This window comes from Halichoerus grypus, chromosome 9 (genome assembly GCF_964656455.1).
Source record: "Halichoerus grypus chromosome 9, mHalGry1.hap1.1, whole genome shotgun sequence".
NCBI classification, from domain to species: Eukaryota; Metazoa; Chordata; class Mammalia; order Carnivora; family Phocidae; genus Halichoerus; species Halichoerus grypus.
Window position 1 is genome coordinate 105284969 of NC_135720.1, and position 70475 is coordinate 105355443.

Consider the following 70475-nt stretch of genomic DNA (forward strand, 5'->3'; position numbering starts at 1 on the left):
GGGGGGGTGGGGGGGAAGAACTGTCATACTGTGCAGCCTCCCTGCCTTCAGCAAGGTGCTCAAGATCACTGAGCACTTCAACACCAGGATTCTTGATCCAGGGGCAGGCTGGAGAGAGAGGAATGTGCTGTCTGCAAAAGCATAATCGATATTTTAATTTACCATTTGGAAAAGGAAAGCATACACCCTGTGGTTTCCGTAGACCCACTGCAGGCAGGGTTCTTGGCTGGCGGCGCTCTGCGGGGGAGAGTGGGGCAAGGCACAGGGCCTCGGCTTCAGCGAAGCTGCTCTGGGCTGCTTGAGCACTGTTTGTCGGGACGATTGTTTATAAACAATTGGGGAGTTATTAATAATAACAGCTGCGCTGCATTGTCCCCTTCCTTAGCACTGGAGGCAGACAGAATTTTCCTATGCGTTCTTTTCCTTTGCCTCATTTAATACATTAATTATGCTTTGCTTTACACGTCTCTGCTCAAAACTCATCTTTTGTGTGTCTAATTCTCCTACCTTGCCAAGCACATGAAAATGCTTTGGGATAGTTAAACAGCTAAGTTTTAGACAACTCTTGCAGTAAGGCAGGTATAATTTTAACTTAGTGTGGTCAGAAACAAGGGAGAGACTCACTGTTAGTTACTTCCTTGCAGGGCTTTCTCGGGGCTTCTCTGAAAATGGTCATATACACCTTTTTATCCGGGAAATCCTTGACACCAACCCACTGAACTCACCAGGCAGAATTACGGGTGTTTTCCACAATCCTTTTTTAAACCGATGAGGCTTTTGAGGATAGGTCCCACAAGTAGGGTCTTAAAACTGCTACAGCGGTGGCTTATTGGAAATGCAGATTCCTGGGCGGCCCCCAGCACCTTTGTGCTCCCAAGTCTCTGGGGTGGAGCCTGGGAATCGGCCTTTCCCACAAGTTTCCTGGATGATTCTTCTGTGCACTCAAGTTTGAGAACCTCTGGACTCAAGCACGGTAGGTATTCAGGAAATGTTTGCAGAGTGAGCTGTTGGTAAATGAGTTTCGAGAGTCCAGTGCAAATAGAAGTGCCATCTGGGGAGTTGATCAGGGAGGGCTCTTCCCGTCCATGGCATTAGGCAATGTTGTCTCCAAGGCATTCGCGGGACCTTCCTTGCCTGGGTGCCATGCTCCATCCCCAGGGGGCTTAGGCTGGTGTTGCTGGTGACTTTTCAAGTTGAAGCTTTCTCTGTGAGGGATGAGGCTCCCCACCCTGTCCCTAGTAACTCCCAGAGGTGAGTTCCCAGAGTGGATGGCTAAGGAATCGGCCAACTCTCTCTCCACCAAACTGCAAACTGTATTCTCTGCCTTCTATGACCAGATGGGCCAGGATCACCTTCTGTGGCCAAGTCATAGGTTCAGTGTCAGTGCAAAACACACACTTACCCCTGGGTGCCCATTAACCCCTAATTCTGGGTATAGACTACTCTATTCCTAGGTCTAGGCTGGTCCTTTTTTTAATTCATTAATTAAGTAAGCTCTGTGCCTGATGTGGGGATTGAACTCACGGCCCTGAGATGAAGAGTGGCACGCTCTACTGACTGAGCAGCCAGGCACCCCCTGGACTGACTCCTAATCCTAAGTATAAACTGAACCTTAATCCTACATATAGCCTGGGTCCTGGGTGCAGATTGAGTCCTAATCCTAAAAACAGATTGACTTTCTACTTCTGGATATACACTTATCCCTGGTCCTGGGTATAGACTGACCCCTAATCCTAGGTATAAACTGATCCCTAATCCTGGATACAGTCTGACCCCTGATCCTACCTAGCCAGACTGATCCCTCTAACCCAGAAAACAGGCTGACTTGCAACCCTGGTCAGAGCCTGATCCTCAACTCTGATCTCAGTTCCCCTAATTCTATCCACAGCGTGGTCCAACTCTGCATAGATTATCCATAACCCTGACCACAGAATGACCTCTTGGGGCTGGTCTAGGAGTGTGTGAAGGGAATTGGAAAGGGAATATCCTGCCAGTAGAGGCAAGAGAGCCATATCTTAAGAAAAGGGATGGGGTCTGGCCAGCCAGTGTTTTGACACCTTGTGTCTTCCCTACCAGAGCCGAAGCCTTAGTGGGAACTGGGGGCGCTAGAACCTTGAGAATAGACCAGACACCTATTCTCCACCCTCCACTATTCCTGCCCGTCTGCCCCTGACCTGGGGCCCTATCCAGCCCCCACCCCATCCACTGGTTCACTGGGGCAGGGTCAAACATGAAAGGGAAGATGACTGGCCCCGATACAGGCCCCAGGAATGTGCAGGTATTATTAGTGGGCAGACAATGGCACGCTATGGCCTGTGCACTCCCAAGCCCTCCCCAGGATGGACCCCAGACCACGAGCAGAAGAAGAAAGCCCAGAGGATGGTACCAGCAGGGCCAAGTGGACTATCCAGATGGGTAATGGAGGCCTGGCTTCTCCCCGCAACGCACAGGTAAGAGCCTCAGGTGTCTTGTGAACAGGAGTTGGGGCAAAGGCTGTTGATAGGCTGGTGTCCAGTCCACAAGACTCAGCTGGTCCCTAGAGGCTCCCCACTCTGCAGGCAGGTTTGAAGGCAGTTGAGTCTTGGGCCTGGAGGAATGAGGATGGAGACCACAACTTGTAGGCCCAGCTTCGGGAGCCACCCCATCCTGGCCATGAGAGGCATTTGGGTGAGGGGGGGCACAGCCCGCCCTTTGGGCGGCTTCCATTTGATGGGGGCATCAGAGTCCCAGTCTTTAAAGAATTCCCAGCCTGAAGGGAACGCACAAACCCTGACCTCAGGGGGCTCCCAGTCTAAAGGAAGACACAGAGGCCCTGCTTCAAGACAAAAACCACCCCCTCCCCTCCCTATAGTGAAGATATGGGTCCACGGCGCTGCCGGCCAAGTCAGGGGCAAGCCTGACGGGAGTTCGAGGCACAGATGGGTCTATCCCGGTGGCCTCCTTGGAGATGATACCCAGGGAAGAAGACTAGCTCACCCCTCACATATATACCCACTCTCTGGCCCTGGAATGTTAGGGCCCAAACCATTTCCCTCTCTGCTGCCCAGTACCCAGTGGCCGGAAGACTGGGCTCGCTTTCCCCTAGGGAGTTGAGGAGGGGTGGGGGGCAGGAACAAGCCTCCCAGGCATTCCTCCCGCATTCCTGGGGCCATGCCCTCCTTCCTCCCTGCCTCAGCCTGGCCATAAACTATTTCAGGCTTGCAAAATCTGGTCTGTTGCTCTCTTGTTCACAGCCCCCAGTGAGGCCGGGGCCTGGGCCCTGGCCAGGAAACCCGCAGCACCCCCAGAGCCCAGAGGGTTCTGGTCAACTGGGACAGAGGAAACTGGGTGACCTCTTGGGCCACCAACCATAGAGGGCTTGGGGAGCAGAGGCAGGGGGGGCCCGGCCCACTCCTTGTGGCAGAGACCCAGAGCCCCACTCCCCAGAGACTGTGCCCAGGGAAAACGGAGAAGTGTTTAGGAGGACAGGCCATCATGTGTTTGGGGGTCCAGCAGTGGGCAAAGGGCATTCAGACAGATCATCTCAGACAAAGCTCACCTCCCCCCACCCCCGGGGTCGTGTCTTCATCACCATTTTACAGATGAGAAAACTGAGCCTCCAACCGAAGCTCTTCTTTAGGGTTGAGCAATGTCTCCCCATCTGACCATATGCATTGCAGGGGCTGGAACCTGGACTTCTTTCTCTCTGCCCTCGCCCCCACTCTCCAGCCCACCCAAACATCAACAAACATCAGGGTCCATCCCCCCGCCACCCCCTGCCCCCAACAGCCTGCCCCAGACACCCAGGGCCCAGGCTTCCACAGCATCACATTCACCCTCTCCCCCCCCAGGCCTCCCTCCATGCTCCCACTCCCCCCCTCCATGGGTTTCTACCTTTCTTTCCCCTTCCCTCTGGTCACAAGCCACCTGTGTCCACACCTTTGGTCTCCTCTGTGCTTGGTAGGCTCCCCTGCCTCTACCCTGAGACATGACCCAGTTCTGGGTTCTCAGGAAAGTCTCCCGGCACCTCACCCCAGCTCCTCCCTCCCCAAGGGTGACCTTCCAGAGTTCACCAGGCAAGCTGATCCCTCCCACCTTCAGGTGGTGGGGGGGGTGGTCTGGAACAGGGGCCAGCTCTGACCCCTCTCCGTATTATCAGGTTCCAGAATAGAGAGAGGTGGCCAAGGAAGGAATGAAGGAATGAATCCCACAATTCCTTATTGAGCAACTGCGCGTTCTAGATGCTTACAATATGGCAGTGGATAAAATGGGGAAAAAATTCTTGCCCCCATGGAGCTTCATTCTGGTGGGGGGCAAAAGATAAACCACAAAATATGTAATGTCAGGTGCTGCTATGAAGCAAAATGAAGCTAGAGGTCCTGTGGGAGGCTGGGCGGGGTGCGCGTGAAGGATGCTCCCCAAATGCGTGCTTTTGTGCATAGTCAGTCAAATAATGAATATGGAAGAGGCTGGACCAGGTTCTGACCCCACACCGCCACTGACTGTATAATCTTGAGCAAGTCAGGCCTCCTGTCTGGACCTCAGTTTCCTTATCTGTAAAGTAAGACAGCTGGACTGAAAGGCCATCGAGGTCTGACCTCAGCTTTGACCTGCGAGGACTCCAATGCATTAGGCCTCTGTGAATGCAATGGGGGAGATTATAGGCAGTTTAGAAGAGGTTCTGAGGGAGACCCTTCTGTGCCCTAGCAATTCTCCAGGAGCCAGTGTTTCTGGTGACATCACAAAACTGACATGTCGGGGAGTGAATTGGCATCCTAGGTCCCCAAGCTCCCGGATGGAATGTGATGCAAATGTTAATAAACAGCACCAATAACCAGACTCTACCTATTCAGGCTTCTTCCCAGAACGAGGGGAGAGGCAGGGTCACTTTGGGGTACAAGGAAGGTGGAATTTGCTGGAGGCCTAGGGACTAGCCTTACCTCCTTTCCCCTCTCCTGGGGTCCTCAAAGCCCGCTTTCCAACCCTTCATCAGACATCCCCCACTGGACTGCTCTCCAAATGCCCACGGGGACCCCGTCAGGATCAATGCCCAAGTCCTGACTTCTGAGGACTGAGGCTGGGGGACAAGCTCACCTAAGCCCCGAAGATGAACTGCCCAACCTTGAGACCAGCCCTGCCCTGCCCCACCAGCTCCTAGGGCAGCAGCCGGCCGGGTTTGTAGCAGCCTGGGGGGTCCCAAAGCACCTCCCTCACCAGGCAGCCCCCTGCCACCATGCCAGGCCAATCCTAGAGGCTCCAACCTCTAATGCCTCCCAAGATCAGTAAATATTGTGGCTTCCCCTCGCTGGGGCTGCCTGGCCAGGATTTGTGAATCTCAACGTTCTCTCTCTCTCTCACACACACACACTCTCTCTCTCTCTCTCGTCTGGAGTCTTATACATGCTCCCTCATGCACAGCAGCAGCCACAAACACACACTGAAGTACACGGAAAACTCCCACCTAGGACTAATGATTCAGGGAGGGAAGAAAACTAACATTCATACGGAGTTTTACTTATGCCCATCTCATTGACTCCTGTCCCCCACCCTAGAAGCGATACTTGAGCACTCCTATTTCACAGAAGAGAAAACAGAGGCGCCCAGTGACACCCACCCTCAAGTGAACGGCAGACCCAGGAGTCAGCCTGGTTCTGTCGGACTCCCGCCCCATGGGCCCACCACTCCACACTCCCACATCCACGTGCAAATGAGGTGCTGTTGCAAACACAATTCAGAGCCAGGAGTCTGGAGACTGAGGTGCTGAGCCAGGTTCTGCTGCTGCCTGTCCAGGAGACCCTGGGCACAATTCTTCCCCTCCCAAGGCCTCAGTGTCCTCATCTGGGAAATGGGAATCATAACGCCTCTCTTTTCTTTGCATGGGAATGAACCAGGTGGTTCTGCTGATTTCCATGTCCAGCGTTCTCTGACTCCAAGCTCGAGCCTCTGGCCACCCAAGGTGGCACACCTACTCCCCGAAGCTGGTCAGGGCCTCCCCTTTGGGGTGGGGGTGGGGGGTCAGAGGAGGCCATGCCAGGTGGGGCCCTTTCTTCCCCTGGCCCCTAGCACAGCCCCCACCCGTGCTGACTTACAGCTTCGCCTCCTGCTGACAGCAGCACCCATCTGTCTGTGGTGGGAAAAGGGGCCTCCTCGGGAAACAGGTTTGCTAAATCTCAGCCGGGAAGGACCTCCCAGCTGCGCTGTTGGAGCGGGTTTGTAAACACCCCGGGCAGACACCTCTGGAGAGGGAGTGGGTAATCCGAAAGCAATGCCTCCTCCAGGCGACCCTCCCCTCGCCCCGGCCATCCCAAACCATGATCAAATTTCCATCCCCGGCTTTGGACCTTCCAGCTGGTTCCCTGAGCTCTTCAGCCTATCGTCCCAGTAGGCATCCTTCCTCAAACATCCCATCTCCTGTGCCACCATCCCCCACCACGGCTGTCACCATCTTCTGTTATCACCAACCATCAAAACCCCGCGTCCCCACTCCTCCCCCACTTTCACCCTCACCCCTGCCACCCGCGGCGCTCATCCGCCCCAACCCAAAGGTCACTATCTAATCCATAATTGGTCTCACTCCCTGCCTAAATTCTTTACTGAGTGATAAACTTTGGCTGGGAAGAAATTTGTAACACAAATCTGGGAGCCCACCATAGTCCCAGGAGGCAACAGCATCCTGTATGCTACTCGATTGGTGCCCCTTCCAGCGGAGCTTACTCATATGACCGTGTGCAAACACTCAGAGGAGGTAGACACTTCCCTCACTTACCACCCATCTGTCCCCGGGGTGAGCTGTGGGGGCCCAGCTGACGCAGCGCCAGCTCTAATCCCCCTGAGCGAGCACTAAGCGGCATACCTGGCTGTTTAAACACACAGATCCCAGGTGCTGAAGAACAATTAAAAGTGATCGCCGTGGATCAGCTTCCCCGATCGATCTTACCTGTCTTAAGCTCAGATAAGCCAAGAGAGGAATCTCTTTCCAAATCTGTCATTTCTGACAGCAGAGATGCTGGATTACTCCTGGTAGAGCCAGCTGGGGTCGAGGGCGTTCACACCCCAAGGAACAGAAGAGCTTGCCTTAGCCTTCATTCAGCCTGATGTGTCGGCAATTTGGCTAGAAAGTATTGGGGAGAATCTCACTTAACATTCAGTATTTAGGGGCGCCTGGGTGGCTCAGTCGTTAAGCGTCTGCCTTCGGCTCAGATCATGATCCCAGGGTCCTGGGATCAAGCCCCGCATCAGGCTCCTGCTCCGCGGGAAGCCTGCTTCTCCCTCTCCCACTCCCTCTGCTTGTGTTCCCTCTCTTGCTGTGTCTCTGTCAAATAAATAAATAAAATCTTTAAAAAAAAAAACAAAACATTCAGTATTTAAAAATAAAAAGGGGGGTGGGGGGCAACACCACCTCACGCTGGGGTTTCGAGTCTGAGGTGGAGTCAAGAAAAGACTCGTGTTGGAATCCTGAATCTGCCATTTAACGTGATGCCTCAGTTTCCTCATCTGTGAAATGGGAATGAGAATATCTGCCTCATAGGACTGGCTTGAGGGTTGAGTGTGTTAAAGAACTCTTGTGGACCTTTTTTTAGGCCCAGCTTGACCGCAGAATTGAGCTGAACAATCATTCTAGCACACTGCCAGGAAAACTGCACTTACTATCTTGTCTGACCCATGTAATTTTGAGTTCTTCTTACAGGGGTTACTTCCAAAATCAAAACTAAGTTTATTACTGACACTGCAGTTAGAAGGATAGTGAGTTCTGATTATCTCTTTTATGAAACCACTTACTAATTTTTATACTCAGACACTCCAGCTTTGATCTGTTTTTGTCTTTATGATACGCTGGCCACAAGGCATTGTCTCTGCCCCTTCCTGTGGAAGTCTGGCCATGCCCTGTGGCCAGAGGCAAGTCCAGTGGGAACTTCCTACCGTTACCCTCACGGTCACCAAAATCCAAATGTTTCTCGGGACTTGTGCAGAGAAAGAAACAGATGCCTCTCCCCTGCCCTCCCCCAGCCCCCAGCAGGCAGGAGGAAGGTTCAAGTTGAGCCCCTGGAGGAGAGACCCAAAGCTTTAGAGCAGGAATTTTCTTTATCTTTCTTTTTTTTTTTTTTTTTAAGATTTGTTTATTTATTTTAGAGAGAGTGTGTGTGAGAGTAGGGGAGAGGCAGAAGGAGAGGGAGAGAATCCTTAAGCAGACTGCCCACCAAGCATGGACCCCGATACAGGGCTCGATCTCACAACCCTGAGATCATGACCTGAGTGGAAATCAAGAGTCAGACACTCAACCTACTGAGCTACTCAGGCGCTAGAGCCGAAATTTTCAAAGACTGGTGCCTGGCCCAGCAGTATGAGCATCACCTGGGAACTTGCTAGACATGCAAAAAATTAATTCTCAGGCTCTACCCACATCTGCTGAATCGAGAACTCATTTCTGTGCCTGAGCGTGCGTCACTCAAGTACGAGCACCACTGCCTTCGAGAACTTCAGGCACCACACGCATGGACAGTGCAGCTGTTAAGGCACATTCAGATCTGGGGCCCTCATTTTAGGGGGGGCCAAGGAGGGAGGGAGGGGGGCATCACTGGCCCAGGCCTGGGAGCCCACACACTCAGCACTCCGAGAAGCATGCAGAGAGAGCAGCCTGCGGTCTGCAGAGAAGCTAGGCATTGTGGGAATTACGGGCCGAGACGGAGGTGGGAGGGGAGCAGCGTGCCTGGTTGCTGCTTGGGCCTCTCACCAGCTGGGGGTCCCAGCAGCCACTCCCAGTGGCCTGGGCCTCTGTTGGCAGGAGCCTCCTTGTTCCCTAGGCTCACTAGGACCTCGTTAGTGATCCTGGCATTCCCAGCTGTGGTTCAGCACCCAAATCTGGCGACCCTCAGACCTGGCCCGGGGCCATTCCCTAATAAGGAGCTCACCAGAGGGCTTGAGTTCTTCGGGGTGCTCAGGCCTTGACCATATAAGGCCCCCCGACCCACTGCCCTGTCCACTCTTCTCCCTTCCTGTGCGCCCGATGACGTACTGGGCCTGGAACTACAGCAAAAGCACACAAAAGCCATGATTCCTGCCCTCAAAGAGCCCGCCCGGCACTGAAGGCCACTGTTTCCCAAGTCCTAAACCGTGTGCCAGGATGCTGAGCTCTTTGTGAACTTTGTAGGACTTAATGAGACAGTCAGCCATGAAAGAGATACCAGTCTGGGGCAGTGAACTGTGGACACTAGAGGAGGGCGGCCGGCCAGGTATGCAGAGTTCAGAGAGATAGCTGAGCACAGGGCAGTCGGGAATTTTCCGAACAGGGAGGAGGCCCAGTGCTGGTTTGGACAGGACATGTGGGGACAACAGGAATATTGCCTTCTCTGTCTCTAGCCCTCTTTGTCTCTGTCTCTCTCTGCCTTTTCCTCTTCCCGTAAGTAGACCACTCCATAAATGGGCCAGGTCTCCTTAGGACAGACTGTGATCCTGTCATTAAAACCCTATGGGGACAATGAACAGGAGGATGGATAGACAAATTGAGGTATATCCACACACTGGAATCCTGCTCAGCAATAAGAAGGAGCTAGTGCGCATGCTACAGCATGGATGCCCTCGAAAGCGTTATGCTTCATGAAACAGGCCAGACAGAAAAGACCATATACTATATGATTCCATTTATATGAAATTTCTGGAAAAGGTAAAACTCCACAGAGAGAAAACAGATAGATGAGCGGTCGCCTGAGGTTGGGAGTCAAAGTAGGGACTGACTACAAAAGGCACAGGGAACTCTGTTAGGTGATAGAAGTATCCTAAGACCGGATTTACTGATGGTTGCACAACTATCCAAATCTACTGAAACCATTGAATATATTCTTGAAATGCATAAATGTGAGGATACGTGAGTTTTACCTTCCTGAAGAAGCATGACAATTAAGAAAAGAAGACAGTTGACAGATAGATGGATAAATGGTTAGACACACGGAAAAAAAAAAAAAGATCACCCCAAACGTCGACTACATGATTAGATCTTGCAATCATGCGGATATGGGTCCTCAATGTACAATTGTTTCAGCTTTTCTGTTATGTCGGAAAGTTTTCACAATAAAATGTTGGGGCAAAGCAGGAAGGTGATCAAAAGATGTGTGGTTTGGAAAGGTCGTTTTGACCACCAGAACGGTAAATGGAAACCACTGACTGTGGTGGGGGTGAGGACGTGGAGGAGCTGTTTGGACTCTCATACACCACTACTGGAAAAGCACTTGCGAAAATGGCCCCGTCTACCCTCTGGCACAGTAATTCCTCCCCTCGGTACCTAAGAAGCCCGTACAAGGTATAGATAAGAATGTTTACAGCAGCAGCATTATTCACCGTAGCCCTGAACTGGAAACAACACAATGATTGTCCTAGCATGGATTAAACATTGTATATTCACACTATAGGATACTACAGAGCCATGAGAATAAATGAACGGACACACAACACGGTAAATTCCCAATGCTGAGCAAAGGGCACCAGACACAATCGGGTACATGCGATGTGATTCCATTTATATAATGTTCCAAAGTCAGGCCATGCTAACTGTCAGGAATAGAAGACAGAAGAGTGCTTGCCTTTGATGGGGGTGACAATCGGGGAGGGCCATTGAGCAAGAGTTATGGGAAGCTGGCAGTGCTCTCTTTCTTGATCTGGATGATTAATTGCATGTAAAACTCATGAGACGCATGTTACAAAATCATCAAGCTGTGTACTCAGGATTTGTGCACCTTTCCACATGTGTGTTGTAATTAGATAATAGTAGTTTATTAAACAATTGGAGAAAAGGAAACCTATTTGACCTTCATTCAAGGGCATCCTCACCTTAAACCTGACCCCCACCCCAGGGGCTTTTGGAGATGCAGCCAATTTGTTTCCATCACTCTGAGCAGCCTGGGACGGACTCCACACCAGATCTAGCGCAGGCAAAGTCCTTGGCATTTGTCAGATCTGCAAGGTCATCGGAGGGGAAGGAGGCATCGGAGGCTTTGATGCCTGACTAGGCCGGGGAGCCCACAAAAGTCCTAGAAAGTCTGGCACAGCAGCCTCAATCAGAGTGAATCATAAGGGAGCACTGCAGCCTGGGGCCTGTGCGAGATCCGGGCACGTGGAGGCTGTGGGTGAGAACGTTTTCGAATCAGTAAGAGATACGGTGGACCTGCTCTCCTGCCCCAAGCCGCCATCCTCAAACAATCCTTCGCCTGTATTAATCCTCTAAAAGGGCTTCGATAAAAATCTACTAAAATTAACTCAGTAGAAACTCTTTTGTAAAGGAATACTCACCCTTCAGATACATTTCGGGTTGGTGAGGTTTCGGTGTTCAGATGACAGGTTACTCAATGCGGGGTCTGCTTTTTGCTTTTTTCTTTTTTTAATAATGGGCTCCAATTTTCCAAGAAAAGAAGGGAGAGAGGTTGGTTGATAGGTGATCCACAGCAGGAAGTCTAAGTCCAGGGAGAAGAAGCAGGCCTCCCCACGATGACAGATGCATACTAGCGTCGTCTGTGTGCCTTCATAGGTGGGATAAAAGGTTAACAATGTAATTAGAAATTGCGGGTCCCTGGCTCGGACACGAAATGGTGACAATAAGCACAATCTGAAGTATTATCAGACTTAACCAACAGTTGTGATGTGCTAACAGGCCCAGAAAAACCAGCCACCAACAACTGCAAACTCGTGGTGGAGTTTGCAATTTATTAAATTTTTGTTATTTTTATTGCATTTTATTAAATGCCGTACATTTAATAAAAATGCGTAGAGTGAGTGCGCATGTGTGGATCTTGGCAGGGCCAGCTTTAGACGTTTGCAAGCTGTAGACCATTCTAGCCCTCCTCGTGGGCTTGGCTGCTCCCAGCAAATACCCTCATGGACTTGGGTGACTGCCCCCAAGAAGCTCTACGACAACGGTAAATTTGCGAAGTGCCGCGTTCAAGCGAGCACGCTCGTGTTGTCAAGGCTGGGGGGAAACAGGCTCCAACACGGCTTGTGGTGGTGAGGCGAGGACCCCCTCGGGGTGGGGGCTGGGGGACAACCTGGCAGTGTCTTTCCAAATTAAAAACGCACGTGGCCGGGATGCCTGGGTGGCTCAGTCGGTTAAGCGTCTGCCTTCAGCTCAGGTCATGATCCCAGGGTCCTGGGATCGAGTCCCACATCGGGCTCCTTGCTGAGCAAGGAGCCTGCTTCTCCCTCTGCCTGCCTCTGTCTCTCTCTCTCTGATAAATAAATAAAATCTTAAAAAAAAAAAAAATGCACGTGGCCTCTGCCCCAGCGACTCCAGTCCCTGGCACCTTCCCTACAGAGACATTCCCACCAGTACCAAGTGAGGTGCGGACCAGGATATTCGTGGGTGGCATTGTTTATAATAATAAAAGCCCGGGAACAGCTCCACTCTCTCTCAAGGGGGTCTGGCAAAACCATCTCGGGAGGGAGTGGCGGCCAGCGTTTACTGAGTGCTTACTGCGCGCCAGGCAGTGACCTACGCCCGCACAAGTGGTATCTCACTGAATCTGCACGACACGCTCCCAGGTAGACGCCGTTATTAACCCCGGGCCACAGATGAGGAAACTGAGTCACTAAGAGACTGACTCACTGGCTCGACACTGAACAACTGCTTTGTAGTGGAGCAAGCATCTCAACTCCCAAGTTTACGCTCTTCATGATACAGTATCTTCCCAGTGAAAATTTGAATCACCCGTTCAACGGAATACCCTGGAGCCACAAAAAAGACAAGACAGCTCTGTGTGTACTCACACCACGTGGTTTCCAGATATATTAAGTGAAAGAGCCAAAACGCAGAGCAGTGTAGGGAAATGCCACCATTTATATGGGAGAAAAAAAGAGTTTATAAATATATTGTGGACTATCTTTAGAAAGATGTACAGGAAACTGATAACTTGGGGGCCTCCAAGAAAGGGAACTAAGTAGTGGCCAGAGGAAAAGATGGAAGAGAGACTTACATTTCTGTTTTGAATTTGTTTTTAGCTTTTTATTTTATTTTGAAGTAATTTCAAATTTATAGAAGAGTCGCGAAGAACTGCCTATGCCCTTCACCTAGATTCACCAATTGTTACTGTACTTGAGTTTTCTGTTTTACCATGTCCATGTAGTACCTCTTAGAAATAAAAATTAACAAGACCAAGTAAACAAGCATTTTCTACCTCAGAAGGTTTAGAGAGTATAAGATGCTAGGTGTTCAGTCTCTCAGAAGGAAGCCAACTGCACAGCTTTCTCAGGAAGTCAACCTTGAAACACTCAACCTCTGAAACAGACGCTTCCTCACCCAGAAGAATGTGCCTGAGCCTAGGGTTGTAGAGAAGGGGCGTAAGGAAGCTCCCAGAAGTTCCAGAAGTTCAGAGCTGAGGCCAGAAGCAGCTGCGCCTTGTTCTGGGCATTGGGCAGGACAGGGCAGTGGCAGGGCAGGACCACAGCAGGTGGGGACAAAATGAAGGTGTGCCAGGTGTCCAGGCCATGCCAGCGAGCCCTCCCAATCCTGCTTAGTCCCTTTTATCATCTGCTCAGGCCCTGGTGCCACTGAATTCAGCACCTGAGATGGACTGAGGTCCCTCACCCTGTGAGCCAGATACCGGGGGGAAAACCCAGATCTAAACACAGGGAGGGCAGAGGTGAGTTCCTGCCACCTTTAAAGGCCTTGCTTCCCCTGAGAACTTGCTACTTAATCCAGGAGCCTATCACTTGCCTCCTTCCCAGCCCAGCCACTGGGGCTCTGCTACCCTATAATCATCTGCCCTGATTTTTTCCAGAGCTTTTCAAGGGTCATGAGCCTCTTTCATGTGTGCGTCATTCTTTCCTGCCCTCACCCTCACCTGGGATTTTTGTAAACCATGGCTGTGTCTCCAGTTCAGACTGGGGTTCCCTGAGGGCATGTCTGTATCTCCCCCTCAGACAGGGATTCTTGAGACCAAGGCTGTGTCTCCCCCTCAGATTGGGGCTCCCTGAGGCAGGGCTGTGTCTCCCCCCTCAGACTGGATCTCCCTGAGGGCAGGGCTGTGTCTCCCCTCAGACTGGGGCTCCCTGAGGGCAGGGCTGTGACTCCCCCCTCAGACTGGGGCTCCCCGAGGGCAGGGCTGTCTCCCCCCTCAGACTGGGGCTCCCTGGGGTCAGGGCTGTGTCCCCTTCAGACTGGGCTCCCTGAGGGCAGGGCTGTGACCCCCCCTCAGACCTCCCTGAGGTCAGGGCTGTGTCTCCCCTCAGACTGGGGCTCCCTGAGGGTAGGGCGGTGTCTCCCCCTCAGACTGGGGCTCCCTGAGGGCGGGGCTGTGTCTCCCCCCTCAGACTGGGGCTCCCTGAGAGCAGGGCTGCTACTTCCCCCTCAGACTGGGCTCCCTGAGGGCAGGGCTGTGACCCCCCCTCAGACCTCCCTGAGGGCAGGGCTGTGTCTCCCCTCAGACTGGGGTTCCCTGAGGGCAGGGCAGTGTCTCCCCCTCAGACTGGGGCTCCCTGAGGGCAGGGCTGTGTCTCCCCCTCAGACTGGGGTCCCTGAGGGCAGGGCTGTGTCTCCCCCTCAGACTAGGGTTCTTCAAGTCAGAGACCTTGGAGAACCATAGATTGGGCACTGTCCCCCTCCTCTGTCCCTCCCTTTTGGTTCCAAAGCCACGGCTCTGTGCAGACCCCCATTTGACACCCCTCCAAGTCTGGGTGCATGCAGCCCCTGAGGCCCTTTGCCTTCCTGAAAGGCCTGTAGCTGACACCAGCGGGCCAGTGGCGGGGCGGTTGCATAACAGCAGCCTGGCCGCAGGTTTCCGCTGATTCAGCACTATGGCCCGCACGGGACTTCTGTGGCGCTGGACCCACGACAGGGCTCCTCAGAATCAAGGGACAGAAGGTCCAAGGAGTCTGGCTCACCTGGGACTGTACACTGTAGCCCTGACACGCTGGGAAGGGGACACACTTTCTGGGCCCCTCCTGGTCTCCCTGGGCCTGAGTGTATGTACCTAGGTCTGGGTAGGGGTTCCAGCCTGGTGTCGGGCCAGGAGAGCCAACTTGCCATTGAAAGCCCCATTGTTGGGGCTGTAAATCCCTCCAGCAGGGTGCGGCCCAGGAGGAGAGGGGCCTGGTGGCCAGCAAAGGAACCCCAAGGGCCAGCCTGGGCCTGGGGGGCCAGCTTGGCAGTTCTTTTTCAAACCACTAGATGTCACTTCCATTTCAAAGGAACCCACTGGTTGGAATTTTCCCCAGTCAGGTGCCCCCATTGGTCTCGGAGTCTTAAAGGCACACAGGCCACAGGAGAAAACCACTTTCTCCTGAGGACCCAGATGCTGGAAACCCAGCCAGAAGCGGCCTCCAAGCCTGAGCTGAAGCTTCCAGGAGTTCCATAACATCCCTCCCAGAAGGGGCAGAGAGCCAGAAGGGGCAGAGCCCTGTCTCCTCATCCCCTACCCGCCCTACAGGTTATTATGGGGATGGTATTTCCTGAAACCAAAAATAAGACACAGAGTCAAACTAATGTGAGTATATTTAGGGGGACAATACTCTAAACAGGGGATACATACCCTCAGAGACCCTACTCAGGGCCAAGAGATTCTGGATTCACCAGGGCTATGTTGTCCATCCCCCTGGCTTCAGACTATCAATATACTGGCCACGAATTTCTGGTGAGGAGAGCTCTGAAGGGAGGTTTGAGGTGCTTTTCTCTGCCCACATCCCCAATATTCAGTTGACGTCTCTTGGTTGACTGGGGTCAACTGTAACAACTTACAATGTGCTTTATTCCCCTGCAGCCCTCCCCCCCCACAACGGTCATAAGGTTAATATAATTTTAACTCCATTTCACAGATGGAGAACAGAGGTGTGGAGAAGGTTAAGAGAGAATACTCTTCCTGGAGTCTCTTGCTGTTTTCCCTTCATCTCCCTCAGTCAGACCCCCACCAGGACGGGGCCTGGGGCCAGCTGGTGGGTTTTACCCACAGCTCAGGTGGCTGCTTAAAGACGCATTCTCTTTAGCTCATTAATTAGTATGGGCTTTTACCCAGTGTTTTCCAAACTTGGTTGCACATTAGAATCACCTGGGGAGCTTTTAAAACTGATGTCCAGGTCGCCCCCACACCAGTGAATTCAAAATTGGGGGGCAGTGCTGGACTGAGAGCCGCCATCGGAATGATTTTAAAGATATCCAGGAGGATCCAATGAGGAGCCAAGTTTGGGGAGTATTGCTTTAACCACCTCGCTCCCAGCCAACTGCCTGACCGCTGCGGATTTACCCATAGGCCTGTGGGAGTGAGGAGTGTGGGCTATGGTGCAATTAGTGATGACTGAGCTTATATTTTATAAGAGGATGCTCAGTAACAAAGACCTCACCCTCTAGGCGGGCAGATAGCGTTACTTTCCTACCGAGGTGGGACCGAAGCTCAGAGAAGTGAGGCCACTTGCCCGGGACTCGGCTCCTAAGTTAGCAGAACTAGGCCTAAAACCCAAGTCTTTAGAGTTCTCGAACTCTAAAGTTCACATTCTGGGCCCCTCTGGAGTTCTCTAAACAGAGGCGCTGGTCTCTGAGGATAATGCCTCTGAGGCAAGGTCAGCTTCTTCCAGAGCTGTTAGCTTAACACAAAGAAAACAGTTCCCAGTCAGCATCTGACCCCTCACCCTGGCCACTGACCGACAGCCAGTCATAACCACCACTGACCCTTTATCTCAACCACAGGCTCACTCCATCCTGGACACAGCTTGACCCCTAACCCTGACCACCACTGACCCCTAATTGAGACCACAGGCTGTCATAACACTGGCCACTGTTCCACTCATGTTCAGCGCGGGTCAGAATGTGCAGTGCTCGGGGAAGCCAGTCACAATGGCAGGAACTAGCTCTGCATCATATAATCACTGGCAGTAACAGAATCAGGGGCACCTGGGTGGCTCAGTCGGTTAAGCGTCTGCCTTCGGCTCAGGTCATGATCCCGGGGTCCTGGGATCGAGCCCCACGTCGGGCTCCCTGCTCAGCGGGGAGTCTGCTTCTCCCTCTCCTCTGCTCTTCTTCCCCACGTGCGCTCTCTCTCTCACAAAAATAAATAAAACCTTTAAAAAAATAATGACAGAATCAACACATGGCCTATGTACCAGACAGAAGGCATTTTTGTATGTATGATTTCTTAAAAGGATCTGGAATATGACTCTCTTAACCATCAGGTCAGATATAAAGGCTTCCCCAAAGCCAATCCTCCCACCTCCCACCTTCTCTCCTCCATGTACCCAAGGCTCACACTTCCCCGTTGTCTGATCAAACACACATGCGTGCATGCACATGCACGTGGGCGCACACACACACACTGTCATACTCACATACCCCCTTGCTCCTGCTGTCCCCAGGCTGGAATGCCCTTCTGCCTCACCAAGTACATTCTCCAGCATCCCCCCAAGGCCTTGCCTCCCCAGGAAATCTACGAGGCCCACAGGGTCCCATGATGTCCATGCTTACTGACACCCTCAGTAAGTGTCACCAGGCCCAAGAGAGCAAAGAGCTGAAGCCCCTGCACCAGGTGAGGAGGTCAGGGCCCACACAGCCGTGGAAGGGAAGGTCAGATGGCAGCAGGGACACTTGCCTACACATGCACTCACATACGCACATTCACCGAGTGTGTTTATAGAGTTCAGAGCAACTGTAAACTTGGCTAGCTCTGGCTGCCCCCAGGAGAGGGAGAACCATAAACACCTCCTGCTCCAGCCAGTTCCTCCCACGGGGCAAGTCACCCCCCAGGATTTGGACACCTCACCATCTCAGGGAATGGGCCGTACCCATCCACGTTCTGCTCAGTGAATGACACCTACTCTCCTGTCCCCAACACAGCAGAAGGGCTGCCTCCCAGGATCCTGCTCATGGTCCTCCTGAGCCTTTGCCCCAGCTATTCCTACCCTTGGGAAAGCCTCACCCCTCTCTTCTTCCAAGCAATCTGACCACCTCGAAAGGCTCATGTTAAGTCTTACCTCCTCTGAGACACCTCCACTGATTTCCATCACACACAGTAAATACTTTCCCAGAAGGGGCTTTAGGACCAAAAAGAAAAAAAAAAAGCATCTGTGGAATAAGACCTAATATTTCACTCTTAGAAACCCGTTCCTTTGGCTTAAGAGTTGTTCTGTCCTCAGGAAGGACCCCTGGGTATTTACTGCAGATGAGCCCCCTCAGAGGCAGCCAGTATGTGTGCAAGCACCGGCTCGGAGCACGTGCTCTGGCTCCAGCTCTGTCACTACCCATCTGGAGGGGTCTTGGCCTCTCTCAATGCACAGCGAGGTGTTGGCGGGTGCTCGCAAAGCTCCAGGGTTCCTCAGCTCCGGTAGATAGTGACTTCTCCTTCCAACCAAGATTTTTTACTGGGAAATCACACACTTGCCCTTGACACATTGAAATGTCACCATAACTTTAAAGGGGAAGAAAAATCCTAGTAAGTTGAACCTGAAGCAGGATACAATTAAGTTAGCTGTAAGGGAGCACTTCCAGATTGTACGTTATAAGGTTTTGTAGAGCAAAACCACAGGATGTCTCCTCTGGAAATCTTTAAAATGCAAGAAAGATGCTCCTGGAAGCTGAGTCTGACTCTGCTGCATGTGGCCCTTTTATTATTACTATTAAAAAGAGAGAGAGTGTGACCTCTTCGAGCAAGGAAGGGGTGGGGGGCAGGCGTTGATGGAGTTCCCAGTGCCAAATGATAGAGAGCTGAATGCACCCAGGGCCTCACGCCCACCTCTTCCATTGTCCCCCGTTCTCCTTAATGAAGGCTCAAACCAGAGCAGCCAATGAGGCTTGGAAAATCCGCCTGTTGTGTGAGGGGATTTTCCATAAATCTCCCTCATTCAGGCGGCGACAGCCCCGTGCCCTGTGGAGGGAGGGCTGCCCGGTTCCTGGGGACCCTCGTTAAGAACAGGTGCTTTCTGGCCAGCTCCTCTGGGCCCCTCAGCTGCCTGGGGGGTTTAGGGGTGGGAGAGGAACCCCCCCCCCCACCCGCCGCCAGGCTTCTCAGAGCCTCCTTGGAGCCTCCTCCAAAGAAAATGACCTTGGACCCCTTCAAGCCTTCCAGGGCAATGGAAAGAGCTCTCACTCCAGGGCATGGAGAGTTGGGAGGGTTGTGTGGCCTACATTTGCTGGCCACCCATTCAGGTCCCCACTGTGAAACTTTATAGACCTGTACTGAGAAGTATGGTAGCCACTAGCCACATGTGGCCAATTACTTTTAAATGAATTAACATTAGGTTTTACAAGAGCAGTCATTCAGAGGCACAGTTTAAGTGCTCAGTGGCCATTTGTGGCCAGTGGGTCCTGTAGCCAACAGTGCAGATCTAGAACATTCCCACCATCTATTCTTTTGGACAACTCTCCTTATACTAGACAGAGTAGCCTCCCAAGGGCAAGGAGGGACCCGCTCAAGGCAGAAATTCCGGCATCAGCAACAGGAACAGAAGTCTGGTACTGACAATGGAGAAGTCTCCAAGGACTCAGGGAGCCCCATCTGAGGGGGAGACACAGCCCTTGTCCTCAGGGAGCTCCCAGCCCAAAGAAGGTTAAAGAATTCCTTGGCCAGATCTTGTTTTCCAGAGCAGGTGAGGAGGAAGGGTCCAGCTGTCACTTAGCAGGCTCATTAGCGACGTCTTCTGGGGCCTTGCCCTCCCCAGGGATAATTATTAACAGGCCTCAGGTGTGAGAGGGCCTGCAGCCGAGGCCCCACCCTCCCAATTCTGCCAACTGGGCCAGCTGGGCATCCTGGGGGGCCCAGAGCTGAGAGTCCAGCCCCAGGCTGGACTCCTACCCCCCAGCCCCCCACACTGAGCCAACCTTGCTTCATGTTTGATAAGACGAACCTCCAGCTGGGGGACCCGGCGCTGACAAGGAGAGCTGCCTACCACCTCCCCATGAAACCATGGAGACCGTTCTGCATTGGGGATCCATCCCTGCAGCCTCAAAGGGGAAGGTCTAATCCCCCCAAATCTGGGCATGGCCTCTAGCCATGTCAGCAGGAATTTTCCACATGTGCTGAGATTTCTGTTTGCCTTCCCCATTAGCTCAACAAGCATGGATGGAAAGATGACTAAGGTAATTAGTGACTGTAGCCATCAGTCAGGGACCGAGGGGCCAGGCCAGGATGGGGTGCAGGGGCTGGAGTGGGGCTGGGGAGGCTGTGAGTCAGCCAGAAAATGGGAGCACACAGGGCCTGTCCCGGGCCTGGGAACCTCAGGCCCAAGGGAAGGGGGCCCAGGAATAGGGACAGTAAATGATGGCTTCAGCCTCGTTACCATGGAAACAGCTCCAAACAGAGGCTCCTGCTACCAAAGAGGGTGCAAGTCCCTGATGGGTCAATGGGCACAGGGTTATTGACAAAGGACTGGGGAATGCCACTGGGGAGCCCAGCCCGAACCTCTTGCGGATGGATGGAGAAAAGCAGGTTCTTAGAAACTTCTTCCTGTGGCACATTCCAAGCAGGCCCCAGCCATCATCCACTTCAATAGGCTCATTCTTTTGATCATATGCCTCTATTAATAAAAAGTCTGTGATATGTGCCCCAACATGTGTATATTTATTTGTTTAAATTTACATGTGCTACCATACTAATAAATTATGTACATTATTGAAAAATACACCCCTAAATAGACATTTTTAGAGGATGGAAGAAAAAATAAATAGGAACTTCCAGTGCCTTCCCAAATATTGATGGGCCAGTCTGGCACACCCTGTTTTGGAGACCACTGATGTACTTCAAGAGTGTGCGTGACACATTGCTAACTAAGCTCCTTAAATGAGCAAATGTTTCTGTGTTTGCAAATTCAACATCAGCCAGTCCTTCCAGGTTAAGGTTAAGATTATTGGCTATCTCAAAAGTGGTTTGAACTTGAGCTGACCCTAATGCTGGGCTAGAGATGGTGGCCGCGCTGGTGACGTCAGCTGACAACGGGCTCAGAGTGCCCCCCAGCCCCCATTGTGACTGTGCTGTGTCCTTCCCTCTGTGTGGACTGCCCTGCCACTTTCTCTGCCCCCGACAGCAAGTCAGCCCTCCAGACTCCAGCTCTGCTCTCTTCTCCACTCCAGACATCTTCCCTAAGTCTCAGACTGGTCAAGTGTCCCACCTCTACGTTCCCGCGGCCCGAGATGGATACCTCTATTCTGGTATTTACTGCCTTGTGCTGGAATGATGTGTTTAACCCCTGCTCCCTCGCTAGACTGTGAAGTCCTACAGGGCAGGGGCGGCTCTGCTCACCTTTGTCTCCCCAGCGGCCAGCGCACACAGACATGGACATACCCACTCAGATCCCCGCAGCACTCCTCATTCTGATGGTTTTTTGTTTTTTGTTTTTTAAGATTTTATTTATTTATTTGACACAGAGAGAGAGAGACAGTGAGAAAGGGAACAAGAGCAGGGGGAGTGGGAGAGGGAGAAGCAGGCTTCCCACTGAGCAGGAGCCTGATGCGGGGCTCGATCCCAGGACCCTGGGATCATGACCTGAGCCAAAGGCAGACACTTAATGACTGAGCCACCCAGGTGCCCCACCATTCTGATGTTTTGAGGCCTCTTGGCTTGCACGTGCAGAGCAGGCCAGGAAGGCCAGGGACTTGACACCAAACCCCAGGATCCCTCAACTAACAACCACAGGATGGGGGATGATACCCGAGCTCACTTTCCCTTGGGTGGTAACTTTGAGGTGACTATTCTACCCAGTCTCCAGGGGGTCCCCAGTGTGGGGGGGCCCCCCAGGTGCCCACAGCGGGCACATGCCCAATCACACATATTCTATTGGCTTCCTTCCTTTCCCTGCCTCACTTCCTCACTCCCTGACTGCCGGTTCATGGGATCACCTCCCAAATGAGCTACTGGCGCTCGAATCCTCATCTCGATGGGGAACCAGCCCAAGATACCGACATAGAGTTAGGTGCTCGACACATTCTAATTAAAGAAGGTCTATTGAGCAACTTCTATGTCCCAGCCATGGAGGGCTCAAAGAGCAGAAAGCTCACCAGGCTAGAGCAGTAGCAGAAGGTTCCTGAGGAGGTAGATGGAACTGGGCCATTCTGGGGGGCAGGGTGGAACAGACAGACAGCAGTGGAGATGGAATTCCCAGGAGAAGGAAGGACAGGAGTGAAGGAGGCTGGCAAAGGGCGACCAATCAAGAGGGCAATGAGGAAGCACTGAATGACACATCTTATTCCGCCACAAGGGCTTTTCCCTTTTCCATTCCTCGTTCACAGTTTCCTCTTTCCTTGAATTCAGAGCCTTGGCAGCTAAACTTGGGGCTGGGCATCTTGGGGGAGGGGCTTCTCAGAAATTCCATGTACTGGCAGAGAAGCAAGCCCCCTCCCTGCCCCCACCCTTTGGAACAATCCTCATTAAGAGCTTTCCCAAGACAGGCAAAGGGATTAGGCTGACTTCTGGGAAGGCCGCTGCCTCCACCTGCCCCTCTCCCCATGTCTGCAGAAGGGAGGGAAGCAGAAGGAAAGAGCCAGGGATTCTCTGGGTTCCTCTGCGAATCATTAGGTGTGATTAAAAGCAGGCGGGGAAACAAATCTGGGCATGCTGACAATGGACCCTGTAAATACCCTCATCCACTCTGGCTTCTGGGGGTCCTGCCTTAGCTGGCAGCCATCCAAGCAGCGGCACCCACCATCCTGGGCACCCACACTCAGTCAGAAAGAGCTTGTCCTGAGGCAACAGGCTCAGCCCCGACCCCTTAGAACTGAGCTCAGAGAGGGCTGGCCTGGGAGTCCAGATACTTGTGCCCCGCCTGGCTCTGCCATCTGCTAGTTGGGAGACCTTGGGTGAGTCCCTTACCTTACATGTGACTTAGTTTCCCCAGCTGTACCATAAAGGACCTGGGTGCTGTCTAGGGTCACTTCAACTCTGGTGTTTTATATTCTAAGTCTGAGCTGCTTTGTGTTCAAGATTCCTCAGTCCAGAGATTCTGGGGTGCTGACCCACAAATCACACTCAGCGGCTCTGGGGTCCCAGGCTGGGGCCCAGGTGCTCTTGTAAACACTGTGGCATTCAGACGGAAGGAGGCCTAGCATCTGAACACTGAAGCACGTTCCAGGGGGAGAAGATCTTACACCGGCCCTTCTCTGAGCCTCCCACGCCTCAGCAATGCCAGGCCCACATATTTCGGGTGAGGTTGTCTCTGACCTCTCCTTGAGGAATGAATCTCAGGAAAGAGTGCTGATCACCTGAAGCAAGAGTGGATTCACATAGAACAAATCATGAAGTTAACCTTGTTTTCTCCTTCTACAGGGTCTCTGGTCCTGAGGGACACCACGAATATTGTGAATCTAGCAAGACTAAAAGGGGCTTGGCTTCTAGTCATTCATTGGAGCTTCTCATCCTGTGATTCTCCCATACCATAGAGGAGCAGCCTAGAAAAATGGCATGGTCTTTGGGCAACTTCCCCACTAGTGTGAGGGCCCAGCAACCTGGCGGGGGAAGGCTCTAAGGCTCTAAGATGATACACCCAAGGCCCCACCCAACCCATCCATATGCAAAGATAAGCTGATGTGGCTTTTCCAGGCGCCTTCAGATCTGGAGATGACTTGGGTGGGTCCTGTTGCAGTTAGAGTCTCTCCCTGGGCCAGGTTTCCACAGATTAAAACAAATAAGGTCAGGTGCTTGAGCCCTGGGAAATCCTTCACTCCCCAACAGAACACTGCATCCTTCACCTCCCAGCCACACACCTTGTAAATAAAAGCATGTCCACATTAGAACTATAGTAAGATACAATTTTCCACCTATCAGATTGGCAAAAATAATTTTTTTTTTTTATAGCACACTTCGTTGGCCAGGCTGTGGGGAAATAATCACACTCATCCATTGCTGGTGGGAGTTTATTTGTTACAATCTCTGCAGAGAACAATTTGGCAATATGTATCAAGATTACAAACACATATACCCATTGACCAACAATTCCAGGTCTGAGAATTAATGCTACAGATATACCTAGTACGTGCAAAATGACGCATGTACAAGATTATTCACTGCAGCATTGTTCGTAAAAACTAAAGAAGGAAATGACCTAACTCAACAAAGGACTGGTTGAATAAATGACAGGTCGGCCATACAATGGAATATTATGCAGCTGTAAAAAAAAAAAAAAAAAGGCTCAAGGCATTCTTTACATACCATTATCAAGAGCCCTCCAAGATGGAGTAAACTGAAGAAGTAAGAAGTAAGATACAGAACCATGTGTAAAGTATGCTACCTTTTGTGGAGAAAGGGGACAAAATAAGAATAGAAATTTAAAAAGTCATGCCTTCCCTCACAGAGACAGGGCAAAAACTCAAGAGACTTGGAAGGAACTTGCCCTGCCCACCTCTCCACCTTGAAATAAGAAGCAAATGAGTTCATGGGTGAAAGTCAGGAGCTGTGGAGACAGTCAGGGACCAGGAAAAAGCCAGGCTAGAACCTGGCTGCAATTAATCCTGTCCTCAGACCTGCCCCTTACCCCTCAGGGCCTTTGCACTTACAAGCTAACCTCAGCGCTCCACCCCTGACCTCATTAGGACCAATTGTCCTTGGCCAATGAGGAAAGAGCAGAGGTGGGGCTTAATATGTAAATGCCGTGGGCGCCCGCCACTCCCAGTTCCCCTTTCAAAGGAACAAAACCCTGTATTCTGGCGGTCCCGGCTGTTCACACTGCAAGTGATGATTTGGTTTCAGTACTAAAGTGTATGTCCTTCCTTTGAAATCGATTGCTCGTATTGTTTTCTTTGTACTTCAACTGCAGATTGGTTTTCATTTTTGAGTTGTGCATAAGCTGAAAGTGAAAGATATTTTATATCTAGTTGTATGTCTGCATATATCTAAGCAAACCTGATTTGAGTTAATACTGGGGTCCCATGAGAATATTTGCCCTTGAAATGAGATCCTAGACGTTATTGATGGTTGAGAAAAATCTGTTTGATTACAAGCTTCTCAAGGGCCTAGAAGAAGTCTTTTCTTTTGAGGGTAGAGGTGGGAGGGGCTATCTTCTCAGGAACAGAGTAAGTGCTTAGGAAATGTAGGTCAAAGTAATGATCTGATAGAAGTAGGAATCTCAGCCTCAGGCAGACAAGGTCCTGTCCCCCTCCCTCCCTGATTGCCGTGGGCAGGGAAGTCGGAGCTTCATGGTGGGGAAGCAGGTGGGGCAGGGCCCAGCGCCCACACCTGGCCTGCGTCCTCCACGCACCTGCCTGGAAATGGGGGTGGTGGCTGTGGCAGACCGGGGCAGACCACTGCCGATGTCGGGCGCGGTCCCCCAAGTCGATGGGAGCGCGTTCCTGAGATAGGGGTGCGATGGTTGGAATGTGAGACCAGAGGCAGTGAGGGACCACGCCAGCCCAAGAGCTGAACAAATATTGACCCTGAGCAGGGCAGCCTCTTGAAAGCCCTCCATGGGATGCCTCTCGGTGTTCCCCTATCTCCCGCCAGCCTCACAGCAGGGTGTCTCCAGCCGGGGTGGGGGTGCGGGAGGAGGGTGCTGACTCTCCCTCTGGGGCCCAAGGCCCAGAAACCCTACGTCACCTCAGTGGTCCTGGCATGAGGTTCCAGGGGCTTCCAGGCCTGGGTCTCACTATCCTCTGGGCTCTCCAGCCTGGACGTGAGTGGCCTGGATGTGGGATTAGGATGTGGGCCTCCCTGGAGCCAGGCTGCCTTTAAAATGCCCCACGGAGGGGGCGCCTGGGTGGCTCAGTTGTTGGGCATCTGCCTTCGGCTCAGGTCATGGTCCCAGGGTCCTGGGATCGAGCCCCGCATCGAGCTCTCTGCTCTGCGGGAAGCCTGCTTCTCCCTCTCCCACTCCCCCTGCTTGTGTTCCCTCTCTCGTTGTGTCTCTCTCTGTCAAATAAATAAATAAAATCTTTAAGAAAAAAAAAAATAAGGCCTTCTGCCCAGGTCATTCAATGAAAAAGAAACCCACTACAGTCCTCCTAATTATTTTTTTGTGTGCCAGGTGCTAGATGCTTTATGTGTATTTACTCATTTAATCCTCACAACAAGCTTGGGAGATAAGTATTATTTTTTATCCCCATTTTACAGATGCAGAAACTGACTCACAGGGAGAGTGAGAAGTGCCAGATGGAGAAAAGCCTCTCAAAGATATCGTGTAAAACATGGAGATTGGGGGTGGGGAGGTCCTTTAAGAAGGCTGGGTACCAGTCTCCTTTTACAGAAGGGGACACCGAGGCCCTGAGCAGGGATGGCCTGCACAAGGTCACCCTGGGCTGCAGAGCAAAGGCGCTGAGTCAAAGGTGCTGCTGGCTGGCAGACATTCCTAGGGAGCTGACTGCTGAGCCTTGGGGTTACCTGAGGTCTTGTCTTACAAGATCCCAGATGCTTTGTTTTCTTTCCCTGCAGGCCTGATACTCTGGGCAGACACGCCCGGCCTCACTCCCCATCGGATATCTTTCTCCTTTCCCATCTTATTCACCCTAACCCTGACATTTTCCCAGCATCAGCCCCACAAACTGCTTTCCAGGGCCCAGTCCCAGGGCCCTCTCTTCTGTGGCTTCTCCAAGATGTTTTCCCAAAACCTTTATGGCCCTCAGTTCCCCGAGCTGTCCAATGAGGACATTTGGGCCCGATCAGGCCGAGACCCTTGCTCTGTACCTCGGAGGTGCTGGGACTCTCAGACTCTATGTCTGTACTCGACGACAGGAGTGTCTGCTGTCCCCACCTGGGCCTGCTGGGACCCTGCCCTGCCATCTCCCTCTCAGTTTCATAGCCAGGCTGGGAGGAGGAGGTCAAGACTGGAGACAGGAAGATAGGCAGGGTATTCAAGGGGTTCACTCCATTGCCACCCCTCAGTCTCCCAACCAGATTTCCACCACTCCATCCCCACACACTGTTCCAGCCTCCAAGGCCTGGTCCAGACCCCAGGACCCCTCTGCCAGTAGGGAAAGAGAAGGGAATGTAGGCGGGTGGGGTGGAGTGAGCACCTTCCCAGGACAGGGTACGGTTGGCTGTAGCCCACTGGCCTCACAACCTGGCCTCCCCTCAAGGATGCTAAGGAACCCTGGCTGGGAATGGGATGGGCCTCTGCAGTTCTGCCAAGAGCAGCACCTTCTGCTTAGAAGGAAACACAGCCTGTGTGTGTGTGTGTGTGTGTGTGTGTGTGTGCACGTGCCCACACACGCGCGTGCCCCGGCCTGCCCGGCCCCAGGCTCGTCCTTTCCTTCCCAGGTCAATGACCTCTGGAACTCCCAGAACACTCAGGGCCTCCCATCCTTCTGCCTGGTTCCAGGTCAGACTCACTGAATGAGATCCACAAGTAAAGAGAAAGCTCCTGGGCCCTCTCCTCAGCTCTCACTGCCCACGTGCTTCTTGGGAAAAGGGCAGGGCAGCCCCCAGGTCCCCACACAGACCCGCACTCCGGCCCACCCTGGCTCAGCCCAGCTCAGTCCGAGTGATAGTATAGAGTCTCTGTCTTGCAAGGGAGATTCTCAAGGAGATACCCACCTCCCACATGCCCTCAGGACAGGCATTCCCTGGTTCCAGGAGAGACTGGAAGCGACGAAGGACATGCAGACACCTTCTGGGAACCAGGGACAAGCACTCAGGGGAAATGAATCAAGTGTTGACATACTGAGTAGGCTAAGAATGAAGGAGGTTTCCTGGGATGGGAAAGAGGAGCCAGGCCCAGGGCAGAAGTGGGTGCTTCAGAACACAGAGGAACCCCTTCATTTCTCTCACATGATCCAGAGGAGCTGGGCTTGGGAACTCTGTGAACACAGGGCTGTCTCCCCCCATTAGACTGGGGCTCCCTGAGGCAGGGCTGTGTCTCCCCTCAGACTGGGGTCCCTGAGGGCAGGGCTGTGTCTCCCCCTCAGACTGGGGTCCCTGAGGGCAGGGCTGTGTCTCCCCCTCAGACTGGGGCTCCCTGAGGGCAGGACTGTGTCCCCCCTCAGACTGGGGCTCCCTGAGGGCAAGGCTGTGTCTACCCCTCAGACCAGGGCTCCCTGAGGGCAGGGCTGTGTCTCCCCTCAGACTGGGGTCCCTGAGGGCAGGGCTGTGTCTCCCCCTCAGACTGGGGCTCCCTGAGGGCAGGGCTGTGTCCCCCCTCAGACTGGGGCTCCCTGAGGGCAGGGCTGTGTCTCCCCCCCCTCAGACTGGGTCCCTGAGGGCAGGGCTGTGTCTCCCCCTCAGACTGGGGCTCCCTGAGGGCAGGGCTGTGTCTCCCCCTCAGACTGGGGCTCCCTGAGGGCAGGGCTGTGTCTCCCCTCAGACTGGGGCTCCCTGAGGGCAGGATCATGCCAAGACCCTTCCTCTGTACCTCTGAGGTGCTAGGAATCTCAGATTCTATGTCTTCCCTCTCAGACTGGGGCTCCCTGAGGGCAGGGCTGTGTCTCTCCCTCTGACTGGGGTTGTTTGAGGGGTAGAAATTGGTTGTTTTCCTCATCAGACTGGAAGGAGCCAAGGGTGTAAGGAAATAGGAGCGAAGGGTATAGGTTAAAGAAGACCAATTCCAAGTCCTGATCAGAAAGAAGTCACTTTTTTCTTTTTTTGTCATCTAAATTAATTAATTGATCTTTATGGAAAATAAGGCCCACACACATTCTAGATACCAAAAAATGTTCAGCTCGGGGATGCCTGGGTGGCTGAGCCGGTTAAGCGACTGCCTTCGGCTCAGGTCATAATCCCAGGGTCCTGGGATCGAGTCCCCCATCGGTCTCAGTGGGGAGCCTGCTTCTCCCTCTGCCTGCCGCTCCCCTTGCTTGTGCTCTCTCTCTCTCTGACAAATAAATAAATAAAATCTTTAAAAAAAAAAATGTTCAGCTTGCCCATCAAGCTCATCTACTCTGAGAAACCGATCTTCCTCTACCAGGAGGGAAAAAAACAAACAGCTAAAATTCCATCTCATTTATTTTTTAAAATTAGATAATATATCTAAACAGTTCTAATATCAAGGTAATACCCAGGGATATACCTTGAGCATTCTCACCCCCAGTACCTCCATTCCTCCTCATTCCCTCCCATATGTAATCACATTCGCTCCTATGTGTCCTTCCAGTGTTTGTTTATGCAAATGCAAGTAAATACTCCTGCTTTCTCCTCCCCAGAGAGAACTTTCTGGCAGCTAGAACTAGTCTAATCAAAAGCCTAGGTTTGTAGCCCAGCTGTGACGTTGACCTGTTTGACTTTCAGGCCCCTCTCCTGGGTGGGGGGTGACAACCTGAGACCCTGTGTGCAGTGAGGAAGGAGGCAGCTTATGTAATGGCCCAGCATACAGCAAGTGCTCAATAAGTGAGTGCTGATTGGTTTTGTTTTTGTTGTTGTTTTTTTTAAAGAAAATATCTGAGCTCCATGTGTTCCCTCTGCCCTTAGGTCGGGCTGAGCTGGGCTTGTTGGCAAGTGGATTTGGAGAGAAGAGGTCTTCAGGTGAAGAGGTGGTTTGGGAGAGAGACTGAGGAGTGGGGCGAGGCTGATGCACACATAGAGGCAAGTGGCACTTCGGAGGTCTGCGGGTTCTGAGACTCTCCCAGCAGGGCATCCTGGTGCTGGGAGGAGAAGGCCGGCCTGCGTATCCCCGGCAGCTCAGCCCAGCAGCGTCAGAGGCCAGACTGAAAGCCCTATCTAAGGTACACAGCATTATCTCCATTCCTCCCATGGGGAGAGCCCAGGCCTCCCAGAGGGCCTGCCTCCCACCGCTTCGTTAATATTTACCGCCGCTGGAAAACAGCCGGCAGCCCTGGCACGGGCTAGCTGCCGCCCGGGAACGCATACAGGGGCGGGCAAACCCCGCACGACGCAGCAGATCGCGGCCGAGGATCCCCGCGAACCCCTTCCCCCGCCAGGCGGGCGCCAGCACCGAGTCCCTGCACGCCCACGGGCAGCCCTGGCTCCTTCCAGCCCAGGGAAGGACATGAGACAGAAAACCGAGCCCTCGCTGCCCAGCGCCCGGGGCTGGTCCAAATCGAGATGTGCTGTGAGTAAGCAGACGATGCACACAGCTTGTGAAGACTGAGCATGAGAAAATCATGTAAATTATCCCAGGACGTTTTCATGCCTTGATTACCTGTTGAAAGGAGAATATTTTTGGATATTTTAGGTTAAATAAATATATACATAAATACATAAAATATGTCAAAATGCGTCGCACCTGTTCATTTTGCTCCCTTAATGTGGCTTACTAGAAAATCTAGAAAATACAGATGTGGCTCACATTAGAGTTCTGTGGGACGGCGCTGACCAGGAAGGTTATAGGAATTCTATCTTGGAGGCTGTACCCTTCCCCTCCTGCCAGACGAGGTATGGTCACGCCAACGCCTCCAGCCCTTGGAGCCCGTTCCACCCCCACCCCCAGCAGACCGGGGGCCCTGTGAGGACAGGAGCCGGCTCTCTGCTCTCTCCTGGTTTCACCCCCATGCCCAGACACTTGGGAGGGGAGAGGGGCTGCACTGTGGGAGCTGGTTGCCCATGCTGTCTGCCAGGGCAGCGACAGCATGTTCCCGGGTAAGACCAAGCCCCGAGCCCTGTGGCCTACCCATTATAAACCTCCTCTGCCTCGGTTGATGATCAGATTAGAAGTTGCTCATTTCATTCAGCTGATCTTGAGAGGAAGCATTGTTTTCCCAAGACTTGAGATTCAGGCATTCAGCAAGTTGTGGGTCACTCCTGGGTCAGAAGGGGTTTGAAATGCTTACAAATTATAAAATTTCATGGAGAATCCACAGTAAATATAGAAAAAGTCACAGCACCGAGTCGGGTCACATTTCAGCTTCCACTCACTCAGCCTTGTGCCACCACTTTGAGACATACCTTCATAGGAGAGCTCTTCTCAGAACGGTAGACACACATCCTCCCTCCCCAAGTCCACTGCTCTGCAGACCCTTGGCCCTCTGGGCACTCCCTGCACGCACCTGCTGGGTCTACTCCCACCTCCCCTCCCCCAGCCGAACCCAGTTCCCCGTGCGCCTTGCTCTGCTGAGCCCAGCAGGTCAGTCACCTCCGTCGTTCCGGATATGATATGTCCATTAACCCAGCTTGTAATTGCCATGCTCTTCGGATCACTACATGTCACTGCTGACACACCGGGAGCTGTCAACAAGCCTCAAGTCTTTTGTACTTAGACGGTTGGTATGTGGGACCCCCGTGCCGAACCTGGCAAATGCCACCTTGTATCACCACGTCCCTCACGGCCACCTGTCGTGGCGCTTCTGGGTCCCCACTCCTTTCCTGGTGGTTCACTTTTCCTCCCAAGGGGATCAGCGTAACATCCAGGCCCTCCTGCAAGTCCTAGCTAGTGGGAGGCGGGATGTCACCCCCACCACTCCCGCATGGTGCTCCGGTCCCTCCCAGGGTCTCTCCTCAGTCCTCATCCCGGTTCACCCCTCGGCAACATTTGGAACAGTTGGTCACGCTGCTTCATTGAAACTTTTTTTTCACTTTATTTTCAAGCTCTCACACTCTCCTGGTCCCCCCCACCCCACCACCACCACCACCTTCTGGCCACTCCTTCTCAGCCTCCTTTGCTGGCGATTTTCTGTGACCCAACTCTGTAACATTGGAATGCCCCATGGCTAGTGCTTGGACCCCTTCTCGTCCTTGTCTTCGCTCACTCCCTGGGCGATCTCATCCGGATGAGAGGCTTTAAATATGATTTATAAATTGCTGGCTCCCAGACTTCAATCTCCAGCCCAGCCGTCCCCTCTGATTCCCGGACCCGCATGTCCTATTGTCCCCTTCTCATCGCCACCTGGGTGTCTCCTGGGCATCTCAGACTCGGCATTCCAAACCTGGCCTTCCCGTTGGCCCCACCCAGCCATCCCATTCACCATCTCAGGATCTCCGGTCAGGTCAACTCCATCCTTCATTTGCTCAGACCAAACGCCTTTGCCATCCTATTTCACACATCCCTTTCTTTCACATCTCCTAGCCAAGGTGTCAACAAATCCTTTGGCTCTATCTTCAGAACATAGCAGACTCCAACCATTTCTCTGTCACTTCCAGTCAGGTTCAAGCCACTGTCATTTCTCGCTTGGATTTTTGCAAGAACCTCATGACTTTTGCCCTTGCTCTTTGGATCACTACAGTTTCCCTGCGCTGCCCTCTGTCTACCCTCAGGACAGCGACCAGAATCAGCCTATTAAAACCCAATCCAGGCGCCACCCTTCCTCTGCGCTGACTCTCCAATGGTTCCTGCCTCACTCAGAGTCAAAGCTGCAGGCTTCACAGAGGCCCCCACACCTGCAGGATCCAGCTCCCCTTCCCTGCTCTGTCCCTTCTCCACACTCCCCCTTGCTCTTTGCTCCTCGGACACCCCAAGCATTGCTTCAGCCTCCCGGGCTTTGCAACAGCCTTCCCTCTCCAGAAAGCCTCATGGCTCCCTTCCTCCTTCAGGTCTTTGCTCAAATGCCACCTTCTGAGTGAGGCCTTTCCTGGCAGCCCCATTTGGAATGGCGACCCCACTCTCTGGTACTCTTTATCAGCCTTCCCCACCTAATTCGTCTCCATAGCACTTTTTTTTCTTTCTAATATGCTATATACTTTTCTTTTTTCTTTTTTTTCAGATTATTTATGTGAGTGAGCGATAGAGGGGGAGAGAGAGAGAAGGCGCACTCACGAACAGGAGGAGGGAGACCGAGAAGCAGACTCCCCACTGAGCAGGGAGCCCGATGCAATGTGGGGCTCGATCCCAGGGCCCTGGGATCATGACCTGAGCCGAAGGCAGACAGACGCTTAACCAACTGAGCCACCCAGGCGCCCCTATTTTTCTTATTTAATTTGTTATCGTCAGTCTCCTACCAATGGAGTGTCAGCTCCAGGAGGGCGGGGACTTCTGTCTGATTTGTTCACAGCTGTATCCCTAGTTCCTAAAGTAACACCTGACATGTAGTGGATATTCAATCACTATGTGTTGAATAGACAAGATGAGACTAATGACAGAGCCCCCGTGGCATCTATTGTCCTTTTCTAGACCAATGTGGATTTATTAAGCAATACCCTTGGCATACGGCCTTCTAATATACCACATGATTTACTTATTTATTCTGGTTTTCATTCATTGCCTGTCTCCTCCTGTAGAACGTAAGCTCCATGGATGTTTGTTGAATGAATGGATGACCATTTTTCCAGCTACTGATCCATAAAACTACTTCAGGATCGCAGCTCTATTTCTCCATCTTGACCATCAAAGCACCTGAGAGACGTTATCAAGAACTTTGCGGAGTTCCCGCACTTCCCACAACTCCTGCATCTACCAGTCTCCAATCCTCTTGGGAGTCAGAAAATCCATTAGTCAGAAATCTTAATGAGAGAAACACATACTAAAACTGGAGATTCCTTCTCTCTGACCGTCCAGCACCAGTAAGACCTGAAAGTTGGAAAACACGGTTAGCCCAAATACAGGGAAACAGACCGTCCTGTATAGGAGGATGGGGACATGAATCCACACAGCTTCTATGCAGTTGGACAATTTGACGATATCTATCAAAATTAAACGTGAGCAAATTCTTTGCTCAACACCTCCATCTCTGAGTATTTATTCTATAGAAACGCATACATATCACATATATCAAACACGCAGAAAGTGATGTGTATGCAAAGTTATTCATTGTAGATAAGACAATGAGAGAGAAAGCCTGGCGACTGTGGCGGGCCGGTAGAATAAATGACAGGGCATCGTACTACGGTACTCCCTGGACATCGAAAGAATGAGGCAGCCCCACATGCTTTGTTGAGTAAAAATCTCCAAAATCTGTTAGAGGAAAAGAAAGTTAGGTAAAACGTGGCAAGTGAAATACGCCCCATTTGCCTTTTTTTTTTTTAAGACTTTATTTATTTATTTGACAGAGAGAGACACAGCAAGAGAGGGAACACAAGCAGGGGGAGTGGGAGAGGGAGAAGCAGGCTTCCCGCTGAGCAGGGAGCCCGATGCGGGGCTGGATCCCAGGACCCTGGGATCATGACCTGAGCCGAAGGCAGACGCTGAATGACTGAGCCACCCAGGCGCCCCAACACATTTGCCTTTTTTAAAGGGTAGATAGATAGGTGGATCATATACATGAGCAGCGGTAACACTGGGTGCCTTTGAGGAGCACAGCCGGGGGGCTAGAAGGCAGGGGTGAGAGGGGCACTTTTCACTGTATACTCTTTGGTGTTTTTTGAGTTTTATTCCATGGGTGTTTCTTATCTATTTCACAACACTCTTGTTTTTAATTGGCCTGACACGCTAGTCATGGCGAGCCCTTGCTGGCTCCCGGACCCCCCTCCCCCACCTTTCTAGGTGCTGGTGAACCATCCCTTTCCCAGTCTGCAAGGATCCTGGTCCAGGACTGCCCTGAGCTGTGAAGTTACAGATTCCAGACCCCTCCTCTTTTTGAAACTCAGAGCCACATTTTCCTGCACCCAGCCCCGTGCTCCGAGCTTCCTCAGAGGGGACCGAGAAGACCCAGCAGTCTTGTCCAGAAGCTTCCCTTTTGCCTGAAATGTTGTTTTACAGGGAGAGGCCCCCTGCAAACCCTGGGAGCAGCTGCTGGGGAGGGGCTTCTCTTTCCTCTCCAGTGTGGCCCCATCTCTGGTCTCTGGCAGAGGGGCAGCAACAACACAGCCCCAGGAACACCCCCTTTCTCCAGTCCCCATCGCCTAGGCCCAGCCACGGCCTCCTCCTTCCCCAGTCTCCACGGGCTCTAATCCTGGCTACACAAGCCTCAGTTGCCCCTAGTATCTTTTACAAAGTTCTGCCTATTTTTGTCTTCCAGGCACCGTGTTCACAGGCTCATGGCCCCGTCTCAGATTTGCCCTTCCCTTCTCTGCTCAAGCCTTCCTAAAACAGCAACGCAGCGAGCTGCCATGCCGCCCACTGATCTCCTCAGCCACAGCTCCTCTTTCTTCAGCACTGGGACATAGACTACCCTGTGTGTGATTGCACAATCTGATGTACATTTTTGGGAGCTTCCCAGCCCTCTTGAGACATCTGTCCCTCCAGAGATTCATGCCATGGAATCCTTCCTATCTTGTCGCTGAAATATTGGCAGGCAGATTTGGAAAATCTTACTACAGGCCCTCAGCAGCTCTTGTCTGGATGGTGCAAGAACCTTCCCAGCCTCTCCCATCCATTCTCGGCACCAGCTCCTTCCTAAAAATCCCAGCTCATCGGGCCCCTCTTCTGCCGAAAGCCATTCAAGACCCTACAGGGTAGAATCCAAGTTAGGGGCAGGACTTGCAAAGCCCACCATGATGTGGTTTCTTGTCACTTCTCCACCTCTACCTCTGGAACTTCCTCCTTTAACTAAACCTCTGTGCACACATCCCTGGGTGCACTATACTATTTCGCATCCCTGTGCTTCTGCTCCTGCTATTCCTTCTACCTAGGTTCCCCTTCCAACTGGTCTTGAGAGGGGTGCTCCAGATCTCACTCAGGGATCACCTATTCCAGGAAACCTTCTCTGCCCCGCCCAGGGAGGGCTAACTCTGCCCATCTGGTTTCTCTCTGCATGCCGGGCCTCACCTTAGCTCTCACTGCATGTGAAAAACACTGTTCCTTCCACCTAGCGGCCATTCCGCCCCAGCCCTTCCTCCAGAACCCCCACCTTTCAGATGGCAATGTATCCAGGCCCCGGGGATGAATCAAGGCTCCTCTAAGCTATCACGAGCATCCTGCCCACCCCCCCACCGCCTGACCCTCACTTTCCCCGTCTCCCTTGCAGCGTTGCCTTTCAGTCCCAGCCAATGAGACATGAGAGGTCCTTTTCTGACGGAGTTTCTGGGAAACACTTTTCTTCCCTGATAAAAATGCAGCCGCATTTTCTCCTTGGCCTTTTTGTTTTCTGCCTTGAATATAATTGTAGGAGGCTCCGTAGCCGCCATCTTGCAACCCTGAGGCAACACGCATGTGGACAATAAGTTAATGTGCTCAGGACAGCAGAGCAGAAAGATAGAAAAAGCCTGAGTTTTTGATGATGTCACTGAGCTCTTTCACCAAACCTGGAGCCATAGCATGTCCTAGGAGATGCTCTTGTTGGAGTCTGTCTCCACGGCCATATGATAGGCTCTTGAGGACAGGAATGGTGTCTTACTCCTCTTGGCATTCCCAGAACCTAACACAATGACTCAAGAAATGACGGTTCAACTGAATCGGACCAAATTCTCTTCCCTGATGATTCTGAATAGGGACAGGTTCACTTTTATCCCACGTTTCCCTGATCACTGCCACTCTGCTAACCCATTCTTTCAACCAATTCCTTTTCCTTCATTCACTTCCCCCAATCCTCTGAGAGATGAAATGGTCCCCAGCACCAGGCAGAAATGAGTCAGATGCCTGCAAGTCTTCACAGATGAGATGCCCACCCAGTGTGTCCTACCCTGGGCCAGGGGGGCACCATGTGTCAAGAAAGCACCATCTCTGCCCTCCCTCTGCCCCTGTGGGCCAGGCACAGGACACACGCTGTCAGATCTGACCGGGCCTCTGGACCCAGATCCTGACCGCTCCAGGGCATCTCCTCTTCACTCTCTTTAGGAGCAGAAGTCCTTCGAAGGCAGAAGCCTGGCTTCCAGGATGGACCCCAGCCTCTGCAAGTGCAGACACACAAAGAGGGCGCTGCATCCACCACCCCCAACTGCAGCCCCGGCTGCCCTCACAGTGCTTGGCTCAGGAGAATGTGAAGTTCCAGAATGAACTGCCAGCCCTGTGCTCATCATTAATGGAATCAATGATTTGAGGTACAAAGCATACTTTTTAAAACTGATGCTGAGCACTTAAGCCACTGATAGCATTTCATGTTGGTTCCCGAGGGCTCCAACTATGTGTACTAAGGACTGAACACAGACTTCGTCTTCTGGTAAAACACGACAGGGCCGCGCTCCCCCTTGCCCACATTCTCAGCGGGTAACTGACTTCATTTGCTACCCCTCCACTCTCTCTGAGAAGCCCGCAGAGCGATGCCCACCACCCACCCAGGGGATCAACAACGTGCCGGCCCACTTCTGCTCCCACAGCCCAACCACCGGGACCCCCAGAGCCACTGTGTTTGTCCCCAAACCTGTTTGTCAGTGGCGCTTGTTACTGTCATTACACAATTTAGTTGAATCCGGCATAACACAATGAAATATGACTGTGAGAAGAACGAGGGTTCTTGTTTTCTCAAAAATCCAAGTTGAATGTTTGGAAGAGTCTGGTAACAGCAAACCACTGAAAACATGGCCATTGGGTTGGAGGTGAAAAAGGCAGGCTGTAAAGAATGGAGCCAGCAGGGCGGGTGGTTGGGGGTGCTCAAAATCTGGAAGAATCCTGCCCTTGATTAGTTCTTGAGAGGTGTAATAAACTTTACTGTAAACCAAAACCGGAACCCAGAGAAGACAGCATGTCATGGGATGGTTTATACAAGAGAGAACATTCCGGGCACAGGAGCGGCTGTGCCCAGGGGAGGCTTCAGCCACACATCAAAAGCTGGCAAACAGGAGCGCATCCATAGGTCTCCGGTTAAAATGAACTATTCACCCCGTATATGTCTATGATGCCCTTGCTAACCAGCCCACCGCAAGCCTTGATGGTGAGAGGTGTTAGGAGGGCTTCACAGTGCCAAGCGTAAACCCTACAGCAGAGGACTTAGCACTCTGAGCCTCCGATTCCTCGTGGATGATATCCGACCCGCCTCAGAAGGCTAGGAAGATTAACTGGGTCAGTGAAGTGGTTAGCTGAGCGCCCAGCACGCAGGAAGCCCTCAGCTCACCAGCCAACCAATTAAGCAAGAGAGAAATCTCAGACCCACTCCAGACAGCTCCCTCTCCCACCCCTCCCAACGCCACCGGGCGACCCTGGCAACCCCACCCCTCTGCTGCTGAAAACCTCCTGACCCGGTCCTAGGGGCTCCATCCCCAAGGCAACTACCAGAGGGGCGGAGTCCGCACCATCTCTCACCGGGAGGACAGCACCGGGTCCCCACCTAGTCCTGCTGCTCTCATTCTCCCCACCTCAGATTCCAGCCTCCTCCAGCAACAAGAGGGGTGTTTTTATTTTTTTATTTATTTATTTTTTAAATGTAGAGCTCTTTTTTTTTTTTTAAGATTTTATTTATTTGACAGAGAGAGACACAGCGAGAGAGGGAACACAAGCAGGGGGAGCGGGAGAGGGAACACAAGCAGGGGGAGTGGGAGAGGGAGAGCAGGGAGCCTGAGGAGCAGGGAGCCCGATGCAGGACTCCATCCCAGGACCCTGGGATCGTGACCTGAGCCAAAGGCAGATGCTTAACGACTGAGCCACCCAGGCGCCCCAAGAGGGGTGTTTTTAAAACACAACTCTGGTCACGTCACTCCTTTGCAACGTTCCAGACTCCTTCAAATGGCTGAGAAGACCCTCCACACACACATGCAGGCGTGCCCATGTATGCACACGCTCACAAGGACACACAGAGCACTCCAGCCTCACCAGCCACCTCTCAGCTCCTCAGAAATGCACTCTGCCTCCTCCTGCCTCAGGACCTTTGTACATACTGCCTGCCACTAGAACAGTCCTTACCCCTTCTCAACCTGGTAAATGCCTCCTCACCCTTCAGGCCTCTACTTACATGCCATATTCTTGGGAATACTTTCTCTTTCACTTATACAAAAAATGTTTATTCAGCACCTTCTACGTACCAGGCACTATTCTAACCTTTGCAAATACAACATGAGCAAGATGGACAAACATCCCTGCCCTCATAAAGGTGATATTCTGGTGTGAAAGAAAGATAGTAAACAATTAGACAATATTTTCAGGCAGTGGTAATAAAAGCATCTGATCAAAACAAGATTCCTTTTATTGTCAGAAGAAATCAAGTGTTAGAAAAAAATGATTTATATTTTGTATTTGTTTAAGAAAACTAAGTTTCAACAATATATCAAAGGCATTTATTTTGATATAGGACAAACATATGGCATAAAATATACATACATATATTTGCATATAGTAATATCACAATGACTGTTAAAATTTAGTTCTAGAATGTTGTTTCTGTTTGCATAATTTTGAAAAGGTGACTCCGGTGTGTTCCCCCATTCAACAAGTAAAATCAAATACGATGGCACTGCCCCTGTGTATATACACAGGAACACACAACACCTCAAAACCGACATGCAGAGCCCATCACAGGTCACGGACTCACACGTGTACATACACAAAAATACACCGGACTCTTAACATCACACACACACGCACACAGAGTGATAAACACACAGACACCGGGGTCAGGGTGTGAGCACCCCCCCCACAAAAGCTGGTGCTCCCACCGGAGGTATGGTTGCTGAGAGTGGCAAGTCCCTCTTCTCCTAAGACATCATTCAGATGATAATCAGCAGCTGGGGTGGCAACAGGAGGCCCTAAATTCTCCCCCCACTCCCAACAGTTACCCAGCAACCCGACCCCTGGCAGAGGCTGAGGTTAAATTAAAATAAAGAGAGATCAAGGTACATTGTAATTTTGTGGTCACTCTCTACTCCGGCCTCCACGCAGCCCCCAAGCCCAGCAGCGCAGTACCCACCCCATCACCAACACAGCCCACCTCACTCACTGCCACTGTACCCGCCCCTCACGTAATCCCCCTCCTCGTGTCCCTGCACTCACACTCACAAATCACACACTCCTATATAAGCCCATCTCACACGCACAGAGATGCAAGGCAGCCACCAGGCTTCTCGGGAGATGGGAACAACCCGGGCTCCCCACCCTCCACACCCACACATACCCAGTGCCCATGCCCTGCTCTCTCTCCTCACCACTGCCTGAAAGGGGTGACTCACTGCTCTTACACCCAGAGCCAGCCATGCAGGGCAAAGTGGTACCCCCACCCCAGCCCCAAGCCAACCTCCAAGTCTCCCCACTGTCCACTGGCACCTGACCTAGCTGCCACACTGCCCATGAATATCCAAAGAAAGGCCAAAGTCTTCGGGGACAAGGTCCCTCCTGAGTGGGGCAGGGCAAGTCATAGGATCTGAGGTGACATCAGGGAACTTGGGACATCAAGAACCCAAGGAGGGTTGAACCTTGGGCAGAGCACAGAGCTGACCGCCCGGGTCCCTGTGTACCTGGGATCCCTGGGGCACAGCTGGTCATGACATCAGTGAATGGAGGGTAGTGGGCCATCCACAGAGGAGGGATCCAGGGAAGGACCCAGGGAAGGATCAGGGGTGATCCTCCACCCTCCCTCCAAGACTTGGCTCCAGGGGGCCTCTGGGAGTAACGACAATGCCTAGGAGATCATCAAAAGAGTCATATCAGAGAGTGCCTGGAAGGAGACATGGCCGGCACCCTCTCAGAATGCCGAAGGTTCTTCTCTTCTCTCTGATCCCCTGGCTCCAAGAGAGAACCAGGCAGCCAACAAACTAGAAGGAAAACAGGCACAGAATGGTCCAGGCCCTTCCAGGCTGGGGGAGGAAACCAGCACTGAGGTTCCATGGTTCTGTGACTTGGGGCAGGGGGCTACGTAGGAGGAAGACAAGGGAGAGCGGCTGCCTTCCCCCAGCCCCAGCCTCTCCCGACCTGCCACTGCAGCCACCCAGCCCCTAACCCAGCCCAGCCTCAGGATCCCTTTATTAAGGGCGGAGAACCAGCAGTTTACCTCCCATCGCAGGGGTGCGGGGGAGACCAAGACCCAATCGTGAAGCAGAACGATGGAGAACAGGACGAAACAGGCCAGGGAACCGCCGCAGGAGAAACTAAGGGCAGAGTAAGGAAAGACTGCCTGGTTGACAAAAGGCACTTTAATCCAATTAACAAATAGCTACTGAGTACCAGGTCTACACTGAGTGCTGTGCTAGGTGCTAGAGCCACCAAGACGTAGGGAATGTGTTCTCTGACCTCAAAGAGCTGAGGCTATAATAAAGTAATAATAATAACAGCCAGGACCTGTATCATGTTGATGATATGTTAAGCCCTGTTTTATGAGTCATCTGATTCTCATAACCAACCTTCTAAGCTAGATATTGTTATGACTCCCGTTTCAAAGATGGCAAAGAAATTGAGGCATAGAAGGGTGAAGTAACCTGCCCAGGGCTGCACAGCCAAGAAGAGGATTTGAACTCGGCACTCTGGTTCCGGAGTCTGTGCTCCCCTCCATCTTGCCCTCCTCCTCCTGGAAGGCCATCTCGCACCCATTTTCCACAGCATTGGAAGCCCCCCCATCTCTCCCACCATGCTACCCCCAGCCCAAATCCTGTGTCACTAAAGATCATCTTCATCCTACCAAACACACACAGAGCACCTGCTAAGTGCAGGCCCTGTGTCGGTGCTGGTCATAGAGACCTTAACCAGGCCAGGGCCCGACCCCTAGGGAGCTCTGTGGTTGGTGGGTGGGGTCAGCCAGGTGGTCCCGCTGTCAATGCAGGGAGACAGCTCTAGAGGTGACATAGGTTCGCGACTCTGGAACCCCAGGTGAAGTAGCCAGGGCCAAGCATGACAGCATCAGGAAGAAGGGTCATTCGTGAAATTTAAAATCTTCTGTGCATCTGGACGCCTAGAGGGCTCAGTCGGTAGAGCATGTGGCTCTTGATCTCGGGGTGGCGTGTTCGAGCCCCATGTTGGGTGTAGAGATGGCTTAAAAAAATACATTTAAAAAAATCTTCTGTGCATCAAAAAACACTATCAACAGAGTAAAAAGGCCACCCCCAGAATGGGAGAAAATATTTACAAATCATATATCTGATACCCAATAAGGGATTAATACCCAGAATACATAGAGAACTCCCAAAACTCAACAACAAAAAAATAACCCAATTCCAAAACTGGCAAAGACTTGAAGAGACACTTTCCCAAAGAAGACCTACAGATGGCCAATGAGCACATGAAAAGATGCTCAATGTCATTCATCATCAGGGAAATGCAAATCAAAACTAGAATGAGGTACCACCTCACACCCATCAGGTTGTCCACTATCAAACAACCTGAAAATCACAAGTGCTGACTAGGATGTAGAGAAATTGGCCCTGTTGGTGGGAACAGAAAATGGTGCAGCCTTTGTGGAAAACAGTTTGGTGGCTCCTCAAAAAATGAAAAATGGACTTACTGTATGATCCAGCAACTTCATTTGTGGGTATATTACCCCCAAAGAATTGAAAGCAGGGTTTCAAAAAGATATTCATACACCCGAGTTCATAGTGTGGACATGGTGAACATTGTTCACACTAGCTAAAAAGTGGGAGCAACCCAAGGGCCTATCAATGGATGAATGGATCAGCCAAATGTGGTCTATACATACGATGGAGTATCATTCAGCTTTCAAAAGGGGGGAAATTCTAACATTATTCTACAACATGGATGGGCCTTTGAGGACATTTTGCTAAGTGCAATAAGCCAGTCACAAAACAACAAATACTCCACTTACATGAGGTACATAGAGTAGTCCAATTCACAGAGACAGGAAGTAGAATGGCGGCCACCAGGGGCTGGGGTCAGCCAGGGAAGGGGAGTCCGTGCTTCACGGGTACAGAGCTGCATTTGGAAATGACAAAAAAGCTCTAGAGAAAGATGGTGGGGACGGTTGCACAACAATAGGAATGTACTTAATGCCACTGAACTGTATGTACACTTTGAAGTGGTTGAGACAGTAAATTTTATGTTAAGTGTGCTTTACCACAATAAACAAAAATTAAGTAAAAGAATTAGAGGCAAAGTGTAACTCCAAAGCAAGTGAGCCTGAGATGAGAAAGTTCCCTGAGGGAGGGCGGGAGAAGCAGCTCCGGCGGCGGGAGAAGCTGTGCAAGGCCCAGGCTGAGGGCAGGGCTGGTCTCTGCCACCAGGCCTCGCTAGGCTCTGGTCACGGCACTTCCTCGCTCCAGGGCTCGGTGTCCTCATCTGTCTAGTGGGATTAATAAAACCTGCTCTGCCAAACCCCTAAGAAACTGTGTGTACAAAGGGCTTGAGAAAGGATAAGCTGCGGCCTGTGGTCTCTGAGCCAGATGATAACAGTTAAAAGCAACAGGCAGGAATCTGGTGGAAATAATTAGCTTTCAATGCCTGAGAAAAGACAAAAGTCCTGAATTGCTCTGTGAACCACGAGTAGGAAAGGAGGGGGAGCTTGAGATAAAGTCTTCACAGAAATAGGGATGGCCCTGTCCACGACACACTTTCCTGTGAGGGTCATCTTGTCCATCCCTCTGCCTCCTCCAGGCCTGGGCTACTGGACAAGCCCCCTCAGGGCCCCTGGCCCTGCCCTTGGGGAGCCCCCAGGGTGCAGGGAGGCCCCAGCCTCCTGCCACGGAGCCCAAGGCAGTGACAGACAATCCAACACGGCCAAGCTTGAGGCCCCTAGATTCCTACCGCTTCCCACCCATGGTCGCACACACTGACATCTGGGACTATTGTGACCCCATCCTGCTCTTCCTGTGCATTTGTCTTTTTGTGACTGGCATAGTGCACTTAGCAAAATGTCCTCCAGTTTGATCCATGTTGTGGTGTGTGTTAGAATTTCCTTCCTTTGGAGGGCTGAATAGTATTCCATTGTATGTACACACTGCATTTTGCTTATTCATTCATCCATTCCCAGGCTGGCTGGGGCAAATCATGAAAGCCTTCTGGAGGCTTGGCTAAGCCAGTCTGCTGGAGAAACAGCAGGGCCGTAGCCCATCACCCACAGTGGTAAAAAGCACGGAACTTTGATGCAACACAGACCAGGGGTCGAGTCCCGCTCTGCCCCTGGCTCTGTGTGTGATCTTGGGCGGTTACATAAGCTCTCCGGGCTCCCTTCTACACTCTGGGAAACATGGGGGTGAGATCTGTACCCTCTTGCAGGGCTGTTGAAAGGATTACAAATGAATCTATATATATCCCCAGGGCCTAACAAAGGGTAGCCCTTATTATCAATATTATTACTTATTATTCTGTTTCCCAAGGCTGGGGGGTGGGACAGAGACGGAGAATGGAAGGACCGGGGAGTTGCCAGGTCAGGATGGAATGATGTTGGCGTACCTTCCAAGTGTGTAGGACATGCGTATGTCTAGTGGTTGAGGGTGAGGGACCCCAGGGACCTGCCTAGCCAAGCCCTGACCTCCTGAGGGCCCAAGACCTGCTCTTCCCTCTCATTTGACTGGAAGACCACCACCCCCCGCCCCCACCCCACCCCCCCGCCCCGCTCTGGGAATCCTAAGCCGGGCAGGTTTTTTCCTCTCCCAAACTGCTCTCCTGTCAGAGCTGGGGGGAGAAGCACCCTGGACTTTACCCTCCCTTTTGGGCTCACAAGTTCCCCGGGCTGTTTGCCCTTAAAGACACATGTGGCCCAAGGCCAGCCAGGAGGGGAGGCAGCCCCTGAGAGGATGTGTTCAAAGGAGCCACCATCCTCCTCTTCAGGTGTCTGCTCAGCGCCACCCCAGGGCCACCCCTCTGTCACCACCTCCCACCCATCCTCGTACACACTGACATCCAGGGCTGTTGGTGACCCAACAGGTAACCATTAACCCGGAGTGAAGGTGCTGGCCCTTTAAGGCTGCCCTGGGAAGAGATGACAAAATCACCCCACTGGACTTTGTGCCCTGAGGCTGCTAGGGGTGAAAACAAGGCTTGGGAGCTACGGGCAGCCTGCTCAGGCAGGCTCACAGCCAACAAGGCCCTTTCCTTCTCTCTTTCTCGGATAGGTTTGCCCTGCTCGTGAGAAATGGGACCTCAGCTGTGCACGCACGTCTCCAGGAGGCACACTTTCTCTGATGGGCGTCCTCTCTGCCCCAGTTGCTAGGCTTCCTTCATACCCGCCCTCCTTCCAACAGGTGTCTCAGCCTGGGCCATCTTTTCAGTGCCCATCTGCCACTGGGCGAGGAGCAGGCCCTGGTAAGGACCTCTCTCTCCGCGCCCCACACCCATCCCAGAGCCCTGCCCGGTGACGGCACTGGCCTCGTGAAGGCAAAGGGATGTGGGCGATCTCGGGGAGAGAGCACGGGCGGGGTGGGGGGGGGGGAGTCAGGCCGCCTTGGGGTTCTGGCTGCATCGCCCCATCCTGACCAGATCTTGGCTTCTGGGTCACCGCGGGGCCTTGGGAGTATCTCTGCCCATCTCTGAGCCAGCATGTCTGCCGGCAGGCGACAGGCCCTCTCATTGCTAGCTGCCGTCTCTGGCTCCGGATGGAGCAGGGCTTGCTGGGGAATGGCCCACGTTCTCCCCTTCTCCAAGAACCGGGCCCACAGGCCGGTCGCCGGCATATGTTGGACTAAAGGAGATGGGCAAGGGCTCTCTTAAACGCCTTGCACCAAATGAATGGTTGTGTAAGAACGTTTTAAGGGCCTCATGTGCCGCCTCCTCAGGGAAGCTTTCTCTGACTGCCCCGACATTGGCTCCAACGCTGAAGACTGCTCTGGGAAATATCTCACCTCCTTGAGGTCAGGAACTATCTCACCTCCAACTCTGAGAACCAGAATGAGCACGGTGCCTGGCACATGGAAGGCTCTGGCCAAAAGTCTTTTGAGTGAAAAATGCATGAACGTTTATGGTTTTAAAATATCAGCGCTGCACGCAAAAGGAGCCCCGGGTCTGAGGAGGGATGTGCAGGCTGGGCCTGGACAGGCCGAAGCTCTTTCCCTACTAAGTTGGGTGACCTTGAGAAATGATCTGACCTTCCTGGGCCCACTTTGGCCCAGATCCCACGGGCCAGTTAGTTAGTAAGCATCAGTTAGGGGTCTGCTGAGTGCAGGGCACTGGGGTGGGGTGGGGATCAGGGGGCCACAGGAGAGAATTAGAAGACACAGTCTCTGCCTTCACAGAGTTCACCTGTGGTTGAATGCACCCACCTGAAAGAAGATCAACAGCGAGCAGAGGACAGGACAGGATAGACAGGCAGACCATAGGTAGGAATGAGAGGATGGTAAGAGCAGGGTGGAAGTAATCCCAGGAGGTTTCCTAGAGCAGGTGAGTTCTGAACTGTAGACCCGGGACATTAATCTCATTCCTTCATTCACCCATCTGTTGGACCAGACATTGTCGCCAGGCTTTGAGGACACAATGGTAAACAAACGCTGTCCTTCCTTCCAGCAGCTTACAGCCTCACTAAGAAGCCGGCATCTCGACTCAGGTGACCACATAATCTGAGATGCGGCCTGATAGAGAGACCACATGCCAGAAACAGGAAGAGCATCTCGGAAGGGTCAGCCTGAAAGAAATACAGAAATCTTCCGGGAGAATCTGAGCTTCTAAGGGAGCAGGAGACACAGTTAATGAGAAGGGGCAGGAGGAACCTTATAAGGCAACAGGTAGCTGACAGATAAACAAGGTTAATGAGGACCTGTTGTTTCTCCAGGTTCTTGGTGACCTCACCTTTGACCAACAATTTCCTGGCACTGGCTCAGGCTGCCAAGGGGGTAGAGGGGGAGGAAGAGGAGGGTAAACAGCAGGTGAGGCCAAAGGTGGCTTAGAAGGCAAGGGGCACATTCCGTAAAGTCTCCCCAGCCTGAGGCCTGAGGCAGAGCCCAAAGTCCGATAGAGAACCCACACCTGCATTCCAGCCATCCGAAGAGACCATAAATACCTGAGAACCCACCAGAAAGGATGCTTTCAGCTGCCTGGGAATTCCTCCCCTCTCCAGCTCCACAGCCCCACTCCCCAGCTCCCCAAGCGCCCCCTTCTCCTGGAGGCCTTCTGGATTCAATGGAAGGAGCTAAGGATTTCCATCTGGGCATGACCTCCTCCCCCTCAACCTCCTCCTCTTCTCCCCTCTCCTTACTCCCCCTGGCCCAGAGTGCTAGTGGGAGAACCCGAGAGCTAGCAGCTGGGTCCCAGGCCCACTCTGTCACCCACAGGCTGTGTGACCTCGGGCAAGTCACCCAACCTCCCCAAACCTTGGCTTTGTCATCTGGAAAAGAGAGATGTCGAAAGGGAATACTTTCACAGGGCTTTGGGGAAGAATAAATGAGATAATATACATGAAATAAAAGTAGGCATTATTATTCTAAATGCTAGATGCTATTCTAGTATCACCTAAACTTCTAATTTACTGAAGAGGAAACAGGTCCAGAAAAGACATGAAAAAATTGGGGAATAGGGTACTTTCTCTTCCTCCTCCTTCTATTACTCATCTTAGTCAGCCTGGCCTTCTAAATATGGTTTCCTAAACTTGAGGGGGCACAGAGCCCTTGGAGAACGCAAAAGCAAAGAACTTTCTCTCCCCCAGATACATTCATTGGCATACCCCCAAAGTCCGTGTGAGTAATTTCAGGCAGTTCATTTGCCTCAGGTTGGAGATGTTTGCTCTGTGACAGACTAGCAGCCACAGCCCTCAGGCCATGCTTTCATAGTCGAAGTTCCGGGGAAGCGAGAAATGACAAGGGGCAAATCCTAAACTTCGGGCAGCAAACCTCAGCCAAAGGGTCCCCCAAAGCCAATCCTCAAGGCCGTGGGAAGGAAGTCTTATCTGAGACCCCCTCCAAATAGCTCACCACCCTCTCCCTACCCCCACCCATTCCCAATCCACAAAAACCTCCTGAGCTAGTTCATTCCATTCTGGTCCTTGAAAGTCAAACAGAATCTGAGACTATCTGTGCAAACCTCTTTATCTTTCCAGATGAGGAATATAAACAACAAAAGATAGACGGACTTGCTTAAAGTCACCTGGATAATCAGTATAGGAGCCTGGCTGAACTAAGCAACTCAGGCCCCCAGTGGGTGTCAAGAACCTACTGTGTGTTCTGGGCCCTGCTGGCAGGGGTGGGGCCGCCAAGAATTGATGAGCTGCAACTTGATTGGCCAAGCAAGCCTAAAATCCTTGGAATGAGAGTGCAAACAGGTTACCAAGCTCCTGATTGTGTAAGAGAGGTTGCGAAATCTCTACAAGACTAGCAAAGGCAGAGTTGGAACGTCCATCCATCCATCCATTCATTCATTCGTTCGTTCATTCATTCAAGAAATATGTAACAAACCCCAAATACTAGGCATGAGCATGCAGTGGTAACTCACCCAGACGAGGTGCCTGCTCTCCTGGAATCCTAGAGAGGGAGAAAGACAATAAACATGTAAACAAAATTAATTTAGCTAGTGAGGAATACTATGAAGAAATAAAACATGATGTAATTGTTGACGTGATTGATATTGTCAAGGGGAGGTGCTCAAAGGAGGCCTCTTGGAGGAGGTGATAGTTGAGCTGAGTCCTAAAAGGTGAGGAGGAGGCATCCATGCAAAGGTGTGGAGCTGGAATGTTCTAGAAGGAGGGAACAGCAAGTGCAAAGTCCCTAAGGCAGACACGAAACTGATATGTTCAAGGAACGGAGAGATCAGTGTGTACAGGGGGTGAGAGGGGCCTCCAGGAGGTGGAAGATTTGGTCAGGAGGCAGGTAAGGAGGGCAGGCTTTATGCGGTGAGTGGGGAGGGTTTAGGCAGAGAGGCAGCATGATCCGGCATGTGGTGTCAAAGCTCATCCTGGCTGCTGGGAGGGGCACAAATTGGAGGGACCGGAAGGGAACAAGGAAGCCACAAAACCCAGGAGAGATGGTGGGAAGAGTGGGGCAAGGGATGGAAATATTTTTGAAGTAGAACAGGCCCCAGGATGCTGATGGATTTGGATGTGGGGCTCAAGCAAAAGCAGAGATCAAATACGAAAGCCAGGCTTTGGGCTTGAGCAACGACGGGGGTGGCGGTACCATTTCCAGGTACAGGAAAGTGACAGGTTACAAGGGAAGCCAAGGGTTACCAGTCGTGTTTCAGGAAAAAAAGCCCAGTGTCCTTTGCTCACAACCTGTTCCATTAATGTCTAGCACATAAGAGTGTCCACATGACAACAAAAGATAGAGCCTTTTCAAGAATTCAAAGGAGGTTGTGACAGAGGATGGGGAAGCAGAGGCCCAGCTCTGAAAATGGTCAAAATCTCCAGAAGTGTTATCCATCACAGTAGAATTTCAAAATCGTTTTCCTTCTGGGTTTTCTACACCGTGCTGCGGGCGGCTAGGCCATGCGGCCGGGGACAGCGGGGCTGGCAGGGCGGCCCCGGGCCTGGTGTTCGTGGTTCTTTAACTCTTGCTCACTCTCTCAGCCCATTTTCATCTTATACAAATGCGATCACCGGATTTGGGCATGGTTCTTTTTCCTAAGTCAAGAGTTTCTTTTTATTGGAAAAAACTACTAGCTGGGATCAAATACAAAACCACACTCTCAGTGCCACCTTCTGAGGGAAACAGGGGTATTAGACCCTGCAGCCAGAGCCCCCACTGGGGGCCTCCTGACCGTCTCCCTGTGCCTGTTAGGGCAGACACCAGAGAAAGGCGACAGATTCCTCCTTTAGGGATTCTGGGTGGGAAACCTAACCTCTTCCCTCCTGAATCTTGTAAGGCCCCACTGGAGCCCCCCCACAAGCCCTTGGGGTCTTGACGGGCCCGTCTCAGCCTTGCCTCAGCCCTGCCTCTCACCTGGGCCTCTCCTGACCCCTGCCACATCCTTCCTCTTTCCCTTCCATCCCAGTCCCTCCACATGGTCCTTGTCTACTTCGTGGGTTGTTTTTTTTTTTTTTTTAAGACTTTATTTATTTATTTGAGAGAGAAAGAGAGTGAGAGAGAGAACACAAGCTGGGGGGTGGAGGGAAAGGCAGAGGGAGGGGCAGACTCCCCGCTGAGCAGGGAGCCCGACGCGACATGGGGCTCAATCCCAAGACCCCGGGATCATGACCTGAGCCAAAGGCAGACGCTTCACCGACTGAGCCACCCAGGCGCCCCAGTCCTTGTCTACTTCTGACTAGAGGTGTCTGATGGTCTTCCTCATGTGGGGCTCTAGCACTAGTCCACCTCCTCCAGGAAGCCCCCAGTGGTTAAGCCTGATGCCATCATCAACCTTGTAGTACAATTTCTGGCCTTTTTTTTTCCGTCTCTCGTCTGTATGCAGATGTGTGATCATCCTGGAGAGAGAGAGAGAGAGAGAGAGAGTGTGTGTGTACAGGCCTGGATGAGCATGTCTCCCACTTAGATGGGCGGATCTTATGGGACCTGAGAGTGACCAGTGGACACCCCCAATCCTCTTCTGCAGGAACTCCCCCCCCACCATATGGGCCTATTCCTGGTCACTGTCCTGCCTTCCTACTCTCCCTGGTCCCTTCCATCCAGCCAAAAAATATTTACTGGGTGCCTACTCTGAGCCAGAGAAGTGCCAGGAGAACACCAGCGAAGGAGAAAGACAAGGCCCCAGCTGTCACAGAACTGTTGTTCCAGGTCGGGGGACAGATTATAAACAGAAACATTGATGGGGGAGCGGGTAAGTAGTAGAGGTAGAGAGAACAGGTCCCTCCCACAGGGATAGGTGCTAGTCCCTCTCTCAACAAAATGAGCACCTACTATGTGTTGGATGCTATTCCAGGGACGTAAGATACATCAGTGAACAAACAGACAAAGATACTTGCCCTTGTGGAAGTTAAATTCTAGTTGGGGCGGCGGGGGGGCGGGGAGACCAACACTATATCGTGCACATAATAAATAAGTGCATTTTATAATGTGAGGGCATTGGAAAGTGATCAGCGTTTAGGAAAAAGAGTAAGGTAAGAGATGAGAGTGTGGGGAAAATGTTGCCATTTTAAACAGGCAGCTCAGGGGAGGCCTCATTTTGCAGGTGGTATTTGAGCAAAAAACTTGAAGAAGGTGAGGGAGTGAGTCCTGCAGATAGCCGGAGAAAGAACATTCCGGGGGGAAAGGTCGTGCAAAGGTCCTGGTGCAGGAGCATACCGCATATGTTTGAAGGACAGCAAGGAGGCCTGTGGGGTTCCAGCAATGGAAGGGAAGGAGCTGAAGATGGAAGTCAGGGAGGCAGCCAGCCTGGGAAGGGATCATGGAGGTCCTTTAGGGCCATGTGAGGGCTTTGGCTTTTACTCTGAGGGAAATGAGGAGCTGCTGCAAGGATTTGAGCCCAAGAGGGACATGATCTGAGCCACCCTTTCCTCACTAAAGGGCAAAACTGTAGAAAGTGATGGAGGAGGAGGCTGCTGCTTGGGGGTCAGTGGCTCTCTGAAGAAGAGCATCTAAGCTGGGGTCTGAGGGGCAGAGATTGGACATCCACCCTCCTCCCCCTCCTCTTCCTCAGTCTGTCACCCAGGGAGAGCCTTCTGCTGTCAAACTACACCTCTCTCTTTTCCCCTCACATCTCCTTGCTGCCCCCCATCCTCTCCCTCCCTCCCTCTCTCCTCACACCCCCTTGCTGACCCTCCCTCTCTCTTCATCTCCCTCCCTCTCCTCACCTCTTTTTGGCTTCAGCCTCACCCCATGGGGATAAGGGCTTCCCCCTTCCCAGGGTTCCTAGGAAACAATTGTAAAAAGCACTAGGAAAGGCGGCAGCAGGCCCGTGGCAGGAGGGAGGATGGCAGATTACAGTGTCTGGTTGCGGCTGCTCACCCTGTAATCAGCAGGGTGTCTCAGGTGGACAGGGACCCTGGGGCATACCCTGCCAGGCCGGGACTTCCCATCCCCAGTCCACTCCTCCCCAGTCCCCCACCTCAAGCAGAGGGGAAAGAGAGGGGGCATCTTGCAGGCCTTCCCTCGGCCCAGCCTTCAAGCTTTGATCAGGGGTGAAGCTAAAAGAAACTTCCAAGCTTTCCAGGGGCACCTGGGTGGCTCAGTGGTTAAGCGTCTGCCTTCGGCTCAGGTCGTGATCCCAGAGTCCTGGGATCGAGCCCCGCATCGGGCTCCCTGCTCGGTGGGAAGCCTGCTTCTCCCTCTCCCACTCCCCCTGCTTGTGTTCCCTCTCTCGCTGTGTCTCTCTCTGTCAAATAAATAAAATCTTTAAAAAAAAAAAAAGAAAGAAAGAAAGAAACTTCCAAGCTTTCCAACACAACCCCTCATGCTGCAGAGGGTGGGCCCCAAGGGCAACAGTGCGGCTCCGGATCGCATAGTCAGATTCAAACCCAGGATGCTGTCCACATCCCAGCTGGTCTCATCCTGTGGCCCAGGCCTCCAGATCAAGCAGCAGGTCAAGGCTTCAGTGCTCCTGCCTCAGGCAAAGAAGACAGGGCTGTCAGACCCAGTCTAAGGGCAGAGCAGGGCAGTGGCTACTAGCTGCTGTCTCCAAAGGGCCGGGGAAAACTCTTTCCCATTTACCGTGACCCTGATCCCACACCTCTGGGGGAGTGGACATGGCTCAGCCCAACAGCCCTCCTGTCTTCTAGGAAAGGAACCTCACAAGGTCAGCCTCCCGGGTCACCTGTCTGTCCAGGAACAGGCCCAGTTCTTCTCGACTATCAGGTGCCACGCGTGGCTGTGGCCTCCAGCACCTGAGTCATCTGTGACTCATTGCCCTCTGCCCTTGGTCCCAAGAGGGTTGGGCCAGGTGGACTTGGCAGGGGAATGGGATAAGACCTGTCCAGTGTCCCTGTCCTCCCTGCACTGAGACAGAAATAGACCCCTCACGGAGGACACCCATGTCGACACACATCTGCTCACAGGGGAGCCGGAGCTCCTTGTGCCGGAGCCCCCCCACCCCCACACGCAGACGCAGACGCACACGTGCGCACGTGCGCACCCTCCCTCACAGTGCCTTCTCATTCACACATGGATTGAGTGGACCCACATCCCCCAAAGTCTCCATTTAGCCCAGACCACAGGCCTGGGAGTTAAGGTCAACACTTAACTTCCCTGTGTGACCTCAGGAAGGACTCTTCCCCTTTCTAGGCCTCAGTTTCCTCCTCTGATCTGGGACTCACAGACCTCCAACATCCCTTCTAGCCCTAAATCTAAAGAGGGATTTTAAGAAGTGACTTCAGACCTGTGGTCAGCCAGTGAGGGAGAGAGCTAGCAGGGTGAAAGTGGGCATGGTTGAGGGAAAGGACTCTTCCCTGGTACTCTCCTGATCGTACGACACCTAAGGCTATAGGCAAACACTGCAGGAAAAGGAATGGTAATGCCTCTTCGCCAAACCAGCCAGCTCAGGGCCTCCAGGGAGAGGGGCCTCCACCCCAAGGAGAAGGGTCAAGGAGATAGACTTCCACATGCCTCCCCCTCAGACTGGGGCTCCCTGTGGACAGGGCTGTGTCTGCCCCTTAAACTGCACATCCCTGAGGACAGGGTTGTGTCTCCCCCTCAGACTGGGGCTCCCTGAGGGCAGGTCTGTGTGTCTCCCCCTCAGACTGGGGCTCCCTGAAGGCAGGACTGTGTCTCCCCCTCAGACTGGGGTCCCTGAGGGCAGGACTCTGTCTCCCCTCAGACTGGGGCTCCCTGAGGGCAGGTCTGTGTGTCTCCCCCTCAGACTGGGGTCCCTGAGGGCAGGACTGTGTCTCCCCTCAGACTGGGGCTCCCCCGAGGGCTGGGCTGTGTCTCCCCCTCAGACTGGGGCTCCCTGAAGCAGGGCTGTGTCTCCCCTCAGACTGGGGCTCCCTGAGGGCAGGGCTGTGTCTCCCCCTCAGACTGGGGCTCCCTGAAGCAGGGCTATGTCTCCCCTCAGACTGGGGCTCCCTGAGACAAAGCTGTTCTTTCCCTCAGACTGAAAGCCCACAGGTCAAGAGCTTTTGGTTTTATCTTTTTTTCCCAAACCAAATCTTCCCCTCCCTGAGTGAGTCTGACCCAGCTCCAGGGCCTATTCCCCTTCCGCCCGTTTTACAATATGTGAGTTGGACCCCAAGATGACAGCACCCACGGAGATGGAGGCAAGCAGTGATATAACAATCTAGCAGTTCCACCAGGTCTTTCCCAACCTCTTCCCGTCTTATCCTCAAATCCTCTCCAGAATGTGGGTCACACCTGGATCTTATTCCCCAGAGGAAAGATAGAGCAGTGAGTTTCAGAAAGCCAGAGATTTGTCAGGTCACACAGCGGAGGGTCCCCAGGCCCTCACCCTCTCTGTCATGTCCACCCACCCAGACCCCACAAGGCCTGGAGAGGGCCCCTCCCCCAGCCCCCAGGAAGGGGTTAATGAGCTTTAGTGCTGGCACGGTGGAGGGCAGTTGGGAAAGTTGGGAAAGCTAGGGAGGGAGCAGTGTTTCTCCACTTGGCCAGAGCTTCGGTTTCCCAATACAGTACTACTGTGGGCCAGTGACAGGCAGCGGGGCAGGCTGGGTACTGCCAGGCTGAGGATCCCAGCACCTTCCTCTGTTGCACTGACCTGGGAACCAGCCCCAGCCCCTCAGGGCTCTCAGTGGGGAGGGACCTGGTCTCTGGGGAGGGTGGGTCAGCGCCCACAGAGGCAGGGCAGGAAGACAAGACTACCACCTAGGAGAGTGAAAGAGAGCCCCCGAGAGGGCGCTGCCTGCTGGCCTGGCAGCCATGAGGTAAAGAAGTAGCAGACCCCCACTTCAGGGTCTCCAGCTGCCCCTGCCACCTTCTGTCACAGCTTCTAAGATAGTGTCTTCCTGACATTTTTGTTTTACCGTAACCCATGTGAAAAAATACATCCTACACCGTGACCCCTGAGCACATATGAACACACATACCCCAAGAGTTTCGAGAAATAGTATTTACCCTTACTACTCGCAAGCCTCTCTGAATATTTTCTATTCTCTTTCATATTTAAGAAAAAGCATAATGCTGGCTGCAAACCCCTAAACTGACCTCCTGACCCCGTGACAGATCAGTTTGCAGTTTGGAAAACACTGCTCCAAGGTCAGCAGGCTAGATACATTGCCACTGCACATATAGGGACACCGAGGCCCGGAGAGGAACCAGAGACTGCCCAGGGTCACAGGGCCGGTCAGGGACTGAGCCCCAGCCAGAGCTCAGGTGGTTCCCACCGCAGAATTTCCATTGTAAGTTTCCAGAGCCTGGGGACTTCTTGAGCCCACTGCCCACAAAAACAAGGCTGGGGGAGAGAATTACCACTGGTCGAGCATCAGAAAAGAGGAGAAGGTGGTTTGCTGAGAAAAGCAGGCTCTCCTGGGCTCCCCTAGGTCCCAGCAGTCAAAACTCTTTTGAGTCTAAGGAAAAGGTCAGGCTTGGGGGTCAGATTCATTTCCTCCAGAAAATGGTCTTAATATGATGGGGAGGAGAAATGGAGGTTCCTGGTCTGAGGGGCAGTGACCCAAAGCCCCTCCCCTCAGGGAGCCCCCAGTCTGAGGAGAGAGACCCTGCCTCTGCTCTCAGCTTCTAATTTGCTTCACATCTCTGCTGCAGGCAAAAATTAGGGACATATCCAGAACAGGGGCCCAAATGCAATGTCTACACTGGGAACCTTGCTGGCAAAGCAGCAAGAAGGATGAGCAGGAAGGAGAGAAGCATCAAAGCCCCTGAAGGGGGTGGGGGGCGCCTGCGTGGCTCAGTCGATTAAGCGTCCAACTCTTGATTTCCACTCAAGGTCACGAGATCGAGTCCTGAGTCGGGCTCTGTGCTCAGTGAGGAGCCTGCTTGAGACTCTCTCTCTCTCTCCCTCTGCCCCTCCTCACCCAAATAAGTAAATAAATCTTCAAAGCACCTGAAGGAATCACCTAGGAGGAAGGTCCAGCCACTCCTTTCAGGTAGGGTTGCCAGACTTAAGTACAGGATGCTTAGCTAGATTTGAATTTCAGACAAATAATGAAAATTTAACTGGGTGTCCTGTATTTTTATTTGCTGTGTCTGCCAACCCTACCTCCAGGACATTTCCTCTTCATACCTGTCAGGGTCAGGCTGACCAGGAAGCGCATGTAGGACTAAGACAGCAGGAGAAGCTCAGATATCCAGGTACCCAGTACTGTGGGGCGTGGGCACAAAAATGAGAGTCCCTAGAACTCCCTCAGACCCACAGACACCCCCAGCTTGAGCCACCGCCTCCCCTCTCTCCCCCAGAAGTGTGGCTGGGGTGAAAAGGCCAGGAAAAACCTTTGGAGTGGGCGTGTGGTGGTGGGCAAGGGAGCGAATGGCTTCCTTCACTCCTTCTCAGCAGCCACACCAGGCCGGTTGAGATAAGAGAGTCTTCAGGGAAACTTCCTTTTAGGCCAAAACCAACGGCTGGGCCTGGCACCTGTGGGCAGTTTCTCTGAAGTCATGGGGCCTGGGGGAGGGTTTACCAGCATTAGGCAGAGCTCTTCCCCCAACTCATGTCTCTTCCGCCCTCCTTCCTCCCTGCACCCCCCCCCAACACACAAACCCCCAGTTTGGGCTTTCAGTATGGCCGCTGGAGTTGGGCAGGGCCAAGGGTGTGGCTGAGGTGGCCACAGCCAAAAGGAAAGGGGGCAAGCCCACCAGCCTCACCAGGAGGGCATTCTCTGAGCTCTCATAACCTCTGTGGGCACAAACATCCCCTCTCCCAGGCCCAGGAGCAGGACTAAGTGCTGGGTCTCAGGTCCTGCCTATCCCCCCCATCACTAAGAGGAAAGGAAAAGCTGTTTCTGTCTTCCCTTGTGGGTTTCTACACTGACTGTTTCCACATTCCTTACCGACCAAAGGAATTAATCATCCGAGATGCTGAGCGTTTGTTGGGTTCTGTAGATCAGCCTCGAGGAAGCAAGCCCAGAGTTGCACCCCCATCCTCAGGGAGCACCCAGCCTGATGACAGAGACTCTGTCCCAGTCCTTAGGGACCCTGACAGAGTGATGTGACTAATGTTCATTCTTTCATTCAACGAGTACTATATTTATTGAGCCCCTCTTAAGTGGCAATCACTTTATATTCATTAACTAACTTAATCCACATTAACACCTGGGAGATAGGTGTTATCATGCCCATTTCACAGATAAAGACAATGAGGCCCAGAGAGGTCAAGTAACTTGCCCCGGGGTCAGACAGCCAGAAATTTCTACTGATGTGAAAAGTAGAGCCCAGCTCTGTGGAATCCCAAGTCCTCTCTTCCCACCACCCTGTGCCCAGTCACAACGGTGACAATTGCTGACCTTTCCTGGGCACCTACTCCATGCCAGCCACCACCCCAGGCCCATCCACATTTCCCAGATCCTCAGGGGTCATGGCACCTGTTTAACAGACAACGGCTAAGACTCAAAAAGATAATTTTGCCCTAAGACACAGTTTAGAAGTGGTCAGGGTTGGAGCTGTGTTTTAGGTTTGGTTTTTGGACCTCGGGGACCCAGAATTAGCAGCCGGGATTTGAACCCAGGCGGTCAGGCCAGGCTGGACCAGAAGTGACCCGGCGTTATCAATCCTGTGGCTGCCAGACAGAGGGTTATTAATATCCAGGAGGTGGCTATTGCAGAAAAATCAGCAGCTCCCAGAGGGCAGCTCTGGGTCATGGGACGACAGCCAGGTCAGCACCCCCCTGCCCCCAGCCCCATGGGGGCTCATCCTGAGAAGCCGGATCCCTCAGCTGAGCCTCACAGCCCCTGCCCTCACAGCCCTTACCCAACCAGGCGGCCGCCCCGTGACTGGGAGCAGTGACCCCTGTCACACTTGCGTGTGTGTGAGCTTGTGGATGAGCTCGTGTGGAAGAAGACCTGTCTTACCCCGGGAGAGAGGACGTCTCGAGGGTGTCTGCCAGGGACAGGCCCTCCCCCATGGGATCCCAGCCTCAGGAGGCCAGCAGGCCCTAGATGCGGGCCCAGCCACCTTCTCTGTTTCTCAAGCTGGATGGAAGGGAGTGAGGGTGGATCCACCGGGAGGAAAGCCTTGGAGAGTGAAGCAGAAGGAACTAGAATGGGGATGGAGATTCCTGTGCCAGAAGCAAAACTATACGCAAACACCTTCCCTGAATATTTCCCCAGAACACATTCTCCTGCTGCCTCCCCAGGAAATGGAAGCTTCCAGCTCTCAAAGTCCCAGGGAAAGCCTCCTTCTCCCTGCCCCACTCCCAGAGGGCTGTACCTACACCACAAACCTTCCCCCGCAAAGATCCTAGAACAATAGGACTTTAGTCTTGGGGGGCTTCTGAGGTGGGCCCCCTGAGAGCCTCCTCCACTGGGGGCCCCTCAGATGTATGCTGGGAACAGTCTGAGAGCAGCAGGCCCAGGCAGCCCTGCCTCAGGCCTCCAGGTTTCCTGCCCAAAGCCCAGCTATGTATAGAAGGTGGACACAAAGCCTCCTCTTTCAGACTGGAGACCCTTGGTGTGTTTGGGGGAAACAGGGAGAAAAGAATGGCCTTGTGTTCTGGTCCTATTCATTTGTTCATTAATTTCTCAAATACTCACAGCACGCCTGCCTTGCGCCTGGCGGGTTCTGAGCCACAGGGCATCATCCCTGACTGGGAGGGCTCTCTCCACATCCCTTCACCTCAGTGCAACCCCTCTTCCCCACTCGCGGGCTCCAGGGCTGAACTTGCTTGCCTCACTTCTCAGCAAGAGAGGAAGGATCTCTACCTGCAAAGATCAGTATAAAACCCGGTTGTGGTATTTCAGTTTAAAAATTTTAAAGTGAGGGGGCGCCTAGGTGGCTCAGTCGGTTAAGCAGCAGACTCTTGATTTCAGCTCAGGTCATGGTCTCAGGGCTGTGGGATTGAGCCCCTGTGGGGCTCTGCCCTCAGTGCAGAGTCTGCTTGTCCTCCGCCTTCCCCTCTGCCCCGCCCCCTCCATGTGCTCGCGCATGCGCTCTCTCACGTAAGCGTTCTGTCTCTCAAATAAATAGATGAAATCTTCAAAAAAAAATTTTTTTTAAGTGAGGAGGAAAAAAACCAACCAAATTATACCAAAGTAGGAACTCAGAGAAGAAAAAGACATTGACTTGGGAACTAGACATAACATAATTATAAAGACGGGTTTTGAGCACATCCTACGTACCAGGCACTGTATTAGGTACTTTGACATGTGAACATCACCTCTTCCCCTCAAGCTCACGATGCCGGTGTGACTGTCCCCATTTCAGAGAAGAGAAAGTTAAGGCCCAGAGAGATGATTTAGCCAGTGGCAGACCCAGGATTCTGACCTAGATCTGTCAGAAGGCTTGGTGGGGCTCGGAGCAGCCCAGACGGGCCCTGCAGAGGCACCAGGCAGAGCCCCACATGCCTTCACCCCGTTGCCTGGGAGACTTCCAGTCCCAGGATGATGGCGTCAGCTGTGCACAGGATGGGGAGCAGGGACATGATCCCCCTGCCGGGAGCCTGAGGAGGTGACGAATGAGGTTCTCAGACCTCCCCAGCAGAGGGGACAAGCAGGGCCTCAGGAGGGGGACACAGGTTGGCTTCTGTCCCACGTGGAGCCAGACCCAGAGACTATGAGGGGATGTGTGTCAGGGCCCAGACCGGTAAGCTATGCTCAGCTCTTAACAAATGGAGAGAGAAGACCTGCAGGACCTATAAATGTGTGTTGGGAGAAGAGGGAAGGATGGGGGTGCAGGCCCTGGAAGGGCTCATCAGGCACCCATACCCTGTGATTCCAAACACCTACCATAGCGAAAGGAAGACAAGGAAGTACCTTCTTGAGAGCGGTTTCCATCTTAGTCAACAAAGAAGGGTCTGCTGGCGGGGCTTCTGTCTCCTCCCTCAGACTAGAACCTCTGTGATGACAGGGCACAACCTGAGGGCAGGGGCCATGTCACCCCCTCAGCCTGGGAGCTACCTGAGGGCAGTACTTTAATTCTCTCACTAACAGACTATCATCCCTCCATCCCACCGCCACCAATGCCAAATGCAACCTTTTAAAAGCTGTTTCAGATCTCAAGCCGCTCATCCTGAGGAGACCCAGGCCCAGCCCTCCTCCCCTAGATGCCTCAGCCTGATGAGTCTTTTCCCTATGAACTACTGCTCCCCTCCATTCTAGCTCTTCCCCCTTCTGAGTGGCTTCCATCCCCTCCTCTGCGGATGCTCGGCCAGGCCCTATCTTTGCTTTGCATTTTCCCTTTCCAAGCAGATTATAAATATTTACTGATTCCTTCCCTCCCCTCCCCTATTCCGCGAGTCCTGATGGATGATGGCCTGTGGATGTGGCTGAATTGTCTCTCTCCCAACAATTCTGAGGCCAACCCAGCAGGGCCTCTCAAGGATCACCTCCTCCATCCCCCCATCTCTAGGCTGGGGTGTGCTAAAGCTACCCCTATAAAGGAGAGGTCATTCTATACCAGGGCACAACACATACGGCTGGTATTCCGTAAGTGCTGGAGGACGGGAGAGAGAAGGGAGGGAAAAGATTCCATTAGCTTCTCCTCCAAATTCCTTGACCTTCTCTCTCTGCCAGTTCTTCTTAATCTCTAGCCTCTCCCCCTCATGCTGTAGATGAGGCCCACTTCCTCCTGGTAAGACCTCGATGGAAATGACTTGCTCTCCTCACTCCAAAACTTTGGACAATACTTTGTCCTGCCTGGGACAGCCCTTGTCCTGAGACTTCCCACCAGACTTCCCACCAAGACAGACCCCCGGACTCTGAGTCTGTTACACATATGTCCTTCCTTCCTTGAACCTCATTCTACCCCCTGAGACCATCACACATACCAATAAAACACTATGGGTGGGAGGGGACAAAGGTCCTACCCCAAGGAAGTGACCGCGTAGTTGGATGATTTAGTTATGATTGCTAGGTAACACCCACCCCAAAACTTCATAGCTTGAAACAGCAACAGTCCATGTATTTGCTCATAACTGTGTACATTTGGGCAACGGATGGCTTCTCACTCTATGTGTTGTTGGCAAGAGCTGCTCCCCTGGGCCCAGAAGATCCAAAATGACATCGCTCACATGTCTGCTGTCTCAACCTGGGGATGGTTGGAACAGCTGGGAGCTGTTCCTGCCTGAGCCTCTCTCTTTCTCTCTGCATGGCTCTCTCCCCAGCAGGGTAGTTGGACTTCCTCACAACATGGCAGCTGCCTGCCGGTAGGGCAAGATGGAAAACTGCGTTGTCCCTTAAGGCCTAGGCCGAGAAGCCCCAGAACAGCTCTTCTGCCACATTCTCTTAGTCAAAGCAAGTCCTACGGCCAGCCCAGATTCAAAGGAGGAAAAATAGACTCTACTTCTTGATGGGAGGAGCGGCATGTGTGCACAGGGATGGGAAGAACGGCTGGCAGCCATAGTCGCACACAGGCCGCCGTGATGGTCCTCACATATAAAAGCGACCCAGAATCACCCAGATCTGTATGGATCTACCCAGCCTCCTTGCAGAGGGGGAAGAGAGTAGGTTGGCAGTGTCCTTGGAGAAGCAAATACTCCCCAGGCCTTTGGGGGCTATGGCCAGGGTCTGTCACTGTTTAGGGAAAAGGGAAAGGGACTCAGGCTGGGCAGATCAGAGTTGAGAAGGAGCACTGTGTATCTCTAGGCAAAAAAGTGGCCAGGCCAGAGGGGAGGGTGTGAGTCCCACAGAGGGGAGATGAGCTGGGACAGCTTGGCACTGGGCCTCGCTCCAGGGTGGGGGATGAGCAGGTCTTATACAACTGAAGGATGCAACATTTTCATTTTATCCTTCTTTTCCCCGTAGTCTATTTAAAGACTGTTTCTCTCCTCCAAGGCTGCATGTTGCAATTCTTTTTGTGCTTAGGTTTCGGATCTTCCACTGACAAGCCCCAGCCCCTGGAGACATCTCTTGCCTTGCCTTGCCTTACCACACTTGGGGACTCTGGATTTCAGCCCTGGGTTTGGCCACCACTGCATCCTCCCCCTGTCCCACTTTTCTTCTGGCTGTTTGTATTCAGTCTAGACGATTCATTTTCACTTGTTGATGTTCTGCCCTAGCCCAGGGCAACCACGGTGCGGTGGACCAAGCACTAGAGTTGGAGTCAGGAAAGCTGGCTTAAATTCTGGCTTGGCCATTTACCGGCTGTGCGTAAATTCAGGCACGTTATTCACCCTCTCTGAGACTCCTGCTTCTCATCAGCCAAGCAGAAATCATGAGCCCCATCTCCAGGGTGGCTAAAAGGAGGAAACTGTGCCTGGCACTGACCAAGAGGCTTCTGTCCCTAATCCCAACATCGGACTCTGAATTCCCTCCTTGCCCAGCCCCATTCAAGTGTCTCCACCTGTCAGTGAGCCCCTCCACCAACCACCGCTGCCGGCCTCACCCGCCACCACAGCCTTGGGATGAACCCCTCGGTCACCTCGGCCGCAGTTTCGCAATGTGTCATTTGACAAACGTTAATTAAGCATGTACTATGTTCCAGGCACTGTTCTAGGAGCTGGAGGTATAGCAATGAACGAAACAGACAAAAATCTCTGCCCTCATTGCCTGCATTCTAGTGGGGGCAGGGGTGGGGGCGAGGGTGGGTGGGGGAGAGACAGACAAAAGGGAAAGTAAATTTTAGAGCTATGTGGTCCAAAACAGTAGCCACTAGCCACGTGTGTATATTGAGCACTTGAAACGTGGCTACTCCAAACTGAGATGCGCGGTAAGAAGAAAGCACACGTCAGATTTGAAGATTTCACACAAAAGAAAAGGGAAATCTCTCCTTAATAATTTTTACATTGATTAGATGGCGAAATGATATTTTGAGATACGTTGGGGTTAAGTAAAATATAGTATTAAAGTTAATTTCCCCTGTTTCTTTTTACCTTTTTAAATCTGGCTCCTAGAAAATTCCAAATTAAATGTGTGGCTCCCATGGCAGTTCTACTAGACACCACTATTCTAGAGTGTTTGAGAAGATGGCACACGTTATGGGGGGAAAGATGGGGTGGTAAAAAGGAGGACCCAAGTGCAGAGTGAGGAAGGGGTGTCAATTGTAAATGAAGTGGTCAAGGTGGCCTCCCTGAGAAGGTAACGAGACTTGAAGGTAAGAGAGCCCCACATTGCCACAACTAGGAGAAGAGTGCTCCAGGAAGTGGGGATAGCCAGTGCAAAGGCCCTGGGGTGGGAGAGCACCCACAGTCTGAGGAACAGAGAGGCCATAGTAGCTGTTGCTGAGTGACCGAGGGGGGTCAGAAGTCATAGAGTCAGGGAAGTAGAGGCCGCCCAAATGGTGCAGGGCCTTTTCAGGCCATCGTATGGACTTTTTTTTTTTTCTCTGAGTGAAATAGAGTCTCTGCAAAGTTTTGAGCCGAACGGTGACATGATTTGGCTCACAGTCTTCACAGGCTCACTCTGGCTGTGGTGTGAGAATCAACTTAAAGAGGGTGGGGGTGAAAGAATTAGGAGGCCGTTCAGAGGCTCCAGCAAATAGCCACTTGGGATGACGAGAGCCCCTACCGCACAGGGCTGTGGTGTGGATTCCGTGTTAACCAGTGGAAGACCCGGTAGGTGCAAAGCGCCTACTAGACCAAAAGCTCTGTGGGTCAGGGACCTGGCCTCCCATCTTCCTCACAGTATAGCCAGGAGAGGCAGAAGTTGCTACTACCCCCTCCGCCCCTCCCCTTGGAGGGATGCAACAGCCTCCTTTTGGCCTCCCTACCTCCGGCCTACCATACTGCTGGGGTGCTTTTAAAACCCCTCACTTGCTGCTCATCCCCAACAGGCCAGAGGCTCCCTGCGAGCTAACCCTGCCTCTCTCCTCCCTCCATGCCTCACCACTGCCCACTGGAGTCCCCCCTCAACCCTTTGCTCATACCACACCTTCTGCCTGGGATATCTGCTTCAACCGTCCCCCTCTCCCCTCCCTGTTCTATCTCCCCCTACCCATTCTTCAAGGGGCTACCGAGAGGTAATGTCAGAAGACCCCCAGACTCTGCCACCCCCAATACATCCCAAGCTGAGCAGATGCCCCCTCACGTGTTATGTATCTTTCTATTCATGGATTTATAGTTTCTGTGACTCCTCGGCCACCCACCCTCACCAGACCTTTGAGGAGTGGAGTTGTCTTATTTATAAAAGCATCCTCTGCCCTAGCATGGGGGCTGGCCCAATAAATATGGCTTGAGGGGATAAAAGAGAGGCAAGAGGAAGTGGATTTGGAAGCCTTGCTCATAAATGCCAAAGACCTAGACAGCATCTACCCTGGCCAGGACCACAGGAGAGCGGGGCCTACACAACAAGGCGGGGCAGGGCGTCCTCTTAAGGGCCACCAGAGCTGCAGGTCCATCTTCCAGAGGATCGAGGAACTCCAGGACCCACTCTGTAAAATTTAATTACACCCTGGGGCCCCATGAGCACCCCATAGCCAACCTCAGCCCTCTCCTGTCCCCCGGGCAGCAAGCTCAGACACATGGCCAGTTCCTTCCCGACCAAGGGACCGGGCCTGGATCATGTGATTCCTGAAGGCAGCACTGCTCACTGCGGGCCCTGGCTCCTCTAAGGAGGCTCTGGCTCCTCTTCCTCCCCCATTGCAGAGCTCCTCCCCCCCCCACATCATGGCAGAGGGTGGACGGGGTCCTCCAGGACCTGCTCAGCCAGAACAGAAGCGCTGTGGCCCCCAGCACAAGAAGGTGGGCCACCCATCACCTGCATACCTGGGACCCCTTTCCCAGACCTAAGACAAATGCCATTTTCCCCAAGGGAGGAGGGAAAGGGGGCAGAAGGGAGTCTGGAACAAGGACCCAATGGAGAAGGAGAAACCAGGAGGAGCTTTGAGATCAGAATTAAATTCTTTAATACAAAATGCTTTTTTTAAGATATATCTGTATTTCTTTGTTGCTGTTTAAAAATAAATATGTACTACGGAATATCTCGAAAAACTGTACTAGAGACAAAGATGTGATGTTAATATCTTTTCCCCCACAATTATTACGGATAAACAGTAGCACCAATAAATAAATGATAACAAATATTAAAATTAAAAAAGGAGAGAGATTTAGTATGTAGAATTCTCTATTTTTTCTTGTTTTGTTTTTACATATAAAAAACAGAATAGCAATGCCTATTTTATCAGAATCACATATATACATAAACATATATATATATATATATATATACACACACACAAACGCAAGTTGCCAAATATATATATAGTATGTAGATGTATACTGAAACCTTATTTCAAAGGAATGTGTGGTGGGGAGCCAGGGGAAAGGGGAGGACAGAGCTGAGTGTTAGCAAAATTAAATATCTGTTCAGGACAAGCTACTGACTGTCACCGATCAGGGAGATAAGAGATTGGAAACATGAATCTTAACACACAGACCAGTACAAATAAGAGCGCAAGAGAGAGCAAGAGAGAGATACATCTCATAAATAGTTGAAATTAAATATTAACCAAGAATACTGAAAAAAACCCTACTCTTTAATTAAATTAACTGTTTTAATTTCTAATTAAAAAGGGATATTAAATAAGTACCGTATATAAAACACTTTGTCTGCCTCCGTGGTGGGCACGTGGATCCTGCCCTGTCTCTCTGTGCCGCGGGAAGGGTCGGGTCTGGGGACAGAGGAGGGTTAACCACTCACACACACACAGCCAGGTCTCCTGGGGGGGGACAGAACTAGTGGTTTCAATGGTCTGAGGACATCAGGCCCTCCTGGGCTGCACCCGGGAAGGGGAACTGGGAGAAGGCCAAGGCAGGAGGCCTCCTCCTTGGAGGACAAGCTGCCGCCAGGCGGCCCTTCCTCCACCAATGTCTCTCTTCTTTTCGCCAAGACATCTGTTGGCAACGGTGCCCTGGGCATCTCAGGAGCCAGTGAAGAGTAGGTGAAGGCTGCCCGGTCTCCTGAATCTTCCAGGCAGTGCCCCTGGGGGCAGGATGCCCGTGCAGCATGCAGAGAGGATCCCCAAAGTACAGCAGTGTCCTGAGGCTCCCAAAACTCCTGGTCAGAGCCAGTGTCCTCGTCCCCGTACCTGTCGTCTGTCCCTTTGACTCAGGGTATAGAGGCTTGGGGCCAGGGCTGGGTTTGTCGGTGTTCCCAAAAGCAGGCCAAATTTGCCCCCATGCCCTGGCCATGCACGTTCCTGGGCAGGGAAGGGGACCCTGGCTTTCCTAAGAGGGACCGAAAGATCATGCCAGAGTCTCCCCTCCCATCCTCTTCCCTGTTGGGATCTGGGTAGGGACATTCTCCTCCCAACTCAAGTCCACAGCAGTCAGATACATCCAGTGAAGACACCAATAACATTAGCAATGTTAATTTAAAAAAAAGAATATATATATTTTATATATATATAAAATATATATATTTATTTTTATATATTATATATATATATATATATATATATATATATATATATATAATATATATATATATAAATGTATGTATGTGGGTGCGTGTGTCTACAGGAATCCCAGAAATAAAACTCTCTAATCTTCCGGGCTCGGTGATTTAGCAGCAAGAAAAATAAAATGGCGATCCAATTCCAAGAGGGACCGTGCTTGGTCACCTGCCCGGGAATGCTTCTGCCGGAGTCGCGCCCTCCGGACCCAAAGTGCTCTGCGCAGAGTCTCCTCTTCCTTCATTTCAGGTTTCTGGATTAAGGATTGTTCTGGTGATGGCGATGGTTGGTGTGGTGGTGGCGGCGGCGTGGTTTCTGTAGCGTTCTGAATCAGGCTTTCCTGGTGAGAGGTCTGGTTCCCGAAACCCTGAGGGAGGCTCCTTCTTCCAGCCCGGCTCACCGCCTGGGCTTGTCACATCTGCGGCAGACGGGAAACAGAGGCTGGCGGTTAGGGCCGGGCGCGGGGACGCGGTAGTGAGGCAGGCAGCCTTCCCTTCCCGGGAGCCCAGGGTCCCTGCGGCAGAGAGGATGGCGAAAGCACGGCGCTGCCTCGAGGAGCCCAGCAGGAGGGGAGAGCCAGCCCCCGCCCACGGGGTGGGCACCCCGCCCCCCCGCCCCGCCAGAGCAGGAGCTGAGTCCAGGACTCCCCTCTGCCCTCTAGAGATTACAATCTAGTTGAGACAAGACAAGGACATGGGGACATGCCATCAGAGGCGACAAATGAACGCATACTCAAGAACAGTCCCTACTTGGCATTTAAGAGCTGATGGTGACCAGAGGTGGACCGAGTTAGTCAGCAAAGAGTGCCCGCAGAGAGAGGGGCTTCAGCTCTGCCTCTATGGGGCTGGCTTGCGGAAGAGAGTGGGGAGAGCACCCTGACCCAGGGCTAGGGCCAGCTGAAAGGGAGGGGCTGCTCCGGCGAGGCCGTGAGGGACACATCTCCCTTCACCATGCCCTCCCTCCAGGCCTTGTTTCTTCAGCATGCTGGCCGCAGCGGGCCCCCGGTACCAGGCTGCTGGGTGGCGAGAGGTGATCATTCGCTGCGCTGCTCCTGTCCAAGCAGAGGGGACACCAAGAGCTTTCGTGTCATGCCCCTGCCCCTGGGACTTATTGCCTTTTCCCTTCTCTACTATGAGAGGTCAGAGCAGGCCCCGCCCTTCTGAGAGCCTGGCAATGGGCATCCTAAGCCCCCAATTTGGGGTCCTGAAACTCCCCCATACGGGGGGAGGTCTCTGGAGGCTGGGGTAACTTCTGTTAGCCCCCAGGTCACTTCACACACCCCATCCCAGACAGTCTCTCTGCAGAATAATCCCCACAGAAACCGTGAAAATGATAAAGGCCTCACCTTCCCCCAAGCCCCCGGGGCACGTGGAGACCCCTCACTGGGCCCTGGAGTTCGGCAGAGCCCCAAGCCCAGCACTCACATACACTTCCTATCCTCACATACCACCGAGACAGAGAGAAGCCTGCCCCAACAGCCCAGGGCCTGGTCCCCAGCATCCCTTAAACATCCACAGCCACAAGAACACGGGGGTAGGGAAGGCAGCCACATTCCAAGGACTTTGTTAATGGAGCATCTGGACTAGCTGGGGGCACCCTGATCCTGCCAGGGAATCCCCATATAAGCCCCCCTCCCTGGGTGAAACTCAGGCTGGCCCAGAGGGCTCCCAGCCTTTGAGCAAAGGCCGGACTGGTAGGCATCGAAAGACGGCCAGCCAACCTGTCACGGCTCTGCGCTCCTGACCTTACCCCCTGAACTCAGTCACGTATTCGCTTACATACTTGACACTTTCTAGGTCCCCACTGTGCTCAGAGGACAAAGGTACAGATGCCTGGAGGGTCACCCAGGTGAATAAAAGCCAGGCCCTCCCGTGAGGAGTTCCCGACCCGCCCATCCTGGAGGCATTTGGAAATATGTGGGCTGTTTGGGGTTGTCACCATGAGTAACTGGAGTATTAAAAGTATCTAGTGTCCCCCAAACGTTAAATCTCCAACCCACCCCAAACCAACAGCGGGAGCCCGTGCCCTCGGGGACCCCAGTCTCGGAGGGACTCGCCCCCTGCCCCCGTGAAGGACACAGGGGATGAGAAGCCCAGCGGTGCGGACTTCAGAGGGTGGCGGCAAGGCCCCCAAGAGCGTCTGAGCTTTGTAGACGGCAGCAGCCCCCACACCAAGTAGGGCCCTCTGTATTAGTAGCAAGGTAGTGATAACAACGTCAGGACCAACAGCCACCACAGGACACCGCGGGACCACAGGACACAACACTCAGCCTGCGTCCACACCGTCACATGAAGCCACACCAGGCTAACCCCTCAGGCAACCAGGGCAACCTCGGAACAGGCCCCAGCAGGCCAGGCCAGCGCCTGCGTCCCACCGCAGGGGCCCCGCAAGCAGAGAAGGCGGCGGTCAGTCACCAGGCAGGCAGCTAGAAGCCGAGCAAGCAGCTGGCCCCTCTGGTGCGCGTGCGCGCAAGCTCTCTCTCTCTCTCTCTCTCTCTCTCTCTCTCTCTCTCTCCCCATCTCTGTGTGAAGCCCCTCTCTGACTTGCTCGCCCTCTGGGAACCAACCTGCAAGTACGTTCGTTTAACTCAAGCTGCCTCGCCTTGCAACGCGAGTCTGTGTTTTTGCAGGAACATTTACACGTCTGCGGATCTTGTACAAACAAATGCTTTCTCCGCTCTGAGCAAGGCCCACAGGGACTGCAAAAAGGCAAAAGGAAAGACATCTAAGCTAGAGCATCAGCAGAGAAAGAGAAAAAAAAAAAAACCATGCAACACCCCCTAACAGTCCGCAGCTGCACCCCCACCCAGCTCATTGGCCCCCCTGCCCCTTCCAAGCCCTGGAAGGATCCGAGTGCTGCAGCGGAAGACAGAGAGAGCGGCGGAAAGAGGCAACACTGGCTAGGAAGCCTGCCTGCAGGAAGAGGCAGACACAGGTGGGCAGAGAGTGCAAGGAGAGGACACTGTAAGGGGGGAGTGCTGTCCCGGAGGGACAAATTCAAGTCTTGGGCCACAGGGCCCCAACGGCTACCGCCCCCGAAAGAGTACACCTTGACTCTTCACCTGCTGGGGACAGCAATCCGGGCCACCTTCCCCCTGTGCCCCTCAGGGCCCCTCAGGCCCGGGCCCCTCCACCAAAGGCAGGCTGAAGGAGGGCACCACATCAGGCCAAGCCCAGAGGCAGCGTCCACAGCCAGGCCACTGGTGGCCAAAGGGCCCACCACAGCCTCCAACCCAGAGGAAGAGCCTCCAAACCTACAGGGAGGTTTCTGTGGGTGCCGTGCGTCAGACCAGAGTAGAGGGCTCCCCTCCGGAGGCCCCAGGTCCACGAGGAGGGGCTGCCATACGGTGCCTGACCCCACCCGGCCTCCTCCTGCAGCTGACAACAGGCTGCCTCGAGTCACTCGCACCCCTTCCTCACGCCACGTCTGCCCGCCCCACTACCCTCAGCTTCCAGACAAGTGCAGAAGCCAAGAGCAGTGGAAACCAGTTGGGTGAGCAGGCACCAGTGCGTGGCACCTGCGCCAGATGGGCCCGCCACCAGTGCCCAGTGGGTGAGAGAAAGGCGGTGCCCAGCCAAGCCGGAGTCCCCTCCCTGGATCCTCCAGGCCCACTCTGCCCACCTGGCCAGCCCGACCCTGGACCGGCCACGCCACCACCGCATCTAGCTGCTGGTGCCCATTAGTGGAGTGAGAGTGAGAGAGAGACACTGGGGGGGAGAGGGGGAGGAGAGCCGGGGGGGCCGGGAGGGGCAGGGTTAGGGGGTCCCGCCGGCGGGGGTCTGACTGGGGGCCAGGGAGGCTCCAGGCAATGAGACAGCGGAGGCACCACGTACACGCTCCAGGGTTTATACCGGGCTTTCTTGCGCTTTCTTTTTTGCCCCTTTCCCTTTCCTCGAATTGATTTTCTGGAAAATAAAAAAACAGAGACAGACAAAGAGAGAGCAAGGGGGAGGGGGAAGGGGAAAGGAAAAGAAGCAACGAGGGGGGCAGGGTTCGGGACACACTCCCTGGAACAAGCATTGGGAGGCCAGCGGGCTCCAGGAAAGGGCCTGCGCACGCGCACGCACACGCACACGCGCACGCACACGCACGGCAAGGCTGGGGCAGCGGGCACTCAACAGCTCCTCCTTCTCCCTTCGGCCACCCTGGGGTGGCCAACCTGGCCTCCGGCAATGCTCTGCGTGGGGAGCAGAGGCTGGGTGGAGGACACAGGACCCAAAGGCCTGAGTGCTCGTGGCAGCTCCTGGTCCCAGGCAGGGGCAAAGCCCTGTGGGCAGCAACCCTGGACAAGTCTGACCCTGAAGGTCGGGGGAGGGGGTGCTATAAAAGGTAGGCCAGAGTTTGGAGAGACCTGACTTGATGGGGGTGGGGGTCGGGGCCCAGGCTGTGCTTTGGGCACCTTCTGCCTTCATTTCCAAGTGCAACAGCAATGGGGTCCCTCAGGGGCCCTGCCTCTGCAGATCCCGGTGTGGGAGAGCAGCTACGCTGGGAGCTGGCACAGACCCAGGGGCGGCACATGAAAGGCGCCAGCCTGCCCAGCCATAACCTGGGCCGAGAGGCGGGGATGGGTGTCCTCAGAGCCCCAGGCAGGCAGTAGGGTGGGGTGGGAGTTAGGGAGGCATGGGAGGAGGGGCCTGGGCGTTACTTGGCAGGAAGTTCCCTCCCCAGCCTGTCAAAGCCTGCCACACCATCTCAGCTGACTCTCTTCCGAGCCCAGGCGAGCCCCCCGCTCTCCCTGGGGGCAATGCAGACATTTGGGAAACGGGCAAGGGGGGGCAGGCTGAAGCCTGTTCCCCTCAAGGGAACCAGCACTCTCCACACCTGCCAGGCCAGAGGATGCCCAGAATGTCTGCCACAGGGGAAGAAATGAGGGGA

The 70475-nt window shown here is 53.0% G+C and overlaps 1 protein-coding gene and 2 long non-coding RNA genes across 4 annotated transcripts in view; all 3 read right to left on the reverse strand.

Moving 5' to 3' along the window:
• Positions 1 to 10721: 10721 nt before the first annotated feature.
• On the reverse strand, positions 10722 to 49085 carry LOC118555724 (uncharacterized). Of its 2 annotated transcripts, none has more exons than XR_013441253.1 (4): positions 47764 to 49085; positions 42218 to 42324; positions 11260 to 11486; positions 10722 to 11090 (listed from the first exon to the last, which is right to left on the reverse strand). It is a non-coding gene; the product is annotated as an uncharacterized LOC118555724 (long non-coding RNA). The 2 variants fall into 2 exon arrangements; XR_013441254.1 differs by lacking the exon at positions 47764 to 49085 and adding an exon at positions 45606 to 47041.
• Positions 28401 to 33207, reverse strand: LOC118555723 (uncharacterized). Its single transcript, XR_004927126.2, has 3 exons — positions 33192 to 33207; positions 30409 to 30539; positions 28401 to 29940 (listed from the first exon to the last, which is right to left on the reverse strand). It is a non-coding gene; the product is annotated as an uncharacterized LOC118555723 (long non-coding RNA).
• Positions 49086 to 64035: 14950 nt separating the features above from the next.
• VEGFA (vascular endothelial growth factor A) overlaps positions 64036 to 70475 on the reverse strand; it is an 18172-nt gene continuing 11732 nt past the window's right edge. Inside the window, exons 7-9 of the mRNA XM_036124070.2 lie at positions 69434 to 69505; positions 68167 to 68298; positions 64036 to 66018 (exon numbers count right to left, since the gene is read on the reverse strand). Of these exons, the coding sequence (XP_035979963.1) occupies positions 65997 to 66018; positions 68167 to 68298; positions 69434 to 69505 (226 nt within the window). The 3' untranslated portion in view covers positions 64036 to 65996. The remainder of the gene's footprint in view (positions 66019 to 68166; positions 68299 to 69433; positions 69506 to 70475) is intronic.